Below are 56627 nucleotides of genomic sequence, written 5' to 3' on the forward strand. Positions count from 1 at the left end.
TTTTTTCTCAACTATTTCAGAATCAGTAATTAGCTCAAAAGACAAGTTTCAGCACTTCTTGGTAAAGCAGATGGGAATTTTTCCATCTATGTTTCTTAGAGAAAAACAAATTAATTTTAGTCACAATTAAATTTCTCATTAACTATTGGACGTTTTTACTGCATTTTCCCTATTTTCTGGGTTGGTTTTTTTTTTTAAAAAAAAAAAAAAAAAGAAGAAAAAAGTGTACAGCAAACTTTCCCCAGACTTACTTTCTTATTGTTTTCTGGCTTTATATACATTTACACACCAAAACCATCAGGTAGAAGTAAAGGAAGTGGACAGTTTTTCCCCTATATGAAAGAACAGCTTTTGAAAGGTCTTTGATACAGTTTAATGTGATATACATAAAAATAATATCTATTTTCTCTAATTTCATAAAATGCACTTCTAATCTATTTACTTCTTTAAGTCAGCTTGAATCTCCTAGTTACAGATTTAGCTATAAGAAAAAAAAAATGGAAATTTCATTACATTAATGCAAAAAATAAAATACTAGACAGGCTAGTAATTTTGCCTTAAATCAAGCCTTTCAGACATTACAAAGTATTAAATTACCTGGTTTTTTTTTCTAAATGAGCTTTTAAAAAACAACTGATCCTACTCGTGGCTTTTATTCCTCTCTTTCTTAAAATAGGCTGTGCTTTAATTCCTCCAAAAAGACAACTTGCTTTGGTAGATCAAGTTAAATACTGAACATAATTGAAGAAAGGAGATGTCCAAACCAGGACACCCATTGCTGCTCCATCGTGCATTTGAGATAAACAGTCAAACCTCCAAAATAAAATTTGAAACTTTTTGCATCAATTTGTGTTCATGGATTCATTAACCTTTGGAAATATTTCAGTAATCCTGGAACTCTGCCATTATGTCTCAATTATTTAGAGAATGGCTGTTTATATGAAAATCGGTGATTTTATTTTTATAACGATACTAGAACCACCCTGCTAAAGGACCTGATTAAGTCTTTGTCAAAGACTGCTGTCTCAGGTTTGGCTTCTTGCTTTCGTTCTAACTTATAATCAGTGAACCTTCAGTCATGAATTATTGCTTTGAAATACAGTATATTCATCCTAGGTTCTATAAATTAAGTTCCCACTTAACTCTTAATACAGCATCTCTGATCCTGCTTTGTTTGTCTCCCCATTTTTACTGCCATACGATATATAAATTAATGTCTTGGGATTTTTTTAATTGATAAATACATGACTCCAAGGTGACCTTTAGGTGGATCTGATCATTAGCAGATTAGATCCGTCATTCCCTTATGCTGCACGATAGCATACTAGAACACACAGAGAATGAAAGCTCCTTTGAGTCATCAGTAACTGAACAAGTAACAAGGCAATGAAAAATTTGTGTTTCCCACAAAATGATAGTATCCAAGTAGGATTTAACTTCTCCGAATAATTTCAAGAAGGTCTAGAATCAAAACTGTGTCCATGCAAATATTACAAAGTACACCTAGAATTAAAAATACATGCTGGATAGAATAGTCGAGCCCTATAGGTCTCTAAGAAACAAAGTCCAAGATACACATCTATCCATCACCAGTCACATCCTTCCCCACCAAAGTTTTAGAAAAGATCAGTCTGGAGCAAAGTAGGGAGTTACTGCTTTACACTATGAAATAAGGGCTAGTTGATCATTAAACTGAAGAGGTATTGGTTGTGCCTCCTGCACTCCTCTATTTAATTGCATCCTCAGATTCACTCATCCAGTCTTCACACTGGCACTCCTTCTATTCACCTGCAGAGACCATGAGCAAAATTTTCAGATCGTTAAGTAATATAAAGGCTGTTTGGAACTGTGGTTTTGTCACTTCAGCAATTTCATTTCCATTCATGTGCTTTAGAGATCTCAATTTGAGGGGGAATAAAGGCTTAGAAGGCTGTGCTAGAGGGCAATTTTAGCCTCATAGAACAGGCTATAATTTACATTTATCTGTGTCTGACAAGGCTCTGTATGGCAGGGGCAAGAAAATGTTGCTACCTCTCAGGCTATTGATAATAGGGGTGATGGTTAAAGAATTACTAACAAAGTAACAGAGCAGCTCCTAGCCTTAAAGACCAGATGCAGAGAACTTAGATGCACTTCACCTGTGATCAAATCATCTGAAGTAAAATGGTTCTATCATGACTGTAAGCCATCATTCATAACGCCAGCAACAGCAGACCTATTTCATGGAGAAATGTAAAATTATCTGCTAAATAATGAATTTTGCTAACTACTGCAGCTTTGCTTTTCTTCTTTTTTCTCATTCCCATCCAGTTCAGCCAGTAATGCAGAGGACAATACATGCTACCCAAATACAATACAGCTGTTTGCTCCACAGGCACAGCAGATGTGCTGCTACAATCAGATACTGCATGACCAGCAATAACATACTGCAGCAATAGAAATAACACAGAAATGTCTCACCCAGACAAATTGATCAGTCTGCCTGAGTAGTCTACAAGTCTCAATGGTCTACAGATTCTCCCACGGGGTTCTTCAATATAATAGCTTCCTGTGCTCCAAACTCTCAAGTGTCTGCCCACACACCAATGGCTACTCCCCACCATTCCTGGACACAGAGCAGGTTTTCTCTGAAAAGAAAAAAACAGTACAGATTTCACATCAGATGTGATGTTATGTCACATCAGAATTTTAGTTTCCATCTCATCAGCAGACAGACCCAGAAACACATTTCCGTGCTGCTGATTCCTCTTCCCTGCGCATCTCTGCCCAGCACTCCACAAGGTGAGAACAGAACCATGAGAAGGAAACAATTGCAGGGGACAGCAATGAAAAGGCACACTGGAAAGCCACTGTTCATAGGGTTTATGCTGATGTGGTTGAGGAGAGTCAGCAAGAAGCACCTCAAATAGTTTAAAGACTGAAAAGACCCAGATTGAAAAAAGATTCCTGTTTTCCAAGGGCCAGGGCTGGTTCATAGGTTGTGACTCCCATCTTAGCTCAGACTCAGTCTCCACCTGTTTGAGTTGGCAGTCTACAGGCAGCAGAGATACTGTGCTCCCCTTTAAGTGGTACATATTTTGAACCTGTGTTTCATATCTGCACTTCTTTATTTTTTCCTCCAGAGGAAGGGAAAAAGAAGAGAGCCATTCTAACAAACAGTTTGCAATTAGATAAATGGGTGGTGTGAGTGAGAATTCCCCATTTTCAAGTTAGAATCTGAATATAAACTTCAGTGCTGCCAATTTATTTTGCTTTTTTTTCCCCTGCATATGTGTCTAACATACTCCATATTAATGGAAATACTGGCTTTTTAGGTCCTTACTCCAGCCAGCTACAAATCATGTGGCTGACAGTTAAATGGCCAATCTGAGGATCCTGTCTGACGTTGCTGTGGCTTTGGTAATGCCCCGGGATGTAGGTCACTGTTAGTGCACAGCCTTTCTCATATCCTTTGCTCCCATGATGCATTTAGATGATGGTGCATTAATGTGACACTTTTTCAAAATAGAAGTCGAGAGATGTAAAATCTGTTTCCTACATAAATGATTTTTAATCTGTAATTTCCATGACTCTTGACATCTGCCATCAAATTAATATATCTTCTTGTTTTATCCTCAAGAGAACAGCAGATTGTTGCTATCTCCACTGCCAGCACTCATCTCATCATCTTTAAACGGCCTTATTCCTGGTTTCCAGAGGTACAAAAGAGACTCCTGAGGAGTAGACCATTATGGGTTTCTTGCATAAGAAACACTGGAATGAAGAAAGCTCCTAGGATTAGCAAACCTTGCCCCTCATGTCACACACGGTCACATCATGCAATACTTACAAATTTAACAAGCTCCGTCTTGAAGATAGGGCAGTATTTTGCCCTTCTCTAATCCCACTGAGAAGGCTGTTCCAAAACCTTGCACATTCAATCACCAAAGCCTTACTCTAATTTCTAGGCTGAACCTATGTCAGTTTAATAGCAATATGTAAAAACGCAAAGAATGTAAGAACTAGCATATTACACCGAAGTTGAAGTCCATTTGTCTTGTCATCCTATTTCCAACAGTGGACAGTATAGGACATTTTGGGAAAGAATTTAGAATCTAGTACTAGAAGAACAAGGAAGAGCTGTACTAACTGTGATAGAAGCAGGCATGCTAACTTGAAATATTCATTGCCAACTGTAACTGAAATGAAAATTAACAGAATAAGCATATTTTCTTTGGTTCTATTCCTTTCTGACCAGTATGAGCCTCTTAGAGGTATTTTAGGGAAGAAGATTATAGGTGCATTATTATTAATTTTTTTAAACTGTTTCTAAGTAGAATCAAATGGGCTGAATATTGACCCATAAGGCCTGTGTTCTTGTCATATCTGAGTTAATTTAAAACTAGTCTGTATTCCAGTCTGAAATATCTAGATGGATTGGGTGACAGTGGGTGTTAGGACCTATAGAAACTTCAGGACTTTGTATAAGTAGAAGTATACCTTCTTAAAGATGTTTCACTTTGGCATGCCTAAAGTCAGTGCCACTGGCTAAAATAAAAAAAATCACAGATTTGACACTAACACTGCTAGAATCTGTTTTGAAACTTGTAAGATCAACTTTCTCTCTCTCACGCTAGTTTGACAAGAAACATCTAATTAGCCAAAAATTTACAAGTGAAATGTTTAGTTTTTCAACACTAATTTTTCAATGAATGGAAAACAACTTGTCTTTTGAATAACAGTTCCAAACAGCTACTAGACAGGGCTCTTGACACAGTAAGATCGACTGTGGTGAGTAGCAACAAATTGGACATTTTGTAGTTTCATTTTCACTGTACTCGCCATGAAACATTTTACAGCTTCAGGTTATTAAGTTAGTAGCAGTGGAGAACGTTCTTCTCAGGGCACTAACAACTCAAAATGCCAGTTTCATCACCAATGCAAGCACTGAGGCATTGATAGCTACATTCAGAGTCTTTCTCCATGTGGTATTTCATACTGGTTATGATAAGTTATCTGAGTGTCTTCTGAAAAGTGGGAAGAACTGAAAGGAAGCTGAGCTTCATCTCTTACACTCCTTAAAACAGAAAAGGGATCCAGTGAAGAAGAGGTAAATGGGCAACAGAAAGAGACATGATGGGACAGCTAGTATTATTAAGATAAGCCTGGATATAACAAAGAACATAGAGGATGGTAGAAGGCTGTGGTGGAAAGTTGTAGAGGTGAATTTGTCTTCCAGCTCCAGAATGATCCTAGACTTTATTTTCCATTTTCCACATCTCTCTCTGCTAGCCAATTAACTTCATAGGTCATGGTGTCCCAATCTCAGTCATTATCTTCTCTTTCTCACCCACTCCTTCCACTAAGTCCTGTTTTCCCACAGAAATTGTAACTGCTTGGGGTGGCAGAAGACGCTGACAGTGAAAAGAACTACATTTTTAATTTCTGCAGTGATATTAAAGGTGTCCACCTCCTGGTACAAGCAGAGGGATGTAGAATTCAAACCCATTTGTTTCCCTTGGATTCAATGAGACCATATTACATGTTTTAATCAAAATCTCAATTTATGCTGCCAGTATGTACCTGATAGTCTTTCAATATTCATTTTGCATGTCTGGAGAAGCTTCCCATCAAACTGGTGAACTGTTCTGCTCACATATGAAACACAGATAGTGTAATTCATTAAAGGAGGTCTTCATTACTACAAGGAGGGTTGGTTTCTGAAGTTAGCAACACGAGATAGCCTTGTTTGTTCAGGAAATACAAATCAGGGATAAAATGTTATCTTTTCTGATTGGAACAGGCACATTGTTTCTATCACCTGGCTGATAATTTCCACTGTATTAGAGACTGACCCAGTTAGCTGATTTTTTTCATGGCTCTATAAAGAGCACCTGGAGTCTTTGTTCCCTTAACCTGGAAAGAATCAAGCAAGAGAAGAAAATACCTTGTTAATATTCATACTTACTTTGGCTAACTCTTACCTCAAAATTCACTTCTCTCAAGTTTTTTTTCCCTTCTTGGTCATAAATCCACAATTTGCATCTTGCCTAGAATGTTGATCTTTCTGTATGATGATATCCTTACACCAAAACTTGCCAATTAGTGCTAGTACAACCCTAGGTTTGCTCTGTTACTCAACAAGAGGGGTATTGCACAGATCCACTTCTTGCCATACACTGGTGTTCTGGGCTCATATTTTTACCTTCATTTTGAAGAGTAATCCTCTCTTCCTCAAGCCCATGTTTGCTCTTCTCATTTCACTCATCTATTTTATCCCAGTCTTCGGTATCACCATCATCCTCCAGTACTGTTCCCACTTGTTCTCTATTAGAATAAACCATGCTCTAAAGCTCTAGCACGAGTTCACCTACACCAGAGACCCTCTCTTGTTAACAGTTCCACTTTGCTCAGCAGTCCAAAGCAACCTATAACCACAGAGACTGAAATCAGGCCTCACATAAAGTGGTTTTGATTAAGATCTCAAAAAAATTAATAAGATAAAGAATAATAAGTTTAACAATGACTAAAAGAAACAAAACTGCTTAAGAGCAATCCCCCCTTTTTCCTGCTGAACTTCAAAATTATCCAGTAAATGCCACCCTCAGTGAAAAATCATTATAGCAAAAAACCTCCCTAAACATTAAGAATTTTCCTAATTATGACATGTTTAGCTGCATTCAGAGTCTCTGCATGAAATCCACAGAATGCAGCCATGCACAAAGCAATTGCTCTGTTTTCATCTGTTCCCTGTTGACTATAGTTCAGGTGAAATTAATGCATTAAATGATGGAATGTAGCTCAAATTTGCTACAGCTTTTAGAAAGTCTTAATCCTGAAGGTGCTTACCCAAGTAATTTCGTTGTAACAGATGTACATAGCAGCAGATGCACCTAGTATCTCTTTCTGAATAGAAAGTACTGACTTAAACCACTTAACAACTGTGAAAACAGAAATTAGATAAACAGGAGGTACATCCCCTTATCTGAAGTCCAGTGTTTTTGGCAAGTTACTAACTAAAAGTGCAAGGGTTAAGGAGAAGATGTTAATTTGAAAATTCAGCCCCCACTGGAAATGCATAGTGGGCACTTTGAGACTGGCAATTCCTGTTTCGTTCCAATTTTAAAGAGTGCTTCAAAACGTATCAGACCCTCATGAAAGAATTAACTATTACCTTGTCTGAAAATTCAGCTCCTGCTCTCCGAAAGATATTTTTATCTCCCTCTGTTACTTTGACCTATTTAACCCTGGTGACCAGCTGCTGCAGAAGCCATGTACCTGGGTGCACTGCTGTGCCACTCGGGAGCCCGCACCAGCCCCCCTGCAGCAGCCCTGGCCCAGCTGTACCTGACGCCCAGCGAGCAGCCTACAGTGAGAGCTGGTAGACTGTCTTTGTCCCTTCAAACAGCATTTTATACCACCTGATGACTATGAGGACAAATACTGCTTGTCCCTTTCTAATAAACACCAAGAAAAAATTGTTTTAAGTGAATACATGACTGCATGCCAGTTAAACAGTTTTTACATCATTAATAACATGTCCTTCCCCCTCATATATCTTCCACATGATTTTCATGGTTTTTTCTACAGCATTCAAGATATTTATATGCTAAGCATGACTTAGGCTCTTTTTCTCTTAGCAGTATGATGAAGACAAAACCTTTCTGCAGCAGGAGCATGGTGTGTGCCTGCAGTCACATCAGCCAAGCCTTTCCACCCACCCCACAGCAACGTGGCAAAAGCTCAACACAAATTTACCGTTTTAATTCTCTTTCCCTCCCAAGCTGGTCCCTTTCTGACCCTTGCCCATGATATTTTTCCCTGCTTACCCTCATGACAGGCAACAGGGAGCTGAGTCACAGGGGCTGCCTGGTGCCCTGTGAGGGAGGCGGCCAGGATCTGCCCTGGGCTGGTCAGAAGTGGTTCCATCCAGCCCAGACACCTGCGGGGACAAACGCATGGTGTCCCAAACCACAGCAAGTCAGGGAAGCGCAGGGTGCCCTAGCTGAAACTTATTTAAGGACACGGGTAGCAGCTTGGGGACGCTCTTGGGGGTGTTTTGCATGCCAAAGGAAGCACGTGCATTTATGGAGGGAGCTTCTGCCTGTGGGACACCCCTGAGGGACTGTGGCCACAGGGGCAGCCCTGAGGGGACCAACAGGGTGCACACACCAAGGCAGCGGCGTCCCCTCAGGGACACCACTGCCCCAGCCTGGGGTGCCCGCGGTCCCCTCAGGGATGTTTCACACCAGGGCAGGGGCACCAAGGAACAGAGCAGTAGGAAAACCAGTAGGCAAAGTGAGGCAGAAAACCATTAGGCGCACAGCACCTCAACCTCCTACACTGCCTGACACCTCTCTGAGCAAATTTGGGCTGAGAGACTGTAATCCACAGGGAAAATAAGGGAAGCTGAGACTGGGGAGGGGGGAGGATACACATTTTTACACGTCTGTGTAGCCTCATATTGCTAATAGTGTGGTTTCCCTCCATGGTAGCTATACAGATGGTGTAAATGTTTGCAGGGTAACACTTTGGTTGAAGATAGGCCTAAAATTACAAACAGGAAGGGGGTTTTGGGGGGGAGGGGGGTTGTGAGGAGAAAGAAAATTGGTTACAAAAATTAGTGGTGTTAAGGTTATTTATCAGGTGATGTGGGTAAAGTAGATCATTAACACCTACCTGATGGAGTATGGACTGCTTTGTTTGATTAGTGCAATACTGTATGCATGAGGCACTTACTTCAGACATACATAGCTATGCTGGGATAGTAAGTACTGATTCTGATAACTCGCAGCTGGCATTTTAAGTCTGGTTATTTTCCACATGGAGGTTAGAGAAAAAACCTGAGAGTCTGAGCATATAAGAAGGATCTTAATAATCCAGAAAAAATACCTTCTTGGGGGGTCAAAGAGACTCTTTTCTTCTAGAGGATGTTTGTGTATGGACTTAAATAGAAAAGCTAACCAACCAGAATCTAATATGGAGTCCATTTGTATTATTTTCTCAGCCTTGTCTTACTAAGATGTAAGGATACATTGGTAGAAAGAGCAATTGGTTTGTTCAAAATTAAAAACAGCATTGTATTTTTAAATTCCAGCTGCGATAGTCATGACAAATTAATGCCTGTTGTGCTGGATAGAAAATACCACTGCCTACTACCAGGTATGCAGGTAAGTGATGTCCTAAATAGCTGGCTGAGGTAATCTTTTGCACAGTACTTCTTTTGCAAATCACTGAATATGACTGGCAGTGAAGTGATATGACTTTGGCTTGGGGTCAAAATTTTACATTAATTTCAATGAGACTGATAACAAAAGATGTATTTTGAGCTTCTATTATTGCACCCACAGAGAGATAATTGTATTTCATTCATATATTCTGATTTTCATCACTAGATCTCAAAGCACTTTAAAATGGTCTCATATATATGGGATATGAGGCACGGATGCAGAGATGTATTCAAAGTCTTCCAGCAGACCAGTAGCCAAAACAGGAACAGAAACCAGGAGCTCAAATCTTAAGGTTTTTCTACACTTTTCATTTGTAAGAATGTCCTAATATGTGCTTAATAACAGTATTTAAGAGGAAGTTCATACAAGGAAAAGACTGTGATTAGTGGTGTAGTTCATATCTACAGGAGGCACTGGATAATGTATATTAAACTATAGAAATGACAGTCATGTGGCTTGCTACTTCTTGTTCCCTCCTAAATAACACTTGTTTTTAATATTATCTATACCTTCATTTCACAGGTGAAGAAGTTAAAACTTTCACATTCAAAACCTCATAGTAATTAATTTTTATGTTTCCAAATTCCATCTCTTTGATAATACCGGTCTGGTCTGAATAGATGCTAGTTCTTTTGGTTGGGTGAGGAGATTCTTATAATCCTTATGTGCAGTGCAGGAGTTAAATAATCTGTTTTCCTTCCTATTGTGTCCAAGCCCTTAAAGCTGTGTTACAGAATATTGATTGACAATCCACTTGCTGATAACATGTCAACAGTAATGCTACACCCTGCTGTGTGAGTCTCTTCACAGCCTTGGCTTCTTTTTTTTTGTCTGTTTGTTTGTTTGTTTGGTTTTTGGTGTTGTTGTTTATTGGGGTGTTTTGTTTTGTTTGAAACAGATGGAACAGTTTCTGGAAGTGGTATATGTAATAGGCTGCATGTGCTTGATGTAGGAAAGGCCAGAAAGCTTGGATTGTGGGAAATAAAGGAAGGAAGGGGAATAAGCCTCTCAGTAGAGGTTGTAGCACAATTAAAATCCTCACTGCCAAAAAGAACATGGTTACATATTCCTAGCAGTAGAGAAATCTCCCCAATGTATTGGAATTCTCTGCCCTCTACTGGCATTCCTGGATATCAGCCTCAGCTCAGCTGTGGGAGTCTGTGTTTGTATTATCCTCGAAGAGTCCTCGCAGACAGTGTTGAGACTGGCCATGTTTATAAAGCAAATCCTTTAGAACATGGTGTTGCAGGAAGTGCAAGAATGACAGTGTCTGACAGGGATCTAAATCTCAAGTGACATTTGCTATTGACTTCTGCAGTGCTTTTCAGATGTCTGCCTACTTCTCACCTTGTTCAACACTGCAAGGGTTAGTCTGAAGCATATCCACATGCTATTGCAGTCCCCATCTGTTTTCTTCCAGTGAGCCAATACAAGGAAGAAGAAACAAGATAATGAATGTTACTTTTTGTTGTGGTGTTGGTTTTCATTCCACTATAAAAAAATCGTGCTTGTCTAGCATAATGAATTATTTCAATAAAAGGTTTCAAAGTGCAGTTTGGGGTTAATATAGAACTACAACTGCTAAATGACTCAGTTACCATCGTATTTGGCAACCATTCCATCTGTTTTCCTTGGGTGCAGACCATAATTTTAAAACTTCATTTTGTGACAAGTGTTATTAGCTAATTGGTAGAAAACTAGTTTTCCCATAAAAATATAACTTTGAAAAACTAATTAAAGCTGTTGGTACAGTATGTGAATTTCACTTCACAGTGAAGTCTTAAAAACATTTCAGACTCAGTCCTGCAATAAACCAAAGGTTCTGCAAAGCAACAGGACCGTACATGAGTCAGGCTTCACAGGATGGTGGTCTCAGCCAGAACAGAAGCTCAGGTTCTCACCCACTTAGGCCTGAAATGTCAAAAACAGCTTCTTGCCCAGTATTCAGAGGTCTTTGGGTTTGTAATGATACTACTGATATTCTACTGTACAAGTCTCTTTTATACTTACTTGTGCTTTATTAAAATATACTTTTTCTACACCGGTAGGAGAAAAAGATACTCATACAGAACAGATCTCTCCTGGCTGCCATGGCATTGTGACAAAGCTGTGTTTTGCTTCTGCACATTTGTGTCTGATGCCACATTTAACAGCCACCCCAGTTTGGTTTGAGTGGAAGAGCAGACTGATCTGCATGGCATAATTTGTGCTTTGTTTTTCCCCAGACCTCACTGATCTCTTTCTTTAGTAAACAGTTGTATGCATCTTCAAAAGGAGGTTGTATAGAAAAGCACCTTGCTAAATTGGCTCTGTGCATGTGAATTTTTTCAGTATGGACTAGCTGTACTGTCCTAAATAAAAAAACCTGATAAATTCAGCTGCTTAATATATATAGAAATGGATAAATATTGCATTCCTTAGAAGAGGATAAACTTTTTACTTCTGCAGTATTACATTGTTGTTGATGGTGCCATATGAACAGTAAATATGCCGATCAGTTCAGGGGTCCTCAACACCACCAGAGTGAAGATTCATCAGGTATTATATTTCTGTAAGAAGCACTAAGTTGTCCCTGCCCATGGCAGGGGGGGTCAGACTAAATGATCTTCAAAGATCTGTTCCAACCCAAACCATTCTGTGATTCTGTGAAGTTCTTCACAACTGACCTGCACTCTCCAGTTGTGTCTGTTCAGTATGGATTGTCCCACAGGCTACGTCTCCTCACTGCAGCACCTACAGGTCTCTGAGCCTGCTGAAGGAGCCAGGCAACCCAGAGGTTTGCAGTGTCAGGGTGACTTTTTTTCCTAGACAGTTACTTAACTGGAATAAAGTTTGTAAAGATGCACGATGAAACTGGCATAAAGCCTCTTTTCCATCAAACTCTCCAGGTTAAATCTCTCACCTCTAGCAGCAAGCTTGACATACACTTGCCAACACCTTCATTCTCGCTCTCAAGCTTCCATAATGCTGTTTTCATATCTTTCCACTCGTACCTGCAACTGACAAAAAGTTAATAATCCAGTCAACAGTCTTCCATTCACAATTATGTTTTAACACTATTCAGTTTTACAGTCGGCATATTTCACCACTCTTACACTGCTACAGACAGCATATTACTGTTTCCAACAGCTGTATTACCATTTCCTATCCAGTAGGCACTGGTACAAGTTGAATGAGGACACTGGGGTAGACACCTTTTGTGGAATGGAGAAACTGCTCATGTTTTCTACTATTCCTTCCCCTCAAAAAAGAGTAGGAGGAAAGCTCAGTTGAGGACAGTGTTCCTGTTATTATGTTCACACTCCATTCAACATGGATTTCTTCCACCTCATGAGTGTCTCAACAGCCGTAGCCTTTCGTTTAACTAGCTGGGTGTGCGCAGCAGTCAGGATACGCACAGCAGACCCCTGTGAGGCGTTGAACCAGCACTGGAGCTGGATGAGTACAGCAGCACAGAGTGACTGGTGGCACTGCTTCACGTTCAACACTGTCCTCACTCAGCTGTCCTGCTTCTAGCCTTGCACTGGTGCGGGAGACAACTAACCAGGCTCAGTCTCTGCAAGCTTAGTGACCCTCTCCTTAGCGCAGTGTAGGCACCTCTGCCATTTTTGAGGCCCTACCTCTTGTTGACACACTGGCTAAGCACACCTGAAGCATCTAGGTCAGAACCACAGATGTGCCTCAGGTTTTCCTACCAGGACTGCCATGATGGTCTTTCTAGTGAAGGAGTAGGCGTGAATCTAGCTTCTGAAATGCATTAATCTCACCTCACTGACTTTCTATTCTCTACCAAAATTTAAACCTGGTTTCCTTCTTTCCTCCTGTAGAATTTCAGGGTTGGTTAGTTACAACCTTCATCTTAATTCCACATGACCAATGACCAGCCCTTAGCCTTTTTCTAAGGTGATAACGACATTAAGGTCCAGGTATGTGTGCATAATCTACAAAAGATGACTGAAAATCCCCTGTAGCCCTTAGCAAATAAGATTCTCTGCTCATCTTACTCCCATCTGCTGTGTTATCATCTCCACAGCAAGTTCTTGCCACAGCAAGTTCTACAAACACCTGAGCCATACAACCCACTAGGTTCTTGGCCCTGTGCTCTTATAGAGATGGATAGATGCACATGTGGAATCCCAGCTGTGCTCCCTTCACCTTTCAAGGTTTGATCTGCTCTTCAGGGAGCTGCAGAGACACAATGCAATAGATGTTTGCAAAACAACTTGAAAGCAACAGGGAAATGAGCTAGCTCAGCAAAGAGAAGCCTTCAAATCATGTAAGGTTGTAGTATGATAGCTCCCCTCTTTTCCAGAATAATTGAGTAACACCTTAAGTGTTTCATTCCTTATCAGTTGCAGTTTTTCTCTGTACTCAGCCTGGAGAAACTGCTGGTCAAATAGCATGGTGGCAAGTCTTCCATTTAAAATTAAAAGCAGCTTCATGAGCTGACAGTTCTTGACTGGTTGGACAAGACATAAAAATTCACCTCTACACCTCTGCTTGCAGCAAAACAAAATGGTCAAAAAAGGTCATCATGCAGCCATATGACCATGTTAAAAATGACATGGGCAGGTGTGAGCTTTCCCTAGTGGGAAGAGGGAAAAGGTTTCCTGACTCACAGCAGTAAACCCTTCCCCAACACAACCCCAAAGTACATAGAGAGAATGTACAAACTTTGCATATTCAGTTTTCAAAATGTTCCAAAAAACCTAACAGTACTGGTTCCATGTAAGCCTATGCTCAAGAACAGGCAATTATTTCCACTCCGCAACCAAACTGTATTACCATGTAACATAACTGGATTAAAGAAAACATTTGCTCCAGCTGAAGGCCTGCCACTATGCGCAGCTAGTAGTTCTTTTGCAGCTGTACCACAGGAATGTATTTTATGCAGCATGACCAGAACAAAGTAAGTAAAAAATTAAGTCCTTTGCCATAACTGAACTGCAAGTTCAGTTAAACTGATTAAAATGTTATCCAGATACCTGTATTAGTGATGGAGACAGCCCCGTACATAAAATAATATACATTTGTACATAAAACAATATACATTTATTTAGCACAAAAGGTTCCATATTCAAATAGAAGTGCATGTATGCTTTTTCTAGTACTTCTTTAAAGCTCTTTTCTTTTTGAAAAGGTAAAGACTGATCATGACTAAAAGACATACTAATCATTTGGCAGAACAACTGTTTTATCCTACAACTGTAGGCCTGCTAGCAGCTTCTAAACTGTAATGCAGTTAGGAACTCCTTCTCAAGTGAGTCATCTCTATATGGTTCCATTAACACAAGTGGAACATTCACAAGAAAAATGTTACAAAATTATGACATTATATATGACTGCAATGTTTCCTATAATTACAGCCAACATAATATGCAGGGGCAGGGTTATATTCTCAGACAGAAAGACAGACAGACTACTGAAAGATTCACAATAAATTGGCAAAAGCACTTACTGACAGAAGAAAATCCAACCATTATGTATGTGATTATATGACATAATTAAGAACAATTCCCATTTCAGAGAAAACAGGTAAGTCAACATATAATGCTCAGAATTAGGACATCTACAGATCCCAAAGCCTGCAACTTCCATTTAAAGACAAATACTTGTTGGTAAACAAATGCTGATAGCTCACAACTGACAGCACAAAATATTACTTGAAATGTGGTTCCATTAATGATATAACTGCAAATCACTGGATACAGAAGACCATCCAAATTACACTGGCAGACAGATTTTCCATAGCTTCTCCTTTGCTGAAGTTCCACCACCTTAAGCAACTGACATCAAAGATGTGCTGCTGCAACTAGTTCAGTCTTCCCTCCGGTAGTTATCACCTGGATTAGACTCCCTGAATTTGGTCGATTCTTTCCTGTTATCCAGTCGTAAAAGGTTCTGGTTTAAAATAAATGGATAAAACAGGGTGAGGAGGAGGAAAAAAAAAAAATACTACTATCAAGTATACTGACAGGAAGCATAAAATAAAAGCCTATTACTTTTCCTTCTTTTCATATTGCCCTCTCTAGTGATTTCTATGTATGTTGTAAACCAGCAGTGCAATCATTGGATTCAGAGCTGCAGAGCTGGGTAGAGGCCCAGAGAAATCCTGAGGACTTTACAGCACACACACAGGATTTCAGACTGTCTTAAAGGAAAAGGCCAGGAGCTTACAATGTCAAAATGGCAAACCAAAGTGGCAAGTTTCTTCCACGTTAAAAAAAAATTTTGGACAGGGGAAGGAGAAGGTAAGTTGCTTTTACAGAATATATCAGAAACATGTATTTATGGCTAAAATACAGTTGATAAAGACATTACGCCACCAACAAGCCATTATGACACTTAGATATTTAACTGTAAAAGTGGTCTTGGCAGAATCAAAGAAAGCTTTGACATATCCAAAATGGTGCCAAGTAAGATGGACTTATTCTAGGTAGCACACCAGAACACTCCTTATGAAAATGTAATACAAACTCCTTACTCAAAATATAATACAGAAAGTGCAGTGTATTGTTCAGGTCTATCAACCCTTCCAATATTTTAGACACAGCTGGATATCTCAACATGGCAGTTGCTATCCAACACAATGGCTTCCAGGGCACAAAATTCAAGTGCTACATAGGAAAATATTTCCTGCATCCTTCCCAAGATGTAGATGTTACCAACACTTAACACTGGATGTTTTTCTTCCACATCCAGTGAGATTTTCAGTTTTCAAAGCTGGATTTAAAGTTTAGGAAATTAGAACCCAAGAAACAAAAACAAGCCAATCAACCTAATTCTCCCACAAGGAAAAAATACTTTAAAAGTTAAAATTGAAAAAATGAATTTGTAAAACCTCAACATCTGACTAAGCATTCTCAGAAACTCAATAAATTAAAGATCTTGGTTTTTAACATTTTTAGGCCAACTAAATTCAATTGATGGGAACCTTTTAAAAAGCCAAACAGCTACATAGGCTTCTTGCAACAAAATACATTTCCCACTCTGATGTCCAACTTCAAAAAAAAAAGTCACAAAGAAAAGGAAATCTCATGTCAGAACTAAACTACTCCCTGAACAATTAGCAACAGGCAAATTCAATTTCAGTGTCAGTTCTAAAAGACTTTAAAAATGTGCAAGAGTAAAACTCTTTATGGCGTATGAATGTAGATTCATCTTTGGTTTCCTCAAAGAGGCAAGACAGTTGTGTCCTTATTTGACAGCTCACCCTCAGCAGGATCTTCACTACTCCCCATCACACCATAGAAAGCAGTACTCATGCTGCACCTTCTCTAACCGAGAGGCATGAGAAACTGTACGCCTTACAATCTCAGCCTGCTGTTACATAAGCTAGAGTTGAAGTTTCAGCATTTTGTAAAATTATTCAGGACAAGCCTTTGTGGATGATGGAAAACAAAAAAAATCTTGACTAAGTTTTTCTAAACAAGAGCAAGAATTTTGCCGCTGAGAGAAGTGAGCTAACACCATAGACTGGGCAATAAATAGTGTTTAAAATGAAAAAAGAATCCCACCGAAGTTTACGTGCCTATTTGCAGTTTACCTTTAAACCAGACTACTGTCTCCTGCATCTGCTGTCTACAATTTAATTTGTCTACAGGCTTTATGAGATTCTTTGGCTTCCAATTGCTTAAGGCTATCTCCCTTGTTGGAATAACTGCTGTAGAGATGCTGAAGTTGATGGAGGGGGCCTCATTTTCTCCAGTTAAGAAGCCTGTGCAATAAACCCAACGTGATTTAGAAACATGACAATAAGGAGATGGAGGAAAAAAACCACCCAAATCCAAGACAACTATTTAGAAAGAGCATGCAAGAAGATGCAGCAGCAAGAGGGACAGTGAGGAATTGCTTAGCTATCACACAGATACTCACTCAGCCAAGAATTCTAAGGGTGTCCAGGAGCTGAAATCTGCATCAGGCATTGATTTCCTGTTTGCTGGTGTATCTAAGGTAACACTGTGATAAAAAAGATAAGCCTTTTATTTAGACATCATGTCTCTGATGAGCACCACCTGTTTCTATTCATTGCTGTAACATATGCTTGAGTTTTATAGCACACAGTACGGATTTCCCTTGCATCCTCTACATGTGTTAACAGCATATAGCCATCAGCTCCAATGTACATCAAAGGCTTCAACCTATAACCCCTCACCTTCCTGGCTCGCTGATGACATCCCCCCTACTAAGGCAATCACTTAGCCCACAAGCTCCCTTCCAGTCGCTCTCATGTAGAGAGGGAATGGCAGTGCTACGCTTGCTCACATGTACTGCACAGCACCCAGGCACCACATATCCATGCTTTCAAACAGCCTCACGCCAGCTGAACATTCAGAGATTAAGTGCATAAGCATAGGGAGTCTGGACTTTGCTGATACATATTTATGCTACATACAACAGTATCAAGGGGTGAACTTTTCACAACTCCCTCACTGAGATGCTGTTGACAATCCAAGGTATAATTATTTTCCCAAAAATTTCCTCAGGAACAGAATTTTGTGTGAGAACTATGCAAGTGCGGAATGCCCAGAAGTCCAGTGATCTTGGTGTGGGCCTGTCTGTAAAGCTCTGTGGAAGGTGGTGTCAATTATCCAAACACTTCTAACACCATTGCTCCCTAACCCAAAGAAGTGTGCCTAAGTGTGTGTATACAAGGAAAACAAAGCAGTGAGAATTCAAGTAGCATTCCAAATCCCTATACAGAACTCTTCCATCTTAACTTTTGGGTCCTGAACTAGATAGGGGCCTGACAAGAAAAATACTTCTAATTTTTGCAGCAGAATTGTTAAATTTAGATACAGTGAAGACCTCCTAGGCCATCCACTTTTTACTAGCTTTCCTCATCAAAAAAGAAAGCTGTGACAGGCATATACAAGCTAAGCTTTTTCTTTCCACGAATCCTCAAAGTGACTTAATTTTACTGCTCAAGCATAGATATACAGCACCTTATAAAGAAGCATGTTTAACAAAGTCAAAGCCTGTCAAGTAATCCTTTCCTTTACTATTATCACACAGCTAAGTCTAGAACTGTGCTGAATAGCTCATCTCATTTTCAGAGTTCTGTCTATATCGAAAAAAAAATTTAAAAAATAATCACATGTTAATGCATGACTACAGTTAAACTGGTCAAAAGTGAATCAAATTTTAATCCTAACACCTACTACTCTTTTGCAAAAGAAGAGAACTTAACCATTTTCAGGGTGACTTGCATTTGTTCATTTTGTTCATACATTCAACAGGTCTCCTTTCTCTGTGAAACTCTAAGTAGGTCTGAGAAGCTGTTTGTGCACTGTGAGCAGGACACTGCAAGCATATCCACGTGACTCCAGGTTACAGCAGTAATTAAATGAAACAACACAAGCAGAGGCAACTATGCAACCACTTACGGTAAAACGGCAACAGCAGCAGAACCAGACGGCAGCCCACTACTGGCACCAGCTAAACTCTGACAAAGCTGATGCACTGCTCCTTTGGCCATGCCATAGCCAATCATCCCTAACAATTAAACAGAGGCAAATTAGAGCACAATCAAAACAGCTCTCAAAATCGTCAGTAGTATGATAGAAACTCAGGTTGTTCGATGAATATGAAGACCACTTACCACAGCCAGAATGGAATCAGACTTTTAAAACATGTTGAAACATACATATTAAAAAAGGCAAAAAGAAAAAAAAGAAATCTCCTACTAGACATCCAGGAGCTATCACAGAACTCAGTTTACTCAGCACTGGAGAAATAAGCAGCTTACTAATAAAGTACATTTAGTTAATGTACCCCAATGTACCCTGAAGGACAGGTTCTACAGGGCTAAACTTACAAATCTAATAGAGGAAGTGTGAAGATGCTCATAGAATTTAATAAGACAATCATCCATTAATTTTAACCATATAACTAAGGTATTTGCAGGCTTGGAACTGAACAGATACTGCTCACTTCTCTCCAGCACTGTAACTCACCTGGTCAGCATCCCAAGTCTGACAGACCCTTTGGAAGAAACTAGAAAAAACAATCCTCATGGTAGAAAATTACTAAGTGATCTTCAGGTAAAGCAAACTTCTTCCTAAACACTGTTGCTTTCTAGGCAGATAGTATTTAGCAGTGTAAGAGCAACAGGCACACTGCTCAGGTACAAGATCTGGACAATCAGGGTGTTACAGGTCTGAGATGTCTCATGGTGTATATCTGCCAAGCATTCCAGACACAGATTAAGTATGTAAGAAAACACAAATGTATTTTGTCTACTACAGCTGAATGCCTTTCTGCCCATCTGTATAAGTACAGAAGCCCTTTCCAATGTTCCTGAGGAAGTATTTTGTATCAAAGTTACAAAGGTAATTTTGCCCTGTAGCAGTGTTTCCATTATATTCAATTAGACATACATTATATTCAATCAGACATATTGTATAACGTCCATTTTTATTAGGAGAAATTGTGAGCAGCAGTAGCTAACTTATTTTATTGTTATGATAAAAATATTTGTATCTCTTATCTTATTCCCATCTTGTCTAAACCAAACATTCCAAACCTACTTAAACCTTTTTATGCTTCTACTATTCCTAGCCATCACTGTCAGATCACTTTGTAACTGTTTATATGATTTTCAGTATTCTTCAGTTTGCATTATGTGAATCAACATTTTCACACATGAAAAGAAAAAAAAAAAAAAATCACATTAACAGCAAACAAAGAAAAAGATTATTCCTTCCATAAGGGCTGGTAGTAACAAGACTAAGAAGTCGTATTTGCAAAAGTTGAGTCACAACGCTTTCCCAATTCTTCCTGATGTTAATAAGTTGCATGTGTTTGCCCAAAGCACTGCTGTGTTTTTCAGAAAAATCCAGACTCATTGAAACCAGCTAGTTCAAAACATGAAAGCAAGTAACTTTGATTCTTGTGTTGTGGTCCCGACCTCCCAAAGTCACCCAAACTAAAACCATGAAAGTTTGCCAGAGTTCACATTTTTTTCATTTGTATATGGTCAGTCAGTAGTGCACAGTAAATTATGCATCTGCTTGTTCTCATAAAATAAGCCTTTTATCTTTGAACTATGCCAGATGCAGCTGTAAACACAGAAGATAAATCATTAACTAGAAAATACAGTATATTTTTCCTGAAGTTTTAGACACAGCTTTCAGGAACATTCATAAATATTGTATGGTTTAAAATTTTAGTACCTATGTCTCATCAAAATATTATTAATGTAACAGCAATCAAAGATTGGGAAATGAGAGTATTTGTCTCAAAAACTTTCCTCTCCCTGCCTGTGGGCTTGTGTGTCAGTGGTTTTTTGTTGTTGTTTTTTTAAAAAAAAAAAAAGAAATTTTAAATTGCTCACAGATTTCTTCCTCCATCCAGCCCAACTTGGCAAGAAGATGAAAAAACTCAATATTGGTATTAAATAGCTAGTGAAGGGCAAAGCCAAAAGTCAACAAGCTTATCTATGTCTGAAGCAAAAGCAGATTGGAATCACAACATGAATAGGACAAGCATAGTTAACAGAATCAGCTGAGTCATCACCAATGAAAAAATTGGGCAATTAAGGACTTCAGCCTTTCAGAACACAAACGCAAGATTTAACTTTATTTAAACACTGTACTTAGAGCTTGCTGTGTGGTTTTATTCATTATTTTCTGACCTTTTTTTTACTGTATCATATATGAGCCAAATACATTTCATCAACTCATGTCAAATATTAGTTAAATACTGATTCTGTTTGCATCCAGCTTCAATAGACTCAGTACTGCTACCTGTAAAATTACACCTTCCTTAAGTGTTTCAGCAGCAATCTTCCATTTGGCCAAGAAACCGGGGAGTGAAACTGTTGCTTCACAAACAAGAATGCTTAGACTAACAGCTGTAACTGCCAACACCCCAGCAGTTACCATGCATTGTATTTTACCTGGGGTTCCAGATAAGGCAGCTTGAGCTCCCATCAAAGTCAAGAGACCACCGTCTTTCAGATGTTTTGTGGCTAGATGACTGGAGATAATCGATGTCCAAACACTCTGCTTCCACATTAGATCACAGTTTTTGTATAAAGCTGATTAAGAAGAGAATTAGTGACATCACCTAAAAGGTAGAAAACTTCTAACTCTGATTTCCTTGTCACACAGAGTACAACAGCACTATGCAACAAGATTACAGAAACATCCTTTCTACCATTTTCTACTTCCACATTAGGTAAAATATCAATTCATGTATTTCGTATCTCCCTGAAGTTTGGGGTCTGAGCCCCAGCTCTAGAGCATATATTCTAGGAAATTATCTGCCTTCGCACTACCAGAAATAAAAAAAATAAACAAACACAAGATAGTTCCATTAGTTCTCCATTAATGGTTCAAAGATTTCCAAGTTCCTGAAACCCCTGTAGGGTTTGCTTCAATCTATGTCAAGGATCTCAAAACCCTCACATTAGCCTCATCTCACCTTGTAGTGGCATGATCTGTTTCTTTTCTTAACTTCCTCACTGGCTGCAAGAGAGCTACGCTTCATTAGTATGCGGATAGAAGACTCCAAGAGATAAAGGAGTTGAACAAAAAAATATTTCTTATCACCAGATCACTTCATAAACCAAGACACAATCTGTCTGTCTGATAGCAGCAGGCTGGTACGGAATACCCAAGATGTATGCATCTGTGTGTGCATTCCAGGGCCCCTACATACTGGAGTGCAATCGCTGGCGCGGCAGCCTACTGGGGCACGTACACCCATAGCTTCAAATGAAAGCAAGATCTGAACACTCATAATTGTTTTTTTATCATCAATATCTGCATGGGAAAAAAATAAAAATGGTAACTAGCCATGTCAAAGATTTAGTGTTCTGAAAGAACCACTTCCATAACACAATATGGAATAAGCGTAAATAACAGTGACCAGGCTGACCACCTATCCCAAGATATCCTGCCACCCTACCAATAATGTTACTGTAAATCATGGTTATGATAAATTACCTTATTTAAAATACAGCGCACGCTAATAACAATCGAATGTGATGCAACTGTGGTATAAGTATGTGTGTCTTTCCATATTGTCTCTCTTTAAAAAGAGATCATTGCCTGTAACATCTGAACTGGAAGTGGGGAAGAAAAGGACACATTTTTACCAGACTTACTCCAGACAGAAAACCTATTTTTTTTCTTGTATCTCTACACTAGTGAATAAAGTATAAAATTTCGTTCCAAATATTACATGTTTAAAAGCTTTTTTTTAAACCGAAGGCTTTTTTCTGTAGCATAATCTCAGGCTGTTAGACAGCTCCTTCCACTACTGTATTGCACAGTAATAACTCAGAGAGCTGCAGGAGGCAATGGAGGTTTTACACAAAGCAATGAATCAGGAAACAACATTGATATTTCTACCCAGACACTGTCTTATATAATTTGCCTGACACAAGTAATGGCGGCAGTAGTTCATGGATAATAATGCTGAACTCCTTCATAAAGTGCATCAAGGTTTTTCTGATGAAAACGGGTGCATCAAAAAGTATTACTGAGAATACTAAACTCAAATTTAACAGACAGTAAAAACTCAGAGAAATTGTGACTGAGCTATTTTGTACTTTTATGCTCAGGTCCTCTTCTGGACTCAGAAAGAAAGATGATCTCAAATGTCATTACCATGATTTTTAAGGATTCCTCTCAGATTTCATTCATGTGTTCACTAGCATGCTGGTACCAAAGGCTTACATTTAGCTTTGGCGCTGCCTCCAGCCCATCCTCCTGCTACACACAAGATTGCATCCACCTTTTCTTCACCAAGAAGTTTTCCAATCGCTGTTGTCACCTTCAATACACAGAACAAAAACATACTGAAAACACTAGACTGATGAGGTATAAGAGTAAATATCAAGACTGCCTTAAAGTTACTTTTTTCCAGTTATGTAGCTGAGCAACACAACACAGCAATCTAAGCAGGTGCAGAAAATTAACATTTATGATCTATGAACTTAACCCAAAAATAAGTCATGTTGAAAGATAACTAGAGATAAAATTCAGACTGTACAGTGCGTGATGTGTTGTGGAAACAACTGATTTGAGCAGGACAGAAAGATCTGACCCTTACCTACATCATTAATAAAAATTCTTATTTGACTTACTTTTTGACAGGTTCTTCTCTGGGTATGGTGCTGTTTGATATTGGGAAATGAAACTCCAGGTCTGACCAGGACTACTGATGTCACTTTTGATGACAGTGCAAGAAACGAACAACTAAAGATTAGCCTTCTTTTATTGCTTCAATCTAGACCACAACCATCAGTTTAAGTCTGGCCTCTAAATTTGAGTTTGTATACTTTCAGATATCTGGTATCTTTTTCTCTTTCAAATATAAGACTTCACAGTTGGCAATGAATTTGTTGGCTATGAATTTCCTCTGCCAAAGTGAAAAGCAAGCAATCCATTTCTTAACAAAAGAAAAAATCCACTGGTTTTCACAAAGGTTCAGCATTGAAAAATACGTTGCAAACATTCTATACTACTCTTCAAAAGCCTTAAGAGTTGTGTAGATATAAAGGAAACACATTGGCTAGTGATTCAGTTTATCAGTAAGAGAAATAGGTTCAAAAGTTAAAATAATAATAAAAAAAGCTATCTCTTGAGAATAAAGCAGAGTTTTTAGGCTAGCTTGGCTTCTCCTGTATTTACGTCTAGTAACCAGCGCACTCTCTAGGGATGCCATCGGGGCTTAGGGTCTGCACGCCTTGCGCGTACCATCTACCTACGTACAACGCATTTTAGAGTTAGGACATCAGAAGGAAGTGATGCATTTTAAGATGTCCTCATTCATCTTCATTATACCCATCTGAATCGGTCCGTGACTTCTCAGGTCACCGGCCGGGCTCCTTCTCCCCACAGCGGCGGCTTCTTGCCCGAGCCCGGACCCAAGCGCCCCCAGCCGCCAGCGAAGGGAGGGCGGCGGGCAGGGAGCGAGCCGGGCGCAGCACAACCCGCCCCGCCGCGCTCACCCACCTGCTGGGCCTGCTCGGGGAAGGAGTCGGTCGCCCCCACCACCACGTTGGCGCTGGCGTCCTCGTTCTCCGCCAGGTCGATGCTGGCCACCCACTGCCGCGGCGAGAGGAACGGCGCGTTAGCGGCCCGCTGGCCCGGCGGCTGGCTCGCCCCGCGGCAGCGCTGCCCTCGGCGGGGCTCCCGCCTCCCGCCTCGGCGGGGCTCCCCGCCTCGCCACCCGCCGGCCCCGCGCTTACCCAGTCCCTGGACTTGAAGTACCGCACGCACTGGGACCCCAGCGCCCCTCTGCCCCCGTACACCAGCACCCTGCCCGCCGCGGCCATGCTCGCGCTGCCCCTGCGCCGCCCTGCCTCTGGGCTCGGCCCGGCAGCGCCCGGCCGTAGGTGGCGGCGGGAGGCGGGGCGGCGGCGGCAGGTCCTGGAGCGGCAGACCCTGGGGGCCGTGCCGGAGCCGGGAGGAGGGGAGATCCCGGTGCTCGGCCGCGCCCCCGCCGGCTCAGGCGGTGCCGCCGCGAGGCTGTTACCTCAGGCACCCCCCGCCGCGGCGCCCTCCGGCCCTCAGCGGTGTGCGGGCGGACACCCAAGCCACCCGCCCGCCTCCCCCGGACCTAGGCGGCCCCCCGCGCCCCCCCTGGCGGCCGGAGCCCCATCGGCGCGCTGCGTTGCCTGCCCCGCCAGGGACAGCGCCGGGATTAATTAATTAGCGGTTACCGAGGCCCCGCAGGTCCGGAGCGGCGGTAACCGTAGAAGCGCAGAGGCGCTTGGGGCCGGTTTTCTTTAGTACTGCTGGGCCGCAGCTCGCACGGCGCCGGTTGCTTCAGCCCCGAGCAGCCGGGCTCGGCCGGGCCGCCCGGAGCTGTGCGCCGCCCGCTTTAATGCGCCAGATCCCTACGTGAGGCCTCGGCCCCGGGAAGCGCCGTTTGCGCTGCTCCGCGCCCAGGGGGAGGGCGGGCGCCGGTAGAGGCCCGGCCCGGCCCGGCGGGAGCGAGCGCCGAGGCGGCAGCACAACACCCGCGCCAAGTTACGGGGTTTTAATGCCTTGCCCCTTGCACGCAGCTGCTGACCCACGTTCTTGATAATCTAAAAAAATGGATTCTGCTCCTCATTTTCCTCCCATGAGGTTACCGTAAAGAACTCGATGTCACTTGAGCAGGACAATTAAACCTCTGATGAAACATTAGCCAGGCAAGACATATAGGATTACTTTCTGCAGAAACAACCATCACCGCACTACAGTGTAATGAAGCTGTGACTTGCAACCATTTCAAGATGTTGCAGAAAAATAATTCTTTTGACTTGATTTTTAACCATACGGGTTAATTTCTAGAGCTTCAAAATACAATGAGATGTATTTTGAAAAGCCTGCAATTCGTTTGTGGGTTTCCAAGCATGAGAAAAAATGGGAAACGTGCCTGATTGCTGCAGAGGGGTCTTGGAGATGAGTCCTTGAAACAACTAGGATGCCTGGCTGCTTTAAAAAGACTTTATTTGCCTTGGCTTCTCTAATAAGCTTTGTGTCTTTTATCTTGATTGTTGTTGCAATGGGGACACCAAAGTGGATGACTGGAAAGACCCTTTGCAAAACGGGAGCTGATTTGGTCAATGCCACAGATCCAGAGCTCGTCAAGTTCATTGGAGAAATTTACTACGGACTCTTTCAGGGTGGCAAAATACGCCAGTGTGGGTTGGGTGGGCGGCGTTCCAAATTCACAAGTAAGTACAATTTTGGTTGAATGTTTGGTCTAATGTCTAGTTCAACTTTAAAAGCACTCTATTCGTTTTGTTTACAGAACTTACAGAATGCAAATTATTATTAAATTTGTGGCTGACTTGTGGTCTTTATGGTTTGGGATCTGAGTGTGAATGTAAAATCTATCATTTCAGGCTAGCTTTTTTTCTTCCAGTTCTGTGATCCTGGAATCAAGATGGGGAAAAAAAATCCCTAGAGCTAGATTGAGGGTTTCCTTTTAGTCTTGTGAAGGGAGTGAAAGTCATTTGGAGATGACCCTGTAAATTGTACTTTCCCCTTGACTCTTCTCTCTGCCAAGCACTTCCTCTGCAGTCTCTCTGTGCCCCTACTCTTGCCTTCTCTGTTGAACTCCCATCTTTTCTTTTAAGTAGAGATTTATTTAGCTGGCCACATTTCTGTATTTTTCTAGCTGTCCTAATGCATATGTCTGCCATAGCAGATACTCCTAAACATGTTGAAGAAATTTTTACCTTCTTTTCTGGTAACTTTGGAGAGAAAAAATCGCTGAACTCTTAAAAAATATAGAAATGCTTATAAATGTATTCCTTTTAACTTAAAAGATTTTCTTGAGGTCTCAAAATCACTCAGATGTTGATCTGTACGTTGGATGATTTCCCATTTTCATACATCCTGTGCTGTAGTGAAAATGATATTTTGCACTGAAGCTTTTTAGTTCAGTGTGCAAATCAGCTGCAACTTAAACCAATATGAGTTGAAGCTGGCAGAGTCTTGGCCTCTCCCTGGCCTACAACAATGCTGTCCTACCCCATCCTTTGTAGTGGCTCTGGTAGTTGTGGTGAGGTAGTTCAGGAAGTTAAGCTGGCCAAAAAATCAACCTACCAAAAAAAAATTAGTTTCCCATAGGATCATGGCTGACTACACAACAGCACAAGCACCACTACAGAAACTCAAAGGAAGGCAGGACTGTGGGACTTCAGAGGGAATGGAGAAGAGAACCTGAGTGACCTCAACTTAAATCTGTATGACCTGTTGTTAAGCTGTGATGAATTTGGACTAGTTGTTTTTACAATAACCAAGTCTTGTTCAGGCTCTGACTGCAGCTGCAACTTCATGACATGGACATAGCAGTTGTGCTCAAATCCTTTGTCTATTGAGGCTGGCAGACAGGCTATCAGGTCAAAGCTTTTTCAGCTCTGCTCTGCTCCTCTTCAGGGCATTCAGAAACACAGTCCCAGTTCTGTCACCCTATCCTGTCAGAGAGAATGAGGAAAAAAAAGTAGCCGATCTCCTTTAAATCTTTGTATAACTTTCTGGACTCCTTCTGACTAATTACCGTGTGAGCTGAGAGGAAGGCCTAATGTTCTACCCTCCCTCTGGACTGCATCCATACATATTTGGAGGACTTGATGCTATACTCCTTAGGCAAACAAAGCTCTCACTGAATCTAGTAAGAATTCTTCCTGTTGGAACTGTAAAACTAGGTCATTAAGTGCAATGGGCACAACTGTGCATTTAACAAGTGTCCCAGAGATTTTTCCTTTTAAATATTTTAATAGCTCTATCAGGTTTGATACTTTCACAATACTGCAGTACTGCAAAATGGGATCATGGTAGTATACAAAGCTGTGAAATGCTTTTGCCCAGTGGTCAGCAGGACTTCTGGGTGTTCTGGGTCTGATTTAACATCTTTTGCTTTGAATGTCCCCCTTAATCTCCAAGCATTCTGAATTTACTGGGGAGCAAGACATTGGAGAGTTTTCCTGTGTGATGTGTTAGCATAAATGGACTGCACAGGCAGCACAGAGCAAGACCGAAAACTAGCACCTCATCCACCGCAGTTCTGCAGTAGCTCTGACACTTAGGAATTTCAAATTGCAGTAATATGTGGATACATCGCCTTTCGCTGTGTTAACATTCACTAAAGTAGGCTTACAGCAGGCACACTTTTTTAACTGGGACAGTGACAACATCATTCAATTGCCATAATAGGTGTCCAGTGCTATTTTAGACTCCTCAGGGTCTATCATCTGGCCTCCAGCTGCTGCTTCTGGAGGTGTCACATCCATAGTGCAGCATGTGTGTGATACCCTCGTGGTTGTTATGGTAGTCCTAAGGCATCTAGATCAGCCTAAAATGCTTATGTTTTGACAGCTGAATCAAGCCCTGAGAACAAGCTGGAGAAGCCAGGTATTTTGCCTGGGCATAGCAAACACAGCTGGAATGTGTCAGGAGCCTCCATGGCAATATCCTTCCTGAGGATTCTTATTTCTACATGCAAAGCCAGGCTCACTGGTCATGTCTTCAGGACTTGGCTGAGAGCCTCAGAAAAGAGGCAAGAGAATCCTTACAACCACACCAAAAACTATGCTGGTTTGTAAGAAAGCGCCTTGTTGTTTTCCATGTGCCTTGTTGTTACATTGCCAGTTATTTTCCAGTAAGAAAGCAAGCTAGTCTCTGGCTTCCCATTTCTCATATATACTTCTGATACTCATTGACTGCCCTCCTTTCTTCTTGTTGCCAGAGTCTCTTCTGTAGCTCCTATGTACACCAGGTTCAACTACAATCCCAGAATGAGCTACTGAAAAAGCAGAACTGTCGCGTCATCAGTGTTTGTATGGAATTTGTACAGTATGACATTTTCTACATAATCTACTAGAATTTTGTCATGTCACAATGACCAAATCATACGCCTGATATTCACTGTGACATCTACCAATTATTGCTGCCTAGTTTTTATGTGGCTTGTTTGGGGTTTTTTTTCAGTTATGCATCATAGGAAGTAATCTATTTATTATGTTACCTGAAGGGTCCTTCTTGATCAGCTTCTATTTTAGGGTTCTTCTCAATCAGCTTCTCTCTTTCCTGTCAGTCAGCATGTCACCTACAATTCCCTACTCACATTTCTTCCGGTTCTCTTACTGAAGGGCTGCAGGATAAACTGAACTCTCAAGTGCTCCACACTTCCCTGCTGTTGGCCAGTCTGGCCCTCCAATCAAGTAACTCCACTGGTGAAGACAAAACCAAGAAGGTTACCGTTCTTTAGAGACAGGAGAATCACAGGCTGCTGAGGAAGAGCTCATGCCTATAGCAAAACACGTGAGCCCTTCACCTAAAGCCCACCCAACTGCAGTACTTCACAAGCTTCCTACGGATGTAACTAAAACACTGCCACATACCCAGAAAAGCATGAAGGGGCCATAAGCACTAGATGAGAAACCAAGAAGGGAATCTGAAAGTGGAAACCTGTAGAATTAGGAAGTATGAAATCAGAGTAGATCTCACTGAAGCCAATATTAAAGAGAGGAAGAATAATAACATGAGAAAATGACACAGAAATGAGTGGTACAGTTTTAAGCAATGAGGGGCTGGAGAAGGAGACTGGGACGATCAGACTTCAAAGGGATGAGAATAAAAGCGTGGAACAGGAATAGGAAGCTCAAAAATGGAGTTTGGGATGGAGAGCAGAAGTGAAAAAAGAGACAGGAAAGAATGCAGCAGATGATACAGCAGCAGAGATAAAGACATTAAGACCACCAGATAAATAAAACAGGACTTAAGCCTGAATCCTTATTCACAGACCGTGTGTAAATGATTATTCCTGTAGTAGAATGTCCATGGTTTGTGACAGATAATAATACATCATTAACTAAGATGCGTGTAACTACCTGAATTGATCGCCTCTGCAAAAAATAGCCTACTTTAACTATCATTGAAATTTGTAGCATCAGCACAGCATGATGTTTACTGTTGTCAAGAAAAAATACACACTGAATAGATGATTTTTTTTCTTGACAGTTTTCCCACACATGGTGAAAAAGCTGAACACAGGCCTGCACGTGATGATTATAATGTTCCTCTGTGTGGCCATTTTCTTTTCTCTGGTCAGTTTTGGATTCTGCATTCTTAACGCAATAAAAGTTCCTTACCGGGCTATTAAAGGTCCAGCAGGAGTATGCCTTTGGAACTTCCTTGCAGGTAAAATAATTCACCAGTATTTTTCACCAGTCGCATTCATACAAAATGCTAAAAGTCAAAGTTTCTTCTCTTGCCTTACTAAATATCTCCTCAACTTAAATACTTTTGAATAAAATTAAGTTTGCAGTGAATTCTCATCTATCAAACCCCAACTGTCAGGTGGCATCTCGGCTTATTGTGTCTAGTCAACTGTTTACAGGAGCCTTGAATGCCAGTCTTTAGGCTCTATATCACTGACAAAAGGACTTTATTACAAACACTGGTATGATGTTTGGCCATACAATAAAGCATTCTGAAGGTGTTTAATCCATGCCTAAGTCTATCCCTACTCTGTATAATGCTCACTGTTGTATTCAATAAGCCTTCTGAAGCACAACCAAAATGTCTGTCTTTCACAAGGTAATTTTACAATGGTAAATACTTATTTCATTTTGTTGCAGGTGGATTTATAGTCCTTGCAGTCACCAGCTTTTTGGCTGCTGTGAAACTTCATCAGCTCACAGAAAGAATTGCCAATTTTCGGGAAAATGTCTTTCAATTTGTTATCTTAGAAGAACAGTTTGAAGACTGTTTTTGGCTTTGTGTGGCAAGTGGCACAGCACATGCAGTAAATTTGCTGCTAACAGCCATTAGTGGGATTCACTTCCCTAAAATTAAGACTAAAACAGAAGAAGTAAATGTTACAGCAGAAGATATCATGTACTAAGAAATGTACACGGAACTGCTTTGGTGAACTGTCACGATAGAAACAGCTTCTTGGCTCTTCAGATTTTGGTATAAACATGAGTAAAGATATCAGTCTAAAATACCAGCAATTAACATGTGTGGGAAAGTGGGAAAAACAAGTGCTACAAATATCATTATACTCAAAACTGACCAATATCTGCAGTGAATATATGCTATTTGAAGTTTTTAGAAAATTCACATTATGAGATATTATAGAAAACTCAGGTGAAATACAATTTCATCAAAACCAAGTGTCTTCTTTGCTTAGAAAGAAAATATGTGTATCACAAATCTTTGATACAATAAGGTTATTTCAAAACCAAAAGAATGGACATTTGCCAACTACCTTCACAGAATTATCTGGAAAATGTTGAGAGGGCCATGTAAGATATGTCTGATGATGTCACACTGCACTGAAAAAGAAAACTTCATCATCTGTGAGGCTAAAGTTAAGGGGAAGACCAGGCTTCCTGTGAAATGTTTTTAAAACAGAAGTTACCAAACCCCACCAAGTAAAGAAGTGAGAAAAGTAGGTTATGGAATGCTAGTAGACTATGAAATAAAGTATTAGCTGCGAGATGAAGGTTTCATTGCAGCTTCTGGAAGTAAACAGAAGCCAAGTAATAGCGCTTTTAGATAACCTGGAAATAATAATCTGACAGATTGTCTTTACAACCCTGTCAATTCTTATGTCTATCTGAAATCAAGTAAAAGTGATGTATGATGAAACAGTATTAAAATGAATAAAAATGGTTAAATGTATGGAAAAATCACATAATTTTTTAGGAAGTACCATAATTTTGACAGGCATTCAACCAATTCTTCGGTCACAAGTAATGAATATTTCAGAGAAAAGTATATGCCATTAAGCATGTCATTTTTAGAATTTGACTGCTATAGTGAACACATTAACCTTTTAGCAATAGAACCTACACATAACTGAAGAGTGACTTGGAATGAATTAAAGAAGTTATCTAAATTAAAGAAATTATTTTGCAGTAAGTTATTCTTCATCAAACTACTAGGTTGTATAACTATTGTGAAAAACTCTGAAAAAAATAGTAACTTTTTAAGAAAAGGAATTCAAAGTGTTTTAAGAACATTTCAGGATATACAAAAAATCTTTGTTTTTTATCTGAAAAGATCTCTTCACAAAAATAGTACTGTAATGGTATTTTCACAAGTGCCTAAAACCGTATCTTATGTACTCATATTACTAGTTTTATCACTGAAGTGTGCAGAACACTCAGTAAAGAAAGTTGCTAGAATAAGTTGATATTCAACATGTTTGCTGATTAGGCCACTTATTTAGATATTCAAATAAGGAATTATAATTCATCTTAAGCCTACAAGTTAGTATCTTTGGCCCAAATACTTATTTTCCATGCTCTTTTTACTTTGTTTTCATCTAAAGACCAATGTAAACATGTTTTACAGAGTAAATTCTACTTTCATTTGGTAATCTTATCAGTTTTGCAGTTGTAAAACTCTATTCAGAGTACTCTTAGTTTACACAGCAGACTCAATTCACTATGCTCACTGAGCGCTTCAGCAGTGTACGTGCAAGCTCTGTGTGTGGTAAGAAATGATAATTAATTATGTCCTTTTCAGCACATACGCAGCAAGACCAGCAGACATTTGGCAGTCGGTGGACTAGTTTCAGAGGAAATGTTGTTAACCAGACTCAACCTACAGATGCAATGAGGAGTGTTTGTACTGTAGCCTGTACCATCTATGGGTTTGGCCCTATAAGTTTAGCAGGATTATAAGTGAAGCAGAAACTTGTGAGGGTGTTTCTGCAATAGGCCTTAATAATCTGTCTTCTTCAAGGCAATGTTAGCCACTTTTTTTTAGGATCACTGTTTTTTTAAAAGTCCCATAAAAATTTAAGAGGCAGGCTGCAAGTTTTGATGAGTCTAGAGCACTGTTACAATTTCAGCATAAAGGAGGCTCAGTAAGGCAGAAAAAGTGATTACTAACTTATGCCATGCACTTACCTCACTGTTCTAATTTTACTGGTGCTTTCACTCAGTCTCTACCCTGGGCCATGACCCCAGGCAGATGGTGTGATACCCAGGACATGGATAGGCAGCAAACCCACCCAGGCTGTGAAGGTGAGTGAGATGGTAACAGCACACTATTGTCCAGAAAACTGTCCACAGAGGCCTCTGTGGTACCACCACCTTCCTCTCCCAGAAAATCGAGTGGCTCTGAAATAGAAGACCTTAAACTGCAGTACAATTACACAAGTAGAAAATGAAGTATTTGCCATTTGTAACTGTTCTATGAACATATAATTTAGAAGTAGTTTTTATACAGTAGGAATTACATTGTAATACATAACTTAGCCTTCACTAAATCTAATTCCGTTTAGGAAGTGAGAAGGAAGCAGATTTTAAAATCCTCCATATAGAGCAATTGCTTTGGAAATGCTTTTCAGTAGTACTATGTGCATGTATTACAACACATTTTTTATACTGCTAATGAACTGCTTTAATGCCCCTCCAACTTCCCCCAAAAACTAGTTACTAAGAGCCATGTGACTACTTAGGTAAGGACAAGATTAAAGATTTGTTAGACTAGTTTCCTAGACAGGTCACAGTAGCTCTGAAAGAAAAACATTTGAGTACACTGTGCAGATAAAGAGGGATAGCTAGGCTGATCAACTTTTTAATTTCTTGGTTTGAATCTATGCAACAATGAAGCATACTCGGCAATAACGGTCCAAGAGAAGATTTCTCGCAGCAGAGGTATGAAGTATTATTGTGGGATACTGTAGCTGCATGAGCTGAATGACCAAAAAACATTATCACCGAATGGTTGTTTTGTGACTTGTGAGAAAATAGTGTTTTCAGTTCACTTTAGAGCGAACAGAAGTATTACCATGCATGAATTAAACTGAACGAAACAGATATAAGGCTAAAAACCCTTTCAGCTGCACAGGTTGTCTCAGTTTAAGCACTGCTAAGACACAGCAATGGGACAATGCATAGAATCTTCGCCCTAGGAAAAAAGGGTTAAATGAAATCTTGCACAGTTAAGATGTACACAAAGCACACCTTAAAGTTAACAATAGGTAAGTCTATCACTTAGACCTTTTCAGCTTTCCCTTGTACATCATAAAATACTTTCAAAAAATGTGGAACTTGATGTGTGATCTACTTAATTTACACATTTTCATTTTAGTTACGCTTCACATAGTGTATCTGACCATATGCATGCTCAGCATGTGGAAATGAAGACTTCCTTGGGGGTACTTTTGAAAATTTGAAATCCCAGATGACAACATTCATGAGAAATATCTTCTCAGAGCTTTGAAGAGATTATGGGTCAAATCCTATCCCTCCATAAAATTAAACACAACTTCATATACCCTGAAAATGTCTGCTTAATTTGTAGATGCAGAATATATAGAAGCTCCATGCAGAGGTGGAGAAGCTAAGGAGCCATTCTTCAAAGAACTAAGAAACCATTCTAAGAGCCTCTCCAAAATAAATGAAGCTAAAAACTAACTACCATCTTGATTCTTTAAATAATGTTATGGTTTAATGTTAAAAAATTTAATTTTACAACATAAATCAAAATAGATGCAATTTCCCCCATCGTCTCTGAGTGCCACTGTTCTTCACAAGACATGTTATCTCTTTCTGTACCATTTCATGGGAAAAGTGGTTAGGTGGGAACTGCAATATACTGCTAGGGAACAGGCCCAGCTACTGCTCTTCCTAGTGTTCTGCTGATGAAACAATGTAAATTCAGTTAGAGATGTATGGAAAAGCAAACTAATTGTTATACATAGTGTCACAAAGTGTTAGAATCTGAGACATGAAAGCAAATTACTTATAACCTATGTTTCACATTTCTAAAAAAAAAAAAAAAAAAAAAAGGGATCCCTTGTCATTAAAATCTGGTGAGTGTTCAGTGCCACTGAAACTCTGGCTTTTCGTACTGATGATACAATAAATGTCAGCAAACTCCAAGCAGTTCTTTTGCTAGAGAAGCATGAATCTACTGACATTACACTAATGGCCCAGTATTTTGGTGTGAATTTTCCTGATACAATATAACCACAGTCATTCACACCGGTCTTTTATTTTCATTTATCACTTTTTTTTTTTTTTTTTTTTTAAATTTCACTCTGGCATTGTTACTGCTTTCTCTTAGAACTTGATCAACTCTTCCTCGACAGACATGGTGATACTATACGAGTAAACCATCATCCTCCATGGAAATTAACGTAAGTCTGTTGAGTTTGCATTTGCAATGAAGCTTTTATTCTTCTTTCATACCGAATTTACACTTTAATCTTCAATACGCAAGTTGAACGTGCCGTTTGCATACCAGGACTGTGTTTTTAAATCTGTGACGAGCCCACAAGAGGAGTTGTTTCAGCCCCGCACCACGCGCGAATACTTACGTAGAGCGCGCCGCGGGCGGGCAGAAAGGCGGAGCCCGCCCCAGCGCCGCGCCCGGAGCCGCCTCCGACGCTGCGCTGACGCCTCGGCCCCGCCCCCCGCCGGCCCCGCCCCGCGCGGCGCCGCCTGATGAGGCCGCCAGCGCGCCGGGCTCGGGGCCGGCCCGTTCCGTTCCGCGCTGTGCCGCCGCGCCGGGTGCCCGCCATGCTGCTGCGCTGCGTGCGGAGGGTGCCTGTGCGCCGCCTCCGCCGTGCTCTGCCCCTGGCCTGCAGCTGCTCGGCGCAGGGACCCTCGCCGCGGGGCTACAGCCGTGGGGCGGGCGGGAAGGTGAGGGGTGGCGGGGGCCGTGGGCTGACCTGGAGTCGCCGAGTGCCCCCCGGCCCGGCCTGGCGCTTGAACTCGTGAACCGGGCGGTGTCGGGGCGGGCGCCGTGCCCGGCGGGAGGCTGCGCCCCGGGGACGTTCCCCGCCGGGCTCCCGCCCTGCCCCGGCGCCTCGCTGCCTGCCGGTGGGCTCGGGCGGGGAGCGGCGCGGCTGCCCGCCGCGCTCACGTGGGTGCGACTGGCTGGGCGTCTGCGGGTGGGGAGGGGGGAAAAAAACCCCAAAGGCTCTTTTGTACTTAAAATTACAGGTTGAAAGAGTTTTTGTCTCTCCGTGTGAAGCAAAATGATTATAACTCTAGTCATACTGCATCTAATTCCTTTTCCAAGCCAAGTCGTTGTAGTTTATCCTGGTTTACCAAAGTGTCGCTCTGCATCACGTGGGATAAATACATCAACTGGGATGGATACATAGGGCAGCAGCCGCGGTTTGAACAGGGTGCTTGCCGCCTTTCAGATGGGTCTCTACCTTCCATGGTGTTTATATTAACACATGTCCTCCTTTTTTAGGGTCTCGTTCTGGGAATCTACTCAAGTGAAAAGGATGAAGGTGCTGCCCAGTTCACTAGTGCAGGAGATGCTTTCGATAGACTTGTGTCTGGAAAGTTGAGGGAACTTCTGTCCCTGTAAGTGTGTGTAAGCTGCTGAAATGGATTAAAGTACCTGCAAACACCAGTAAGAATGGTCTCTTGTATCACTATTAGTCTTTGTGTCCATGCCACTTCTCAGGCTGGTATTTGCTTCTACCAGGCCAAGCAGTTTGGAGGTGAGCTCCTCTGGACGAGTGAAGCACTGAGGAAACAGGCAAAATGTTCATGGGCACTGTGCTTTTCTTTGAATCGGCACTGAGCCAAACATCTCAGAGCACTGTGGTTGTGGACTGAACATTGTACCATAAGATTTATCACTGATAAGGACTTTACTGAAAGAATCTCTTTGTGTCCTAGGTGTGGGCCACCTTTGAAAAAAGGCAAAACACGCATATTCCATGGTTTGCATCAGGTATAAACTTGGGATTTTTGTCTGCATGTTGACTAATGTCTGAGGTTTGGCTTGCATCTTATTTGAAGCTGAGTTCTCTGCCGTGCTTGTATAAATGCTTTGCTCTTCTTCCCCCCTCTCAACAAAAGATGTGAGTTTTGTTGAAATCTCCTGCTCTGTGCTCCCCATGTTTTCATGGCCTTTTTCACAGTCCTGTGCTCCTTCTGCAAGATGTAAACAAGTCTGCTCCAAAGGTGCTGTGCTCTGAGTAACTGCTTACTGAATGAGCTGAAGCACGACTGTTTTGGATCAGACTTCTACTGTGCCTCCTGTTACTGTGTTCAGGAGGAGTGAGTGCATGAGTGTGTACTGGTATGTGCAAAGACCTTCAGATGTATCAGTTCTAACACAGTGTAGTCCCATCACAGGCTTTAATCAGAGGTTTTAAAGTTGTGTGCTTGAAGCCTCTGAAAACAAGACATGGGACTGTTCTTCAAGCAGGACTTTTGTCTGCACAGACACCATATATCACAAGGGTACGAGACTGGGATTTGTCTGCTTAAGTTAGGTTTTTGGTGCCATTTGAGAAGCCCTGATACATCTATAAGGCACCTACGTGGAGCTGGCAAATATGGTACAATTTGTGCCTTTTTGGAGTAGTAGCTAGAGGCTAGGCAGATGTAATATGACACGTAGGATTCGGTTACTTGGACAGGAACACCTAATTAGGGCTATTTAAATGATTGTAAATAAATTAGTTTGTAGTGAGGGTTGCCTACGGTGTGTCGATTCGCGTGCAGAGACCCCAGACAGGTGACACTGGACTCAGTGGAAAGGCTCTCAGAAATTTCATAGCAGTTGAGTTCATTGAAAGTCCCATTATCCCAGTTCTGCATACAGCATGGCTTCTGGGGCAAGTAGCAAATCCCTGCAACAGAATGTAGTAGAATTTGGCCTTATGCACTCTTCTAAGTGTGTAAAATAACAATAACTAAAAAAAAAGGTTAACTTGAATCACTCATCTTCTGGAAAGGTAACACTAGTTCACCGTCTTGTGGACTAAAGACTTTACTGATTTGAAGTCTTTTACCTTGAAATCTGATTGTTAGAACCTGACAGAGCAGCTGTTTGACAGAAGGGAAAGCCTAGGATTAACTTCATTTTTCTTCAGAGCTATGGGAAATCTGTTCACGTGTATAACCTTGACTTTTATACAAATTTGACTAATTCTTAAAAGACTCCTTTAATCTTTGTTATTTCTTCCTTTTTGCTTTCTGCTTGCAGCTTATAATGCAAGCATTTAGTCTACTGTGCCACATTACTTTCCTCATTTCTGGAGCCGTATACATCTGTGCAGCTTTGGTTTGTTACCTGGCAAATCATGCCAGCTCAGCTCCTGAGCTGAGCTAATAGGCTCAGCCTTTGAAGTGTTTTTATTTCCTTGGACATAGTATTGTGCCAAAAAAGGTTACACTTCTCCAGCTCAGTTCTGGCCTTTGTAGCTGGAAAGCTGGATCTGCTTTTAAAGGATTCTTGAACTTGACCTTGGAAGTATTAGTTCTGCTATGTGTTGAGCCCTGTCTGCTGCAATACACATAATTAAGCTTTACTGGACAGCAGAACAACTGGTTCCATGCCCGTGGCAAATGATTGGGAGTGCAAGATAGTGGTACCATACTGGCATGCTTAACAAAGAAATGTGCATAACATAGAGGATGTACTGAATGTATTGTAATGCTGTGCTTTGTGATTTGGAAAGTAAGGTCTTTTTAACAACTCTCTGCTCTAACAAGGAGGAAAGTGAATTCATTTGTGTGTTGGCTTCATCTAGGACTTTCCAAGTGTGGTTGTAGTTGGCTTGGGTAAGAAGAATCCTGGAGTAAATGACCAAGAAAACTGGAATGAAGGCAGAGAAAATATTCGTGCAGCTGTTGCAGGTTAACTTATTTCTAAATTTTCTTAAGCATTTTGTCTATTAAACTATTGCAGTGGTGCAGCATGTTCCATTGTTGAAGAGTGAGTCTAGATATGATTTTGTTTTGAAAAGCAAAACCTACTGCATGTTTTGGTAAATGCATTTATTTGTCACTGTTACTATGTTTTTCCTTAATGAGAAAGGAGTTACAGGGCATGAAAATCAATCTGCAGACAGGTAACTGCAGTTATTTATATCAAATAACTTCACTAAACAGTGTGATATTGAAGAGGCAGTTGTTTAATTACTATTTTGAAGCCTGAGAGCATCACCGATTCATTCACTTCATGCTCACTCTGTACTTAAGTATGCACATATATTTATATTGACTTTTGTCACTTAGTTTGTAACAGCTATTTGTGTTACACTGATACCTTTCACAGCATCAGTAGTATGATTCAGTATGTTATCTGTCATAGGCAGAGGAGACTCCTATCTTAATCAAGAATGGCTGCTGCAGCTAAGTGTGTCTAAAACAAGGATAAAAAGAGTTCTCACCACAGAGTTTATAATCTGAGACTGGAGGTCAGTTCCACATGTATGGCAGCTGTATATCCAGAGTGCTAGCCTGTGTTGTCTCACCAGCTGACAAAACATCGTTAAATTATTTGGGTACAAAATGGAATTTATGGAATACTTTTTATCTGTTTATAAACATGTGTATAAACTCATTTGGAAGAAAAGAACAGTCATATACTCAGCAAAAAACTAAATTACAGCAAATTTCTGGTAGTTGTAGTTAGTCATAATCCATAGCACTTCAGAATGATAGAGCTTTTCTTTGCTATAGAGTGAGCTTAAAGGAATCAGAACAACTGTGGACTCTCCTTTTTATTCTTGTGAAATGTCTTAATCGTTACAATTCATCAAGTGATATTTTTAGTCAAAATTTGTCAGTATATGGTCATTAGCATTTTTCGTTATTCTACTGCATGATCTTTTTAATTGATTTACTTACAATCTCAGATATCTTGAGTTAAAATTAATTTTCCCTTGAAATGTCACCTTATACACCTGTTTTCCTCTTCTGTGCAACACTCAGCCTGCTAGTTCTGTACTGTATTTTTCAGTTGGCTGTAGACAGATCCAAGATCTGGAGATCCCTTGTGTTGAAGTAGACCCCTGTGGAGATGCTCATGCAGCTGCAGAAGGTGCTGTCCTTGGATTGCATGAATATAATGAGCTGAAGCAAAAGAAGAAACCTGTAGTTACTCCTCAACTTCATGGAAGGTGATGGCAAAAGGAAAGCTTGCCTACTTTATCTGTTTGTTTGTTTATTTATAAAACTGTGTCCATGCATGAGAAAAATATAAAACTGAAAGAATAGGCCTAGCAGCAATATCCCTCTTAACTCCTCCTTTGAACTTCCTGAAGTATTTTACATCTCAATTATATTTATAATGTTTGCGCCATGTTTGGTTAGTCTGCTGTGTTCTGAAGTGAAGGGTTAATAAATGCTGCTTCATAGAAGAGAAGGCTTGGGATAAAAATGAAAGTAAAAATTTACTTGAAGCATAGTTGCAACGTAAAAGGACTTCTGTTGGTATTGTGTGCCAAAGTTGTGGAGCAGAGGTATTTCAGATTCCATAAATGAATAAATCCTTTTGAGAATCGGGAAATGCTAACTGACGCCAGACCGTCCCATGGTGGATATGTTTTACATAGTTCGCTTGTTTTTGCATTCATAGATTATAATGCAAGAAGATAAGCTTGGGTGCTTCTGGCCTCTAAATAGTCATCATTGTTACCCGAGAGCAGAAAGTAATATCAGAGCTTTGGGGTCCAGAACAGAGTTTTATTAATCCCTTTTTACTTTATCAGAGTGGACTTTGGAGCTTCTGTATAGGATATTCTGTCATGCAGAGAAGAGGTACTTCCCATATGTACTCTGTACAGGAACAAGGCCTTCCTTATGGGGAAGTTAGTGAAATAAAATAAAACTCTCTGAATTTAAGCATGTCTTGATAAGCTACATGCAACACTCCTCCCATTTTGTAACGCAGCAGATAGTTTGGGACACAATCATGTTTATATTGAATAAACATTTCCTGAAAACATAGATGGTCCTATGACCACTTATGACACTGGAGGTAATTTTTGTATACAATAATTTACGTTGGAAAGGACCTCTGAAAGTCATCTAGTCCAGGTTATCTCTAATCCAAGTTGGAGCTGGAAGTTACATAAAACTTTAAAGCTCCATCCAGTTACTCAGAACTGGACTAGACAAAGGCCTGATCATCTCTTGAGATAGAAATTTCACAGCCTCACTGGGCTATCTGTTCAAGTGCTTATCTACACTCATGGTGATTTTTTCTTTGTCCTATTGCAGTTTCCTTTGTTGAATCTTGAGACTGTTGTCTCTTACCCTCTTACTGTGCAGCTCTGAGATGTCTCTTTCATCTTCTCTATAAACCCTGTTTAAGGGTAGAAGGAGGTCTGCAATTAGATTTTTTTTCTAAATTTTTCTTCTCTAGGTGAGATAAACCCAATTCTCTTAGCTTCTTCTCATATGCCATGTGCTCCAGTTCCCTACCCCTCTTAGGGGCCCTCCTTTAGACTTTCTGGAGTTTATCAGTATTGGGTTTGTATTCAGGAACTCAGAAGTGGATGTACCTAGATGCAGCCTCACAATGCTAAGGAGGTAAATAATTACTTCCCTTAACACGCTGGCCGAGCTCTAATTGAACACAGTTGAGCTTTGTCACCGCAGTAATGTGCTGCTTGCTTCTGTTCAGCTTGTCTGCCAGGAACCCCAGGTTCTTTTCTGAGACATCACTTTCTGCCTAGTCAGTGTCTAGCCTGACTTGCATAGAGCTGTCCTGTCCCGGGAACAGGACTTTACACCACTCTTTGTTAAAATTCACAGTGTTCCCCTTGGTGCATTCCTCCAGCTTGTCAAGGCCCCTATGAATGGTGGCCCTACATTCCCCATTTCAGCTGCTCCCCACAATGTGATGCTGTCTGTGAACAACTGAGGGTACATTTCATTGTCCAAGTTGTTGATGAAGGTATTGGCCTTGGTATCAACCCTTGAGGAACACCACATGTAACTCTGCTATATTCTAAGCCCAACAGTTCTTGCAGTTTTTCACCCATTTTGTAGTTTACCCCTCCAGTTCATGTTTTCTTAATTTGTCTGCAAGGATTCTATGTGAAAGCCTTGCTAAAGCCAACCCTCTCTTCATAGAAATCAGTCAAGTTGTTCAGACATGATTTGCCCCAAATAAATCTATAATGACTCTTCCCAGTGACCATCTTGTCCTTCATATACCTGGAAATGGCTTCCAGGATGACTTTCTCCATAAACTTTTAGGTGATTAGTCTAGGATAACTGCCTTGTAGTCGCCTATATCTTCCTTGCCATTCTTAAGTACTTTTCTAGTCATCAGGGACCACATGCAGTTACTGTGACTTCTCAAACTGAAAGACACCAAGCTTGCAGTGGTGTCAGCCAGCTCCCTCAGCCCTCTCAGATATATCCTGCCTGCTACTAAGGACTTGTGTATGTCCAGCATCCTTAAGCAGTCCCAAGCCTTCCTCTGTTGTGAATAGTACCTGTCTTCCCCAAACTCTGTTACTAAGCACAGAGAACTGGGGAATCTGAATGCGGACCTTAAGACTGATGAAAAGCAGGCATTGAGAACTTCAGTCTTAGTGTTCGCTAGATTGCCTGCCCCATTTAGCACGAGGTCAACGTCATTCCTGACCTTCCTTTTCCTGGTGGTGTACCTGTTGAAGTCCTTGTTGCCTTTCCTGCTTCTTGTCAGTGTCAGCTGAGATTTGGCTGCTTAATTCCATCCCTCCATATCCAGGCAATGTTTCTAAATTCCTCCTGGATTCCTCCTTCGCTGTGTTGCTCTCTTGAGAGGTGGAATCCAGCTTAATGCCCTGCTTTGTGATATCTTTTAAAGCAAATCAGCGTTTCAGTTCTGTCTCAGTAAAATGAAAGGTTTTGTACTGCTAATGTTGCAAAGTAACAAGAGAGACATTGCCATTTCCTATGCAGGCAGTTCTTTGAACGTCTGTCATTCATTAGTGAAATGCTTTGAGTGCACTCTGCAATGAGATCCAAATTCCACTCTTATCACCTAATCATATTTCAGTAAAGTGAAAAACAGAATTGGAGGCTTTATATGGTAAATAAAAACTTTCAGGGCTGTTATAGTTAATGCGATTACAGATTTTGGAAGGGGTATTAAACCTTGTGCTTAAGGATTTAAGTCAATCTCTGACTAGTAAGGATTAGGACAAGACCTAATGTATTAGATAATTTTACATCTGTCTGCTCTAGGATTCTTCTAGCTGCTGGCACTGGCTAGAACCAGAGATGAGCTACTAGGCTAGATGCATCTTGGATCTCATATTAAATTCCTTGTAGTAAGATTACTATGACATTCTTAATTGCCCCAAATTAATGATACTGCATTTTCAAACAGGAGAGAACAGATGGATGCTGACAAGGTCTTACTTTTGCAAATGTTTATGATCCTGATTATTATATGGTGTTGTTTAGTGCTGAAAGTGAAGCGTGGCAAAGAGGTGTTACCTATGCTGAGGGTCAGAATCTTGCTCGGTACCTTATGGAGGCTCCAGCTAATTATATAACTCCAATCAAATTTGCCGAACATATTGAACAGAAGCTCAGAAGTTTCAGCAATGTGAAGGTCCATATAAGGTAAGTTCCACTGAAATGATTCCTCTGTAGGCTAAGATACCTTCCAGGTTATTCTTATTTGCAGCAGGCTTCATTTTCACTCTGCCAGTTCAAATGAGAAAAGCAGGGGATGTGTTTGGCAAAAAGGTGTGAGGGGTGCCCAGACTGCAGGCCACTCTCAGTATTAGAAGGTGAGCTTCTAGTTTGCAGAGTAAGCAAGATATTAGTCATGGAGTCAATTACTGCTTAATTAGCATGTGCTGTGAAAGGAAGCCTGAGGGAGACTTGGTGCATAGAGGGCAAATACTAGGTACCTTTTTCCTAATATTTTTTGTTTTCTTCCTAAGTGGGTTTTATACATAGCTTTTCTTTTTTATTTGGATATGGTAATTAAACATCCTCTATTTATTGCTGTTATTATTTGGGGTTTTTTTAGCTTTTAAAAATATTGAGATGGAGCCATAAAAGCCTCTGCAACTGAATTTAACACAGCTAATACTTCTTGCCTCTGGATTTCTAGCTACTGCTCTTTGTTGGGCTAACTTGCGCAAGTGTTGGAGGCTGTTCTATTGAAAAGCAAAAGACTGAGGGAAATCAACTTTGCCTATAGCTAACCTTATCTTGATAGCAGAAAGCTAAACTGTAAACTGCTGCAATATTGTTACTTCGTATGCCTTCAGAGACTACAGCCTCACAGGAAGTGAAGTTTAATGTTTTTGTTGTTTGTTTCCTTGTTTTGTTTTTTTTTAAACAAGGCAAACCAAAACCCAAGCAGCAACTTTGAGGAAGTATTTTTCTGTTTCACAAAAAAAGTAGTATGGTTGGATTTAAAATGACAGTTTCCAAAATAGCTAACTAAAATTAAATTAATAGTTTGTGTACAAACCTTCAAGAATTGTGATCTTTTAATAGCAAACAAACAAAAATCACTTTGGTTAAAGTTCCAATTACAAAAAAAAAAAAAAATTTCTATTCCAGACCGGAGTCTTGGATAGCAACACAAGAGATGGGAGCATTCCTGAGTGTAGCTAAGGGTTCGGCTGAACCTCCCATCTTTCTGGAGATTCACTATTTAGGTGGTGCTAATACAAATGACACCCCATTGGTATTCGTAGGAAAAGGAGTTACATTTGACAGGTATGTATACTAATATTTTAATGACTAGAGGGGGGAAAATGCCTTCCTGTTATTCGTGTTCAGTGGGGAGTTCCTTTTTCTTTGCTCAGCATCGCTTCCAATGCTGTTCCAGTGTTGTGGTAAGGCATTAGCTGCTTTTTTCCATCTGCTAAGCCACAGGAATGCGGCGTTCAGATCACAGCTAACCCTTGCAGGAGGTTAACCTCCACGGGAAAGAGAGCACAAACGCCAGTATGGTGGATGCTATCTGTTTGGTTTATTAACTGCGCAATTGCTTTATATACCCCTTTCTGTACATCATGAGATCTTTAGTTCCCTGTTCTTTCCGTGCATCACGAGATCTTTTTCATGTGCCTCTATTTTTCCCGTACATCGCGAGATCTTCAGAGCGCCTCCCCCTACATTCCAGTGAACTTGCCTTATAGTATAATAGATTGTGCTGCCCTTCCTATGGATAAGACAAGCTTGAGTGGTTGGACAAAGTAGGAATTGATATGCCCCCATCTTGTAAGGGGAAAATGGAAATTCAGGGGGAAGGAAAGCAAAGAACATGCTATTTTTCCTTTTTTGGCCTGAGCAAACCTCTGGATGAAGAATTTACATGTTTAGAATCGCAGTCTGTCACTGGACATCTAGATCATGCTTAAGGAAAGAAAAAATAGTTCATTCTTTGCAGCAGTTCCTTGTAACTGCTTTTCATGTCACACAACTAATGAAGAATTTATCACTGTTCCCCTTCCATGTGCTGATTTTACCAAGTGTAATATTTTGTTCTTGTTTTGGGCTCTTCTGTCATGGAGACCATTGAGTTACTCTGCTTCAGATTACCTGGATTTTTATGGTGCCCTAATTATGAGGAAATAAACCAGGGTCATATTTTATCTGAAATGAAAACCCAGATACCTTGCTTTCAGTATGCTTACTAAGATGTTGCAGGAATATTTGAAAGCGCTGTAATGGTTTAGGCCCTGCCGGGACCGGAGAGCACGTTGCTGTTGCCCCTCCCCCACCCGCAGCCGGTCGGGCTGGCAGTGAGGCACAAACCCTGGGGTAAAATAAGAAGAAATTTAATACAGCAGTGTGATAAACAATCTGAACAACAACAGTAGCAATGATAACAACAATAAACAGCAATAACAGTGAACAAAACAAATGATACACAGAAAAATACCGCAAAATGGTCACGGAACAGCTTCCCGCCACCAAGCCCACCAAAGAGCAAGTAAAAAGTTTCCGCCCCTGGACCTGACGCCAGCATGGTATGAATAACCCGGCTGGAGATCCCTTCCCCCTCTCTCTCTGCTGGGGAAACCTAACCCTATCCTAGCTGAACCAGGACAAACACCAAGTCTAGCGTTCACTGATACTGAAACATACTGATGGACAGAACATGATCAATGTATGCAATGTCAGACTCCTACATGTTGGATGATACTTGGTGCTGTTTGTTCCAGTGGTGGCATTTCACTGAAGCCGTCTTCGGGTATGGATGCGATGAGAGCAGATATGGGAGGGGCAGCAACTGTCTGTTCAGCCATTGTGACAGCAGCAGCTTTAAATCTACCTCTTAACATAATTGGTAAGTGTGTTTGTGTGAGAATCAAAAAATCTTAATTTTACAAGATTTCATTTAGACAGTAGTTTTCTAGTATCAGCAGTGGTAATGGTCTCCCTGAAATGTTATGGACTCTTGTTCTTTCATTCCCTTGCTTAGTCTCTCTTCCATTTCCACTTGCTTATCAAAAAATTACTAGCTTTGAATAAAATATTGCAATACCACATTAAAATTTTGAAGGCATGATTTTTAGATTTTAGCAGAGTCATTAATTAGATTGTCAGTAAACTTATTTCAGCAAGTTTTTCAGAAGTTCTGATCCTTCATTACAAGAAGGAATGTGGATATCTGTAAAAGCAATTAAAAATTAAAAGGAGTTAGCAGAGCTACCTCCATGAGCATTTGCCACAGCTGAACAGGAAGAGGGATCAGCTCTTGTTTCCTTAGGTGAACACCTCAGCAGAAATCTAAACCAAACAAAACCAGTCTGTTGATACTATCTTTAAGTAGAAGCAATGCTTATTTTTTTCTGCAGAAATATTGCACAGCTAAAATTAAATGAGCCAATTCAGGAACCCTAGCAAAACCCTAGTTGGTGATGACATGTAATCCATTCTAGGATAAGTTCTATGAGAGAACCTGGACTTTCAGGTTTTAGTCACTTTTGTGCTTCAGCCAGTAGAGGGCAGCGAAACACACATCCTCACGACATTCTCACTGAAAAGTATGCGATTGGAAGGGCTAAATAAGTGGAGCAAAAGTCTGTATACATAATTCCACTGAAAAGTGGTGGTTCACAGTTTGCTTACTTCTTGTGCCAGAAGCAGGTTTAACCTAGGAACGGTGGAGTGCCTTTCATCCCGTTATCCCATTCATAGTTGGAGTTTTGACACTGATCCTCTTTTTTGCTCATCTCTATTTGCAGCTCTTATGGTTAGAGTTCTATGGTGAGTCCTTGGACCCCTCAACATTACACAGTGTTTATCTACAATGAGTAGAGCTTGAATGGCTTGGAGTGTTAATCTGAGAAGTTTTTAATTTCAGAAAGAATGATATCCCTTTACCGGTGACTAATCATGTACGGAAGACATAAGATGGTATTTGTTTCTCCTCTGATCTCACTTGTCTGGCCATAAAGTAGAAGTAAATCGTAGTGGTGAAATGGTGTAGGTGAGAGAATGTGGTGGTGCAACAATCAGAGGAATTTCCCTAATTGAAACCTGGACCATGTGTCTTTCAGTAACTAGGAAAATTTGGAATTTGAGCATAAATTCAAGATGAGAATAGTACTGTTTTCTTAAGGAGGTGTTCATTTTTTTCCTAAGTGTTTTTTCTACATCTTTTCTGAGAAAGAAACTAGTAATGCACTTTTTTCTTTTTCTCTCTGAGGTTTGGCACCCCTCTGTGAAAACATGCCCAGTGGTAAGGCAAATAAGCCTGGGGATGTAGTTAGAGCCAAGAATGGAAAAACAATACAGGTATGCATGTGAAGCTTGGAATTTGAATACTTCTAGTGAATTGGCTTAATCAGTCAAGTTGTGTGACTGCAGTCAGAGTATGTATTTGAAAAGACCTTTTAAAAAGATAAGCAGTGCAAATGTATTGTTTTTAAGAATGTAAGCAGCATGTTATTAATTAGAAATTGCTATCGTAGGACTCTTTCAAATGTAAATCTAGATTGAAGACATTAGACATGTTTTATAAATTGCTAGGAAAAGCTGAAAAGTGTGGTCATTTACTGAACATGCCAGAAAATCTTGTTTTAGCATAAGAGGTTGTTGCAGTGCTCATAAATACAGGTTCTCAGTCAGAATGAGTAACATTAATTGCTTCCAGCAGACCCTTCAGGACACTTCCCTGCTATCTGGAGTAAGACATAAGAGTATTGGTTTCCTGCTGATGTAACCAAGGTCTTTACACTGCCAAGCTGCTCTGTACAATCAGAACTCTGAGTCATAATGGCTGTTTGTGCAAAGGAGCTTGCCAAATCAGTACCCAGTATACGTATTTTATCTTTAATCCAAACTGCTCCATACTTAGAGATTAAATGGTACTGAAATTTGTTGTGCTGTAGACCACTGATGTTGTGCAGAAGTAGATGGCTTCATCAATATTTCTCTCTGTCTGGATTTCTGTGATTCTGCCACCTTTGACTTGCTGAATCTTTCAGTTCCTTGCAGTTCTTCTCCCAAAACTCAGTTCAGTCACTCTGCTTTGAGGGAAAAGACTGGGTACATATTCCCCCACAAAGAAGAAATTTGCGAGAAAGTGCTAGTAGCTCAGAGCACATCATGCAATTAATCTTTCAGAATTCATCATAAATTTTCCCTGAAAGGGGAAGGGAGCAAAGGGGATACTGATTTTTTTTTTTTTTTTTTTTTTGAGGGAAGAACTTTCAGGCTCCAAAGAGCAGTATAACAAGAAACTGTTTGCAGACATGCATTTGGGGTTCTTTGTGGTACTCTCTCCTCCTTTGTGGTTTCCATTGGCCACATCTCTGCGCTTGCTCGGAAGCAGCCCCCAGGATTCCTGGGGCTTTGCTGGGAATGGCAGCCAGCCCCCTGCACTCCCCTGGGGCACCTCCCCAGCCTCCAGGCTCTTCTGAGGAGCCAGCAGCACAGAGGCCCAGCATGCAGAGGAGGTTGCCGTGCTGCAAGATGACTTGACTTCAGCTACAGATAGGCTTTTATTTTATAAACATAACTGTATATAAATACTGTCCTTTTTTTTTTTTTAGTTTAAGTAAATTTTGATTATCTGAAGTTCCTAGGGCATTCACAGTGAACAGTGCGTTCACAATCTGACAGCTGTTTAAGATAGTATATAGAAATAAGTCAGTGATAGGGATGTTTTCAGTAGTTAATCTGTTTTTACTAATTTTGCACCTCAAGGTAGATAACACAGATGCAGAAGGAAGACTGCTGTTAGCTGATGCCCTCTGTTATGCCCACAATTTTAAGCCAAGGGCTATTGTGAATGCTGCAACATTAACAGGTAAGCAGTCTCCCTTCCCTGCTCAGTCTGCAAGTCAGTTCTGTGTTACTTTTGTTAATTGGGCTGTGGATTAGTTGCCCTGTGTATATAAAGCCAACCAGAATTCAAAAGCAACTGAGGTGATTCTACATGTTGTAGGACAAGAGCTAGCACAGTTTATGCTCTTAACAACTTGCACAGCTGCACTGTGTCTCTAGGACTGGTGGGGGGTATTGGCATGCAGGGGACAAGCTCAGCAATGTAGATGAAGTTGGACCAGCCCACCTGAGCTGGAACTAAGAGCAGGGAAAACCTACACAGACTTTGATGTTTCTGCACAATGTTTCCCAGTGCTTCCATTTCTGAGCTAAGCCCTCTCAGCTCCCAGGGCTGTGTGATGCAGAGATGCTGGCGTGGTTGTGGAAGAATCCTGCCAGGTCCATATGGCACTGGCTGTGCTGGAGCCAAAATAGCTTCTTTGTGAACGGCTGCCTGAGCGCCTGAGGTCTGACCTAGCCAGCACTAGCTCTTCCATTATCTGAGCTAGCTCAGGTCTCCATGATTCTAGAGAACAGGAGAGTTGTCATCTTCCCAAGAATTCGTTTGGCTGAAGTATCTCTTGTTTTATGTTCAGTATGTGTACTTTCAGGCATAATAAAATGTGCTTTGTTTCATCTCTACAGTTGTGTATGAATGAGGTTGCAGTTTTAAATTTAAAACTAGCATTGTGTATGCATCTCATGAACTGCAGTAACAAGCTGTCATGGCTGAAGTGACTGTAGCTCAAATGAGAGCAAACATGGAAGAGTAGTTCAGACAGGAACCCACTGTGTTGCTTAATACATATGCTAAGCAAAAAATACTATTTTTCTATATATTCTTTACTAGTGCTTTAAATTAAGTTACATCAGTTTTACCAGTTCAAATGCTGTGGAAGATTTCAATAGAAGGGAAGCTGATTTTAAGCTGACTTGTATAGAAGTATTCCTGTATTACTCTGTTTGGGATCCTTGGGTACCAAGCAGGAAGGAGGAGAAATCCTGTAGAAATTTCTTTGACATATAATTTTGTTAAACTACTTTTTTTTTTTTTTTAAATCTCACGGAGGATTGAGTGTTGGCATTAGAGAAGCAGTTCTGTGGCATCAAATATATGTAATCCCTCTGGTTTAGGCATGTTTTAGGTATTTTGATGAGGATTATTTTCATTTACAGTAAATCTACATATGCTGTGCAAAAATCTATGCAAGCATTATTCACAAAAAGGAGAGTATAGGTTGAAAATTGTAGTGGTGTATAAATTGGAAAAACTCCACTCTTTTTTTTTTTATGTGGAAACAATAAAATTTGGATGTTTTTCTTGAAGCACTGTTATTGCTGAGTATATTAGAAATATTGCTAAGCATCAAGCTGAAAACAGAAAACATAGTTTAATGAGATACAGAATATAATTTTTATGAATTCTTGTTATATTAGATTACATAAATATTTTAACAATGTTTAAACTTTTAAAAATGCAAGTGTACTAAACCCTTCATTTTTTGCAGACTTTAGAAACTGCTGATAATTTAATTAAATGAATTAAAAATGAAAAGTTCTGTGAGGAGTCAGGGTGCAGAGGAATAGCTCGGGTGCACCTTTACCTTTGTTGTATAACCTTGAAGGTGTGTTTCTGTAGGTGCCATGGATGTTGCATTGGGGTCTGCTGCAACAGGAGTGTTCACAAACTCATCTTGGCTTTGGACTCACCTTTATGAGGTAGGCCATCTGCGTTGTTAATTAAAAGATAATTCAGTAATAGTTGCTACTGAAAAGTTAGTCTTACTTTATGCAAATATGACAGATTATTGCATTTTGAATTCTCATAGGAATGGTGTTAGTACTGTATTGAAAATAATTAATTTTGACTATAAATTATTAGCTCTTTAGTGAGGTTTATCATACAGCAAACAGCATGCACATCATATCAAGGATCTGCATGTTTTGATAACTTACTGCATATGCATAAGCTATGGACTGCTGACAGTAATTAGTTCATGTTAAAAAGATAATTGATCTTGTGTAACAACACTGAAACAAATTTAGAGAGGCATCATGAGTGACTAAATGTGATGGCTAAAGGAAGCCTCTGAAAGGAAGGGTTTGTGTTGTCAGGAAAAAGGAAATTTAAAAAAAAAGTAGTCTTTAGATTTTGCCTTTTGACTAACACTGAAGTAGCTAAAAAGTAGGATTCACTGTTTTGTAGTTTATTTCCAAATACCTAATACTATACTGGGCTGAAGATTTTCAGACTGATCAAGGCTAAACAAAAGCATGCATCATACCAGGGCTTATAAATGCAGTTTATTTAAAAAAAAAAAAAATGCCGAAACCATCACTGTTTCTTTTTCAGGCCAGCATTTTGACAGGAGACAGAGTTTGGAGAATGCCTCTTTTTGAACATTACACAAAACAAGTAACAGACTGTCCTCTTGCAGATCTGAGTAACATTGGAAAATACAGCAGGTAAGATGTACCAACATCCTCCATGTGACCCTTCCTTTCAGTGTATTTGTTTAATGTTTGTGCTGCTGGTGTTGCTGTAGAAACAATACTATTTTTCTGCTTCCCACAGAGCTGGAGGAGCATGCACAGCTGCTGCATTCCTGAAGGAATTTGTGACTGCCTCTCACTGGGCTCATTTAGATATAGCTGGTGTGATGTCGAACAAAGATGAGGTGCCCTATCTTCGAAAAGGCATGGCAGGGCGGCCCACAAGAACACTAGTGGAGTTTGCGGCTCGATTAAGTCAAGACAGTCACAATACCAAATAAAATACATACTAAAAAATCATCCACTCTGCCTTAAGAAAACGAATCTTAAAAGTATTATTCATAAATGAATGCCCCAGGCATTTTGACACTCTGGCATTAGAAATGCCTTTTATAAATCATTACTTGGGTAAGAATATCTCACCTTTGAGATTTGTCATCACACATTATGCAGTTTAAAATAAAAAAAAAAAAAATTAACTATTGAGATATTTAGTACCAAAACATCTGAACATAACTACTGCAAACGGTAGATCTCTTACTTGGGTGTGTTTTGATCAGGAGAGAATTAACAATAGATCGTAGATATGCCTGTTTTGGGTGAATTGTAGGTGGTGTGAAAGGTAACTCTGCAAATCTGTGTGCAGAAATGCCTTTCTTCCCCTAATACACACCAACAGCTAGATTTTTGAGGTAGAAATGCTGCACCATCAGCTTTTTTAGGCTGTTGCATGGTTTCAGCGCTAAATTATGTCAGGAGTCTTAAACAAATGCCACCAAGGGTTATGTTGTACCTGTTTTACAAAAACTAAAGAATGCAAGTTAGTTTTTTGGGGGGAGCCTGCTGCCATCCCGCAGGATTATCTGTCATCCTGCTGCTTCCCCCTTTGACAGGTGCGAGGCTGTCTGGCCCCAAGGAGCGCTACTGTTCCCAGCATGTCAGACAGCTTTAGCACTTAAAAAGCGGGGTGATGCTTCATGGGGAAGGTGGGGGACGCCGGCCCCGAGGGTGGGGTTTTCTGTTTCGCTCTGGTTTAGGGTGGTGGGTCGGTTTCGGTAAGGGCTGGGGTACAGCGAGCGGCGATGCAGCGGTGCTCGGGGGGGGCGGCTGCGGGCGGGCGATGCCGGGCGGCTCCGGCGGCCCCTGCGTGGGGCGGGCGGTGGCCCCGGCCCGCGGTGAGGCTGCGCTGGGCCCGCCAGCGGCTCCCGCCCCTTTGCGCATGCGCGGCCGCCGCCGAGCGGGCCGGGCGCGCCATGGCGGGCGCGCTGGGCGGCATGTTCGCCAGCCAGCCGCCGGGGCCGCCGCCGCCGCCGCCGGGGCCTCCCGGCGGGCCCGGCCCGGCCGGCCTCATCCCGCCGCCGCCGGGGCCGCGCAATCCCAACAACACGCTCGTGGACGAGCTGGAAGCGTCCTTCGAGGTGTGTGGACCGGGGGGGAGGGCAGGCCGCGGGCGGGCGCAGCCCTCAGGGCGCCGGCCCTCCGACCTCCGCGCTTCCCTCTCTCGCAGGCCTGCTTCGCCTCGCTGGTGAGCCAGGACTACGTGAACGGCACGGACCAGGAGGAGATCCGCACCGGTGAGGCCCCGGGGGGTGGCGTCGCCGCGGTGCCCAGCGCCCCCCGCCTCACTCCCGCCGCGCTGAGCCGAGCCCTGGGCGGCCTTCGGGCGCCGCCGAGGTGCTGCAGCCCGGCGGTGCGGAAGCCCCGGGTGCCCCCGGTTTTCTTCTGCAGGCTGAAACGCAGAGGGGCACGGCTGGGGCTGCCAGCGTGTGCCTAACCTGCCCTAAAACTTGCTGCGAAGTTTTGCAGGTGCATTTGGCCCTTCGCTGGGGGTGTCTGTATGCGCCCTGGCATTTGAGGCCAAAAGAGGGTTAAAAACCATTCGAGGGCCAGTGACGGCGTCACTGGGGGTTGCTCGGCTCTTCCCGGGTGGAGAGTCCACAGCAGCGGGAGGCTCACGGGGAGAGAAGCCCACCCGGGAACGGTCGGGGATTTAGGGACGGGTGCGAGTGCCAGCTGGGTGCCGGGGCCGTGGGGGATCTCCTTAGCGTGCCGTGAAATGCACGGTTCAAAAACTGGGAAGCTGATGCGACGCATTTTGAAGCTATATGAAGCATTAGTAAGAGGCGGGAAGGGAAAGCCTAGATTGCCCAGTAGCAATGCTTTCAGATTTGTGTGACACGCACCTCTGTGGGAAGTGTAATTAATACTGAACAGGAAGTTAAAAAATGGTCCCTGCCCATACTGTTAGAAGTGTACTTCTCCCTGAAAAATTTTTTAAAGTTTGACTCTAAAGCACCGTTTGGAAAACCCCTTTCTGGATATGGGGTCCCACTCATGCTGGAATGGGACAGCTTTTATTATCAAAACAGTAGTGCATAATATATGAAGGCAGAATATTCTCCTAAATACACCTGTATTTTAGAACCTTACACTGAGTTTCTTGCTTGGGCATACAGTGAAATGTTTTCTTTATTCAACCAAGTTCCACAAATTATTTTATCACTCTTTGTCATGGTCAAACATGTAATAAAACTTGGGAAGAAGACTTGTCTTGCACCTTTAAAAGAAGTTCTTAAAGTTTGCAAAGCAACGTTTTATATGTCGTTTTAGTGTATCTGAAGATTTTCTTTCTGGAAAGTACCATGAAAAGTGTTTTTAATAGAATGCAGACAATGACCAGCATCAGCCCGATAACATCTTTTTTTTGCATCTGTTTTTTATATTTTGTTATTTCATGCTTAGGTGTTGATCAGTGCATCCAGAAATTTCTGGATGTTGCAAGACAAACTGAATGCTTTTTTCTACAAAAAAGACTGCAGCTATCAGTCCAGAAACCAGAGCAAGTAATTAAAGAGGTATGTTAAAGTTAATTTACCTGTGTTGTGCTAGATCAGATAAGCTGTGTACCAGTACAGTTAAACACCTTGTTCACACTAATTTTGGGTTTCTCAACATGATGCTATATTTTTTTAAGTTGGTAGATCTCCACTTTTAACATAGCTCTCATGAACCTGGAGAAGCTGGATGCCTGCTGCTCTGTGGAGTATTGGAACACAGATGATGGTTTCTTTGAAAGAAACAAACTAGTTAAATTTTGCTGGAAGTAATGATCTCTGAGCTCTGTGACGCATGGGAGCAGAACCGGTACATTGACAGTGCTTTCCCTCTGTTTTGTTAGACACTTTTCCATTATTAGGATCCCTGTAAGGTCAGCTTGAAAACTCAAGCTAAAAAATTACATGCTCTTTATGTGAGGTGGTTATTCTCATTAATACAGTCTATTTACTAATACACATTTTTTCATCCATAGGATGTTTCAGAATTAAGAAATGAATTGCAGAGAAAAGAAGCATTAATTCAGAAGCATTTAGGGAAACTGCGACACTGGCAACAGGTCCTGGAAGATATCAGTGTACAGCACAAAAAGCCTGCAGAAATGCCTCAAGGCCCATTAGCTTACCTAGAACAAGCATCTGCTAATATTCCTGCTCCAATGAAGCAAACGTGATCTTTGATTTTATGTATCTGAGTATTTTCAACAATGCAAAGCAGTGTTCTTCTTACTTTGTATGCTTTTTGTATAATGTAATTTGTATTACAAATATAAATAGTTAAGACAACTAAACAAAGTAATTTTTTTCTTTCCAAATATGGGTTGATTTTATATTTCAGTGGGAAATATGCAGAGCTGCTACTCGGGATGCTTTCTGGTAGAAGTGTTTACCAGAATGCATCCTGTTCCTTCTAGAAAGGGTGGCCCTAGCTCTCCCCTAACTATAACTTTGCTGGTACGATGAAAAGACTTGCAACGATTGCTGTTTGGTTTTGCTGGAAAATTTAAATGTTTTATGATCCAGTCATTATCCTGTTATCCTTAAGTACCACTGTAGAAGCACTCTTAGAATTGTCTGTATCTAGGTCAGATCAAGAGTGTACTTTTTTGAAGGGAATTGTCCGTCTCCGCTGGATTTTTGCTCACCTCATGAAGGTGGGTCTCAGCATATACAAATTTGATTCTAATAGGATGAAATGAAATTGCAAAATGCACTATGCCCACGGGGGCATACGTAGTGCAGGTCCCATGTTACTGGTGTTCTGTCTGTCAGGTTTGTGTAGAGATGGTCCAAAATAAAAAGCACTCATTGTAGATGTTGGGTCATCAGCTTCTATTGGGGTGCATTATTCAGTAATGTAAGCGTAGCCAAAAAAAGATTCTGGAGGTAGAAATAGCAAAGGAGCCCTGTCTCTCTATTACTAGGCAACAAGCTTAATTCATCCATATAGGCAGGAAAGCCACTTTCTACAGACGCAGTCCCTAGAAATTAATAATTAGAGTATTGTAACCCTGGAATCTAGAATTAGCAGTAGTATACTGAACTTTGTGGTGTGCTTTAAAAGTTCTGGGGGCAGAGTGGGTGAAAACTAATGAAAAAGCCCTATACATTTCTGATCCTCTCACAGATACCAAGGCACTCCTCAGTGTAACTTACTGTGCACCATTTTATCCCCTTGATTATATGTGTAAAAAGTGTCTTCTTGCCAAATATGATGCTAAAGTCTCCTTCCAAACCAAGCAGTTCATCTTGGAAAAAAAACTAGACAGCTGGGTTTAAAGCACTGGCCTGTAGAAGCATTCCGACCCTTCTGCCACCTTTTCACCACCGGTGAGATGCAGGGGCTGTTTTGTAGTAAGTGCTGGCATTTGCTGGTACAGTTCTTGCTGGCTGTTTGATACAAGCAGGGGTCAGGTAAAAGTTAATGTAGCTGGGCCCTGCTAGTTGAAATTAAATGGGAATTCAACTCGTACAGCAGCTGAAAGATGAACTAGCCTGTCTTAAACACGGCCGCTGCTTGCGCAGTTCTCCACCTTTCACATTTGTTGATGAATTACCTAAGTGTTAATTTCTTTCTGACTGTCTCTCCTCCCAGTAATGAGTTAGCTAGCATGATCTGATAAATGGAGTCATTCCCCCGCTTTGCATGTAGGTGGGCATAAGAACAATGTTGAGATAAAATGCACAAGTGCGCAGTTGCCTAGATCTGGAACTGTATCACTCTGACTTGCACTTCAGCATAACATAGCACTACTTTGCAAAACATAGAAATGGATGATTTACAAGCAAGTTTTAATGTTCATACTTACATATTATCCTAATTTACCAGGCTGATACATGTACTGAAGTGCAACAGGAATATTATATTTCAATGCTGACTATACAAAACAGTTTATTAAGCAAACTAGAAGTATTTCTAAACCAGCCTGCTATAAACATGCTACTCTTGGAGGTATACTGCATGGTGTACAGCTTAAAATAAGTTTAACAAAAACCTGTTAAAAAATTTAAAAATTACACTACAGATAATTATTTTAAACAGCTGATGAAGCTGATGAAGCAAATGTGTAAACCTACAGAAATCTACAGAAATACCATCTTTTT

General features: G+C 41.0%; 4 protein-coding genes across 5 annotated transcripts; 3 read left to right on the forward strand and 1 right to left on the reverse strand.

Moving 5' to 3' along the window:
* Positions 1-14246: 14246 nt before the first annotated feature.
* QDPR (quinoid dihydropteridine reductase) lies at positions 14247-24572 on the reverse strand. The gene is made up of 7 exons (XM_074904563.1): positions 24412-24572; positions 24176-24268; positions 22895-22991; positions 21109-21249; positions 18596-18704; positions 17085-17168; positions 14247-15110 (listed from the first exon to the last, which is right to left on the reverse strand). The coding sequence occupies exons 1-7, from the start codon at positions 24496-24498 to the stop codon at positions 15002-15004; spliced, it is 720 nt and encodes a 239-aa protein (XP_074760664.1). The 5' UTR covers positions 24499-24572; the 3' UTR covers positions 14247-15001.
* A 328-nt stretch (positions 24573-24900) lies between these two features.
* Positions 24901-30781, forward strand: CLRN2 (clarin 2). Its single transcript, XM_074903774.1, has 3 exons — positions 24901-25887; positions 29681-29860; positions 30301-30781. The coding sequence occupies exons 1-3, from the start codon at positions 25635-25637 to the stop codon at positions 30564-30566; spliced, it is 699 nt and encodes a 232-aa protein (XP_074759875.1). The 5' UTR covers positions 24901-25634; the 3' UTR covers positions 30567-30781.
* Positions 30782-35119: 4338 nt separating this feature from the next.
* LAP3 (leucine aminopeptidase 3) lies at positions 35120-51489 on the forward strand. Of its 2 annotated transcripts, XM_074903775.1 has the most exons (13): positions 35120-35328; positions 35891-36006; positions 36328-36382; positions 38193-38298; positions 39407-39566; positions 42853-43014; positions 43972-44130; positions 45585-45709; positions 47075-47163; positions 48577-48679; positions 50336-50415; positions 51050-51162; positions 51272-51489. In XM_074903775.1, exons 1-13 carry the CDS (start codon positions 35131-35133, stop codon positions 51468-51470), a joined length of 1665 nt encoding a protein of 554 aa, XP_074759876.1. In that variant the 5' UTR covers positions 35120-35130; the 3' UTR covers positions 51471-51489. The 2 variants fall into 2 exon arrangements, with proteins under 2 accessions (XP_074759876.1, XP_074759877.1); XM_074903776.1 differs by lacking the exon at positions 43972-44130.
* Positions 51490-52442: 953 nt separating this feature from the next.
* On the forward strand, positions 52443-54833 carry MED28 (mediator complex subunit 28). The gene is made up of 4 exons (XM_074904567.1): positions 52443-52607; positions 52697-52763; positions 53932-54044; positions 54500-54833. The coding sequence occupies exons 1-4, from the start codon at positions 52443-52445 to the stop codon at positions 54695-54697; spliced, it is 543 nt and encodes a 180-aa protein (XP_074760668.1). The 3' UTR covers positions 54698-54833.
* Positions 54834-56627: the final 1794 nt, after the last annotated feature.

The sequence above is a fragment of the Athene noctua genome, chromosome 4 (genome assembly GCF_965140245.1).
Source record: "Athene noctua chromosome 4, bAthNoc1.hap1.1, whole genome shotgun sequence".
NCBI lineage: Eukaryota > Metazoa > Chordata > Aves > Strigiformes > Strigidae > Athene > Athene noctua.

Bases quoted from the DNA above. Each gene is read 5' to 3' on its own strand.
- LAP3 (XM_074903775.1), top strand. From the start codon at position 35,131: ATGAGGCCGCCAGCGCGCCGGGCTCGGGGCCGGCCCGTTCCGTTCCGC. The intron at 45,710-47,074 runs GTAAGTGTGTTT...TTTCTCTCTGAG, and splicing joins TCTACCTCTTAACATAATTG to GTTTGGCACCCCTCTGTGAA. The intron at 50,416-51,049 runs GTAGGCCATCTG...TTTCTTTTTCAG, and splicing joins TTTGGACTCACCTTTATGAG to GCCAGCATTTTGACAGGAGA.
- MED28 (XM_074904567.1), top strand. From the start codon at position 52,443: ATGGCGGGCGCGCTGGGCGGCATGTTCGCCAGCCAGCCGCCGGGGCCG. The intron at 52,608-52,696 runs GTGTGTGGACCG...CCTCTCTCGCAG, and splicing joins AGCTGGAAGCGTCCTTCGAG to GCCTGCTTCGCCTCGCTGGT. The intron at 54,045-54,499 runs GTATGTTAAAGT...TTTCATCCATAG, and splicing joins CAGAGCAAGTAATTAAAGAG to GATGTTTCAGAATTAAGAAA.
- QDPR (XM_074904563.1), bottom strand. From the start codon at position 24,498: ATGGCCGCGGCGGGCAGGGTGCTGGTGTACGGGGGCAGAGGGGCGCTG. The intron at 21,250-22,894 runs GTAAGCCTTTGG...CTTCTTAATCAG, and splicing joins AGGCAGCGCCAAAGCTAAAT to CTTTATACAAAAACTGTGAT. The intron at 17,169-18,595 runs GTAAGTGGTTGC...TTTTTATCACAG, and splicing joins GCTGCTGTTGCCGTTTTACC to TGTTACCTTAGATACACCAG.
- CLRN2 (XM_074903774.1), top strand. From the start codon at position 25,635: ATGCCTGGCTGCTTTAAAAAGACTTTATTTGCCTTGGCTTCTCTAATA. The intron at 25,888-29,680 runs GTAAGTACAATT...TTTTCTTGACAG, and splicing joins GCGGCGTTCCAAATTCACAA to TTTTCCCACACATGGTGAAA. The intron at 29,861-30,300 runs GTAAAATAATTC...ATTTTGTTGCAG, and splicing joins CCTTTGGAACTTCCTTGCAG to GTGGATTTATAGTCCTTGCA.